General features: G+C 42.3%; 4 protein-coding genes across 4 annotated transcripts; 2 read left to right on the plus strand and 2 right to left on the minus strand.

Moving 5' to 3' along the window:
* Positions 1 to 5,637: 5,637 nt before the first annotated feature.
* On the minus strand, positions 5,638 to 21,205 carry p3h1 (prolyl 3-hydroxylase 1; the record flags this gene model as incomplete). The annotated part of the gene is made up of 15 exons (XM_061728312.1): positions 5,638 to 6,144; positions 6,665 to 6,805; positions 8,542 to 8,617; positions 8,695 to 8,809; positions 9,048 to 9,198; positions 9,612 to 9,707; positions 9,818 to 9,945; positions 10,060 to 10,187; positions 10,285 to 10,337; positions 10,416 to 10,505; positions 12,028 to 12,167; positions 16,877 to 17,008; positions 17,102 to 17,291; positions 18,061 to 18,213; positions 20,765 to 21,205. Coding segments are annotated over 15 exons (2,541 nt in total), but the record flags the coding sequence as incomplete, so codon positions are not given.
* A 6,875-nt stretch (positions 21,206 to 28,080) lies between these two features.
* Positions 28,081 to 32,293, plus strand: c8h1orf50 (chromosome 8 C1orf50 homolog). The gene is made up of 5 exons (XM_061728731.1): positions 28,081 to 28,323; positions 29,420 to 29,535; positions 30,408 to 30,494; positions 30,581 to 30,712; positions 31,684 to 32,293. Exons 1-5 carry the CDS (start codon positions 28,275 to 28,277, stop codon positions 31,867 to 31,869), a joined length of 570 nt encoding a protein of 189 aa, XP_061584715.1. The 5' UTR covers positions 28,081 to 28,274; the 3' UTR covers positions 31,870 to 32,293.
* Positions 32,294 to 33,226: 933 nt separating this feature from the next.
* On the minus strand, positions 33,227 to 38,425 carry ap5b1 (adaptor related protein complex 5 subunit beta 1). The gene is made up of 3 exons (XM_061728018.1): positions 38,189 to 38,425; positions 36,540 to 37,313; positions 33,227 to 35,338 (listed from the first exon to the last, which is right to left on the minus strand). The coding sequence occupies exons 1-3, from the start codon at positions 38,324 to 38,326 to the stop codon at positions 33,368 to 33,370; spliced, it is 2,883 nt and encodes a 960-aa protein (XP_061584002.1). The 5' UTR covers positions 38,327 to 38,425; the 3' UTR covers positions 33,227 to 33,367.
* Positions 38,426 to 39,594: 1,169 nt separating this feature from the next.
* Positions 39,595 to 52,264, plus strand: nuf2 (UF2 component of NDC80 kinetochore complex). Its single transcript, XM_061728732.1, has 13 exons — positions 39,595 to 39,810; positions 46,082 to 46,156; positions 46,370 to 46,446; positions 46,687 to 46,748; positions 47,112 to 47,209; positions 47,489 to 47,562; positions 48,230 to 48,323; positions 49,659 to 49,721; positions 49,820 to 49,957; positions 50,063 to 50,197; positions 51,537 to 51,712; positions 51,836 to 51,971; positions 52,053 to 52,264. Exons 1-13 carry the CDS (start codon positions 39,688 to 39,690, stop codon positions 52,158 to 52,160), a joined length of 1,359 nt encoding a protein of 452 aa, XP_061584716.1. The 5' UTR covers positions 39,595 to 39,687; the 3' UTR covers positions 52,161 to 52,264.
* Positions 52,265 to 71,669: the final 19,405 nt, after the last annotated feature.

Below are 71,669 nucleotides of genomic sequence, written 5' to 3' on the forward strand. Positions count from 1 at the left end.
TGTACTCACAGACTCTGCCACCCCCCCACCCCCCCCCCCCTTTTTTTTTTTGCAGAAACAATGGTCAAATCCATAGGCCTCAAATACACAAGTACAACAAAGTTGCCTGTGTATGTCACTCTCCCTCCACCAAATGAAAAAAAAAAAACAAAACAAGAGACAATACAAAGAAAGCATTGACGGTCCGACACGCGCACACATACTGCAGCAGAGCGGAGGGTTCCTGTTCATGTATTCAGTGGTGTAGGAGGTCGGGGTTTAGTTTATGCATGACGGCTGAGTTCATGTGCCCTTCACAGTCATCACTCTGTGAGCTCCATCAAATTAAAGTTAAGCATTTTCCTAACGGCCAGATCAGCCTGGGAACTCTGCAGATCGTTTAACAAGATCTCCATGTGTTCACATGCAGTGGTAGTACACGCACGCATTTGTGGCTTGCGTGGGCAGGCGGTGGGCGAACGTATGGCTCTGCACTGCACAGCATGCGTTTAGAAAGGCCGTGTTTGAACAGAGCTGAAGGAATGTTACACTGGATGTCTGACGCAGACACAAACGTCGACGCATTCGTATCATGAACTCCACATATAGTACAGCCGTTGAGCCGTCAAAGACCTCAGCGCTGCCACTAAAACTGTACTACAGCTGCGGGCTGGAGCCCCTTCAACATATCTGTCCAAATGCGTTTCAGTGCCGGCCTGACTTTATCCAAATGAACTGAGGTCACACCACACACCCCAGCATGAAAAACCAAAACCCCCTGAAATCATGTGTGTAAATCGATTAGCCTGGTCCCACTTTTATCAACTCTACTGCTCTTGTGCTATTAAACTGTTATTAAGCTGAGATGTACATTTAATCCATTCAGGGGTTGCAATGAAGTGAACTACCCTCACTTGAAAATAAAATGATACCTTCTATCATTTCTAATGTTTCGCCTAAACAGATAAAGAATGTATATGCTTCCTAAAAGGTCTTTAGGAAGCATTGTATTACAATGGGGCAAAATTAATTGCCCCATTGGGGACAAATAAAGTTATTGATTGATTGATTAAACATGATAGATACAAGCTCAAATCGACAACTCATGACATATATAAGCGCCCTGTCACGGCCCTCAGCTACCCAGGACAGCGTGACAAAGGCCAGCTATGAACGGTTGTTCTCCTCTTGACACTTTGTTTTTACATCGGTGCTGGAAATGATCTCATACACCGCCCCGCAGCTACGGCGTTCGCGCAGCTTCATGGCTCCATCCAACAAAGGGTTTACAGTCCGCTGTCAAGAGTGTTGGATTTTGAAAAACAGACCTCGCTACATCCATAGAGGCTCGCGCCGTGGCTTCAACATGGAATCAGGAAATAAAACAAGCCTCAGAGTCATCATCGGAAACATCGCAAGACTACCCAATACTAGGCACAACAGAAGACACGGAGTGGATCGCAGTGTATTACGGAGCTTTCAGGGATTTCAACCCAAGCTGTGTCTCCTACCACCATGGAGCTGAACACACAATCCCTCACTAATACGACCATATTCTGGACAAAGGGCTTGACTTCATGTGCCTAACCGAAACCTGGCATAAACCAAGGGAATATTGTGTGCTTAATGAAGCTTGCCCCCCTGGCTATAACTACATGGAGAAGGCCCACAGCTCTGGTCCTGGTGGTGGACCAGCCATCATGCACCAGGCTGAACTAAAACTGTCTCCTTTGCCAATGCCTGATTTTTCCTCTATGGAATGCCTGGCCTTCAAGTGCAAATCTCCATACTCCATGACAGTGCTTCTCATATACTGTCCTCCAAAACCAAACCCATCTTTTCTACCTGAGATAAGTGATCTCCTTACCTCTCTCTGCACCATGTCAACTAACTGCACCATGTCGACAACCCCTCCTGTCAGTTTACAGTAGATTTCCTGAGTGTGCTGGAGTGCATTGGGCTGCAGCAGCATATTGAGGTTCCTACCCACACCAAGGGGCACACTCCGGATCTGGTTTTCACTGACTCTACTTCCATCAGTAACCTACAGGTCTATGATCTCGGTGTGTTCAACCACAAAGTGGTTTCAATGGCCTTAACCTTTATGCTGCCTACTATTAGACCTAAGCATCAAATGTTTTTCCGGAACTGGAAAAGCATTGACTCAGCCACTATGACGATGGATCTCCAGCTAATCACCTGCCCAGCCTTTACATCAATGGATGAATTTGTGGAACTCTACAATACATCCCTGAGCAGTGTTTTTGATCTCCATGCCCCTGTCAAGTCTATTGAGCTCAATTTCTCACGCTCCGCTCCCTGGTTCACACATGAGCTAAGGACAGTAAAAACAGCTGGGCGTGCCCTGGAGCGATGCTGCAGACACTCTGGGCTCACTGTCCATAAACTGGCCTACCGTGAGCATCAAAGGGCCTCCTCCAACTCCCTTAAAGATGCTCGCTCAAAATTCTATTCTGGGTTAATCAATAAACCTGGCAACTCCAAACTGCTTTTTTCAACCATAAGCCATCTCCAGAAGCCACAACCATCCTCTTCAATTGAGGCTACAGAGGAGCAATGCAACAGCTGCATCGACTTCTTCAGATCAAAGGTCAACAACATTCACTCTCTTGATGTCCAGCTCTCCATGTGTGCTTCCCTCTGACACCAACACCTTATCTACGAGTGTGCTGGTCCTCTACATTTCACTGAAGTTCAGGAGAGCCATGTTGAGGAAATCCTCGAAAAAATGAAATCCTGTACCCGTAACCTGGACCCCATTCCCACTGCTCTGCTCAAGTCACATATCCCCACTCTCAGTCCTCTCATCACCAAGCATTTAGCCAAGTACATCTGATCGGCAGCTGATGCCAGTCTCAGAAAGAAGGGTGTCCGTAATTATATAAATATTATATAATTATATATATAATAATATTTTTTTTATCTATAAAATGGTCTGAAACAGACATTATTTTAATAAAAATCTAAATCTAGCTTTGGAAAATGGTGTTGTAGGGCTCATGCAGGCATTTCTGTCTTTAACGAAACCTGGAAAATGCAATAAAATAATCTCTAAAATATATAATGGTATTCAATTAGCTAATCAGGTGGGAACGGACATGAGGCGGAAGCGGGAAAGTGGGGTGAACACTCTGATCTCAGTAGAAAGTCGGGAGAAAATAGGTTCATCACAGAGGATTACAAGAGGGTCAAACACAAGGCGGGAATTCAGCTGGAAAAATGTGAGGATCTTCATTACACCCATCCAGAAACGACATCAGGGTGGTGCTAATGCTTGTTGGAGGCGTTGTGGGACCAATGGAGCTAATCATGCTCATATGTTCCTGGGAGGAGATCTACAAACACATGGAAAACATATTTGGAATCACCATCCCTCGTGAGTTAGTCCATCTATCCAGATTTTACCAGATCTGGATGAAGTTTGTAACAACAGTGAGGTCTGATTCCACCTGAACCCACTGGATTAGGGACTCCCCTTCTATGAATGAAATGAGTTTGTTTGAGTGTTTAAGTGTGTATGTATGTGCATGTGCATGTGTAAGGCCCGCCCCCCCCTCGCCCCGCCTCTCTTTTCTCCTCAAATGTATTTGTTCATCTATTCATTCATGTATATATGTATGCATATGTGTATATGGATGTGCACAGTACTGGAGTTGAGGGGGGATGAGGGGGGATGGCATCACCCCTGAAATAAAACTGCCAGATCTGGCAGATTGTTCTACTTATTTCAAGTGAAAATCTACTTGAAACAGGTGAAAATTGTTGTTTTTTCCAGTGATGACTCTTGTTTTAATGTAATGAGATTGCTTTTACTAAAATGAGACATTTCAACTAGAAAAAAGACAAATATTCTTGTTAAGATTGTGAGTTTTTGCAGTGATCCATTTTACTTATCCTGTGAAGGACAGAGTCATATTGATAAGTTCAGAAAACTGTTTTTTATTGTTGTGTTTTGATGTATTTGATGTAAGCCCAGTGGATATTTAAAGCTTACAGAAGGCTGCATTTAACTGCTGCTCTGTCATTCCTGCAGTATTTCTGCGGGTGTTTTGGTCAGTGCTATTATTTGTAATAGATTATATTATTTGTAATCAGCACAAATTATCTGTCCCCATATGATCAAATCCACCATCCCCCCTGATTGTTTTTTACAACTCCAGTACTGGATGTGCATATAGGTAAATATTTTTACTTTTATTTTATTTCCCCCCCTTATACGAGCTGTATATATGTATGTATGTGCATGTGTATGACCCCCCCCCCTTTTTTCCCCTCAAATATATTTGTTCATTTATGTATATGCTTCCACCTGCCTGCTGTGTGCTGTCGACGTCCCTGACTCCCCCAGTCTGGCCTTCGGCAGGAGGGTCCCCCCTTATGAGCCTGGTCCTGCTCAAGGTTTCTTCCCTCCTAAAGGGGAGTTTTTCTTGCCACTGTTTGGCTTAAGGCTTTTCTCCCACTAAGGGAGTTTTTACCTGCCATTGTTTATATAATAATTGCTCGGGGGTTTATGTTTATGTTTATGTTTATGTTTATGTTTATGTTCATGTTCATGTTCTGGATCTCTGGAAAGCGTCTAGAGACAACATCTGTTGTATTAGACGCTATATAAATAAAATTGAATTGAATTGAATTGAATTGAATATGTGTGCATGTATGCGTAAAAGCTAAAAAATGATGTGTGATGTAGTTTGTTTGTTTTCTTCAAGTGACTTTAAGAGCAGACTTGAAAAGCCTGATGTGAACATGCCGTCTGCCCGTTGTGTGTCAGCAGGATTATATCCAGCTAGTGTCCTTATGGAGAGGATCAAGATGGTATTTAAAGAACAATGGTTCTCCTCTCAATGAAAATCTGAAAGCAGAGGTTTCTAAAAGACTGCCCCTTCAATAAATGACACAGATTTCCTGTTGACTGACTTACGTATCTTCACATCAGAGTAAAGGTTTTGTTGCAACCACTGGGAAGCTCCGGCAGTCAAATGTTCTGACTTCAACGTGACGTCAAACTCCTGTGAGCTTCCAGGGTGTTTACAGTCAGAACCAATTCCATGTTTCCCTGGAAATATTCCACCAAAAGGGAGGTTTTTATCTGAAATGTACCGTGAGTGAGCGTTAGACTCATCAGTGCCTCCATGCTGGCACCCAGTGACCACTTGTGGTACTTCAACTTTTTCCCTTCATTGAATAAAAATGTTACATTTTTATAAAAGATCACTTTTTATTCCAATGATTCAAGCTGCTCTGGAGGTTCTTCACTCATCTCACGATAACACGTCTGGGGGGTTTGCAACTCAACATCACAACATCAACTCAACTCATCTGTTTGAAACTGAGATTTAAAAGAAAAAAAAAGACAATAAACTTTCACTACAAGAACCAAACAAAAGTAGCTATGCTGTTTATGAGATTTTAAGCAGATTGTCAGCAAGAAATTACCAATCATTCATACTTATAAAACCAAGACATGACTGACATTCACACTTTAGCTTTTCACCATTTAACTTAAAAGTTGATAACATCATTGTAAGAAACTCGTGTTTTCAATTCAAACATTTACAGAGAAGAATTTATTAAAAAATAAAAAGATAAAAAACAAAATAAAATAGACACCAAAAGGAGACGAGGCCAGGGTTGTGATCAGAGCTCCACCCTGGTGGTCTGAGGGTTGGGGGCCGGCGTGGGGGCCGGCGTGTCCTCCGAGGCAGCCGCTGCCGTCGGGCTCGCCGCAGGCTTCGTCTTCTTTTTATTAACCTGCTTGGTTTGTGTTTTCACCGTCTGTTTTGCATCTTTTTTGACAGCAGGTTTGACTTTGTCCGTTGTCTTAGCCTTTGCTTGGTTTCCAGCTTTGGTCTTTGTTTTAGGCGCAGTCTTGCCCTTACTAGCCTTTTTTTCGGCACCTGCTTTCGTCTTGGGCAGCTCGACGGGTTTGGCAGCGGCCTCGGCCTCGGCTGCCGCCGCCGCGTCCAGCTTCGGTGCTGATGCTTCACCGCCTTGTTTTTCTTCCGTTGGCGCCTGGTCAGCCTGCGGGGCAGCGCTCGGTCCGACTGACTGAGGCTCGGCCGTGTCATTCACCTCTTTCTGACTAAACTCTGCATTCACAGGCGTTGAAAACATATTCAGCATCTCCTGAGCCTGAATTCTCTCCTAAAGAAAACAAACGAAAAACATTTGAGGGAAAGAAAAAATCCTTTTTAGAAACAGACATGTACAGGACTGTCTCAGAAAATTTGAATATTGTGATTTTCTGTAATGCAATTACAAAAACAAAAATGTCATACATTCTACATTCATTACAAATCAACTGAAATATTGCAAGGCTTTTATTATTTTAATATTGCTGATCATGGCTTACAGCTTAAGAAAACTCAAATATCCTATCTCAAAAAATTTGAATATTCTGGGAATCTTAATCTTAAACTGTAAGCCATAATCAGCAATATTAAAATAATAAAAGGCTTGCAATATTTCAGTTGATTTGTAATGAATCCTGAATGTATGACATTTTTGTTTTTTTAATTGCATTACAGAAAATGAAGAACTTTATCACTTTATCAATATTCAAATTTTCTGAGACAGTCCTGTATATATTTTCAGATTTTGCCATCTGTATTGAATGACATCACGGCATACATAAACTGACCCAAACCCTTGTTACGTCAGATACCTTTTCCTCGTGAGCAGGATCCAGGGTGAACCAGAGCGCCACGGCGCACCTTTGACCTTTAGTCACGGCTCTGACGCCGTGAGGGTTTTCCTTCCCAGATCCGAACCCGACAACCCGACCGCACTGTGGCCGCACCTCAGCCTGGAGCGGCCCAGAAAGGTTAGTTACTTAGCACATCCGTTCATGAAACAGGATTCAAAGATTCAAAACAAGCAAAAAAAAAAGCAACCCTCCAAAGTCATTGAACAAATATCAATGATGTTTCAGCACTGATAATCTGATAAAGAACTCATACAGTTAAATAGTCCTGAGGTCCGGTCCATTCATAAGTATAACCCGCCTATTAGTCCATTTATGGATGCAGAACTACACTTTAATGCTGTATACCCCCCTCCTATTATCATGACAGCGTTTCCACGTGTATTTGGATATTTATAGGAAGTTTTTTGGGGATCATTGCTATGGTCCATTAAGATCCAGGACGTAATGTTCTTGGACACTAATCTCGTGTTTTGGGCCATCAGGGTTTCCGTTGTTGTTTTCATTTACTATGTGGGACTTTTGTCACAGGTTTGACTTGGAAATAAACATTTTAGTTAAGGTGGTGGATGATAGATGTAGTAATGAAATGCACAGGTTCAGATAGTATCTTAGCAGACCAGGAAAACACTACACACTGTTTTCTGCGTTCATAGACTGACGCCAACACCACTTTGCTTCAACGGATGATGTTACCAGAAAACTAGCAGTTTTGGCTGTTTCACACATTTTGCTTTGAGATCAACTCTAGAAACTGGTACAAGCAATCAAACTAAAAGTGGTTCTTCAAATAGTCATGTTCCTTTCAGTTTTCCACAAATGTAATCTAAACAAATAAGGTTAAGCAATATTTATTCTAAAAAGATGAATCTGGTTCTAAAAACTTTAGATCCATATCAAAACTATTTTATGTGTAAAATCTTTAATCTTTACCTCCTATTCTGGCAGGACTTTCAGTGTTTTCACAAACAACTTTCAGAAATGTCAAAAATGCTCTCTGGTGGTGTTCCTCAGGGCTCAATACAAGGACCCATTTAGTTTTTAACAGTTTCCCCTTTGGAAGGCTCAAAAGTATTTTTAATAATGTGTCCTACCACCTTTATGCAGTTGATATTCAACTGTTACTGTCATGAGTCAGAGATAGGTTGGTTAGAAAACTTGCTTTGATTGCCATCAAAAAGTGGTTAGCCAACAACTGTCTGACAACTGAACTCTTCTTTAAAAATGGACACTGATGACGAGAAAATTCATATTTATGCTCTCTTTTGTGTTAACAAGCGTTCTTAAACCGACTGCAGATTGTGCAGCCAGGTTAGCACGTGCTCGTAGAAGGCATCATGTCACTCCCATCTTATCTTCTTTACACTGGCTCCCAGTCAAATGGATTTGGAATTTTTAGTACTGACTTTCAGGGATTTTCCTGGCAAAGCCCCAAATATAATGGACCTTTAAACCGTTTATTCCTCAGCTTATATACTTCCGTCTTCAGATCGGAAGTTTGTATCAGTCCCAAGAACTTGTTATAAAACTAGGAGACACTTTTATTTAAACAAGCTTTTAGTTGACGGGGCAACTTGACTCCGTTATCTGGACTGGTTTTGATTTTACATTTATTTTATTGTTGAGCTTTTTTCAATCAGCATTTCAATGCGAAGCACCTTCTAATCTTTTATCTGTAAAAAAGCCTGATAGAAATAAGGTTAATTGATTGATAGATTAATTGATTGAAGCACATATTAAATAGATATTATAAGTGCAGCTTTAGAAAGTCAACAGGAGGACTTAATACTTTGATACAAGGTGACGCAACATTGTAGAATGTGATGAAGAATATTTACCGTGACCGTTTTTGCATCCAGCTCTGTGAAAATGAAGTCTCCTCCTTCGAAGTCGTCGTTCAAGTAAAGGATGGCGCTGCAGGTCAGACGAGTCAGGGTGTTAGGTGTGTGCTTGTGGTGAGCACTGTGTGTACAGATACAGATTGAGCTCACCTGTAGTCTCTGTGTGTGTATGCAGGAGGCTCTTTTATACACTCGTTGAGCTCGGACACCAGCACACAGTTGTCCACATGAACTGGATGGCTCAAGTCCTGCCGCTCCTCCTCCTCTGAACAAGCAGCAGCAGAGAAAAGAGAAAAGCTTCAGAGACCCCAGTTTACACTCAATCTGCACATTCCTGACACAACACCACTTGAAAAGCATTACATCAGGTGAACGCACTAAATTAGCAGCTAAATTTAGCAGCTGTGTTTTTTTTTGCTGCATTGTTCCTTTTGATGCACATTTAAATAAACTATCTTTTATAACATTTAAAACAAGTTGGATGAAAACTGTGTGGGGTTTACCGTCAATGGCAGCCCGGCAGACCAGGTGGGAGTAGGAGAAGTAGAGTGGCTTCTCCACGTGGAAGTACGACTCCAGAACCTTCCTCACTTTCTCACTGAGGTCGAAGAACAGGCGCGCACTTTTCAGTGGGACCTTCCCCTCCTGTCCGAGCTGGAGAAACAAAGAAAACAATCATGAAAACGCGAACAAACTTCCTGTAGACCTGAGGTCTGCTCCAACTGTCGGCTCCTTCAAATGGGGCCTAAAAACATTACGGTACTGTTTACTGAAGCGTATTCTTAAATTAAATACTTACCTGCTGGACTTTACTGCCCTTATTTTAACAGCTTGTGCTTTTTATTATTTTACTTCTTTTCTTATCATCTTATCAATCTTATTTGTTATTTACTGTCTAATTATGTCTTGCCGCTTTTAATGTCAATGTAAAGCACTTTGAATTACCTTGTGTTGAATTGTGCTATATAAATAAACTTGCCTTGCCTTATTTTGCATTCACAATTTGACTAAGAGGGAAGAGGGGATGCACGTGTAATAACAGCTCGTGTAATAACACGTCTACAGACCTTGACGGCCTTCAGGACGGTGACTCCCTGGAACGTCTCGCTGGGCGTGTGCGGGGAAGGCCGCCCCCTGTAGCCATCGCCTTTCAGAGCGGCCGCCTGGGAAAACGAGTGTAAAGTCATCACACTGACATGAGGCCGAGGCGACTCGGCGAACGAGTGGACGGCGGGTGACACGGGCCGAGCTTCTCCACAGACTCTGGACTCACGTTGGAGAGGCGGTGCAGCTCCCTGCACTCGTCATCGCTGATCACGCCGTCCAGCAGCACCCGCTGAGAGCCGTTCAGCTGGCTGGACACCATGGTCACCTTGATATCGTCATACAGCAGAGCTCCTCCTGCAGGGGGAAGGTCACATTAGTATTATACCAAGTTTTTTTTTTTGGTTTTGTTTGAAATTGAATCCTCTGCTGTTGCATTTGCCGGCCAACGACTCTGTGTGTGCAGCTCACCCTCTTGCGGTACTATCATATTGGCCATATCTGAGAAATCCTTCTTCTTCTCTTCAACCAGAGTCTCAATCTCCTTCATCAGGTTTCCTATCTCCTCCGTGATCCTCGCTGCCGTCTCTTTGTCCGCCCTGAGTGACACAAATTAAAGACATACTGGTTTCATTAATGGACAACTCTTTCTCCAAACGGCAGTGGCGTGCTCCTAGCCGGGGTTTGACATCTCACTTCTGTTTGTCTCTCAGCTTCTGCGGCATGACATCTTCAGGCGTCCACGGGTCCTAACGAGAGAAGGGACACGTTTTGTTATTTGTACCCTGCAAACTGCGGCGGTCTAAGAAAGCTGGTCCTTCACTCACCGGATCTACGAAGGTGATCCCGAAGGCTTCGTATCCGAAGTAGAGCAGCTCTTTCTCCAGTACAGACTGCTGGATGTACTGTTTGATCACCTGGGGGGGTTACATTTGAAATTTAGATTATGATAGGTAAAACTACAGCGCCTAATGTCACCACATTCGACCGGTCTGTAGTCAGCAAGAAGTCAATCAGCAATAATTGTTTTGCCTTTTTTTGTCACACTGAGACACCATTTCTCATTTTTGGGGTAAGAACCAAGGCGCCTCTTCTCGTGTTTCATGTAGAGCTAATATAAGTGTCATCTTTATCGTTTCCTTTGTCCATGTAGCATGTTTGATTTTATTCTCATATCCTTATGTTGTTTAATTCAAATATAGCTACACGTCTCCAAAGAGATGCCATTAGTTCTGATGAACATTACTTTTAAACATTTCAATGACCGTCTCAGGTGAAAATGCTCGAATGAAGTTTGCCGATTCACATTAAATAGAACTGTTGTCTCTTAATGTTCACACTGTTCACTAAAAACAGGTCAAACAAGTCCTTTGTACCCCAAACCATTAAACTTTGAAATATTGCTAGGAAATAGCACCCCAGCTGGCCGGGCAATACCATGTACAAGTGGATGCACCGTGTCTGTGTTACTGTTCTGTGTCCCTGTTTTTATGCTATGTTTGTCAAATTGCCATGTGTGTCTTTTGCTACTAACAAATTTCCCCACGCGGACAATAAACACATATCCATCTAGACCAGGGGTCAGCAACCCAAATGTTGAAAAAGCCATATTGGACCAAAAACACAAAAAACAAATATGTCTGGGGCCGCAAAAAATGAAAAGTCTTGTATTAGAATGAAGGCAAATGACGAAAAACAAAATGTTGAGAAAAAAGTCGAAATGTCGAGAAAAAAAGTCGAAATGTCGAGAAAAGTCAAAATTTCGAGAAAAAAAGTTGAAATGTTGAGAAAAAAGTCGAAATGTTCAGAAAAAAAGTCGAAATGTTGAGAAAAGTCGAAATGTTGAGGAAATAGTGGAAATGTCGAGAAAAAGTCGAAATGTCGAGATTAATGTTGAAGTACAATCTTGAGATAAAAGTCGAAATGTTGAGAAAAAAGTTGAAATGTCGAGATTAAAAAGGAAAGAAAAAGGAAGAAAAAAGAAAAAAAGGAAAAAAAGAAAAAAAGAGAAAAAAAGGTCAAACACTTTTGAAAAAGCTCCAGGAGCCACTAGGCGGCGCTAAAGAGCTCTAGAGCTCTAGAGCCGCGGGTTGCCGACCCCCGATCTAGATGGATTTTTTTTTATTTTTTCTGACAAAAAGAATGCAAATATCTTATTGGATGAGTTGTCAAAACTGAGCATGATAGTTTTTTAAAGAGAAGAAGACATCCAGTCTTGACAACTAGCCGATGTCACATCTAGGTTTTTGGCATTAACGACTCTCCTCGCTGCTTCTCTAAAGGCCAGTGAGAAAATCAGGATTTCAGTCTCGATCGGGCCTTTCCTGAAGTGTTTTGTGCCTGTATCTTCATGGTTTAGGAGAAAACTGAGTGAGTGCATTGAGACGGAGGAGCCGTGGATGAAAGCCAGTTAGACAGCTCAGACCGGAGTAACCGTACCTGTCTGGCCGAGATGCCCTTGGCCTGCTCCTCGCCCAGCACCACAGAATAATAATTCAGGTTCTGGTTCATCACCACGTCCGCAGGGTGGAACAGCAGGTACGTCCGAGCACACTCTATCGCTTTTTCATACTTTTCACCTGCAGACGGACAGAAGAACCGGGGTGAAGGGCGGGAAAAGCATGGGCTGTTAGTCAGGGGGGTTGGTTCTGGTTTACACCAGCAGTGCGCTCTGACCAGACAGCTTCTCTTTCCCACAGGAAAACTCAACAATTTCTTTTTAAAGTCTTGGAACATGTATATCTTCAAAGTTACAGTAGAATATAATATTTTTGAATACCACTTTGTTATTTCAAGTAGACCCAATAAACAGACTTTTATTAGGCAGCTCAGGCTTTAGGGAATTATCTCAGATACTACAAGACCATCAAAGGACATTTCCATTTTTCTCTGGATTTCTAAAACTGTGTGATAATTATTAAAGTGGATATCACCTGCATGAACTAAAAAACCTTTCTACTCTATTATTAACCTAATAATAGGGGAAGATTTTTTTTTTACTGTGCACCTCAAGAAAAAAGTCTAAATGCCAAGATTAATGTTGAAATACAATTTTGAGAAAAAAGTCTAAATATCGAGAAAAATGTTGAAATACAATTTCAAGAATAAAGTTGAAATTTCGCCTTTTTTCTCAACATTTCAACTTTATTCACAAAATTTTGACTTTTTTCTAAACATTTCAACTATATTTTTCGAAATTGTACTTCAACATTAATCTCGACATTTCAACTTTTTTCTCCAATTTCAACTTTTTTTTTTACATTTTGACTTTTTTCTCTAAGTACATTCTCTAAGTACATTCTCTAAGTACTTCCGTATTAACATAATAACTGACATGATGAATAAAATACTCATCACCTTTTATGATAACGTACTAACAAGACAACCATTGGTTTCTATATTTGTGCCTCATCAGTTGCATCTTAACTGCAAAGATGTTACCCTGGTGATAAGAGGATGGCTTTTAGTCTTCTGATATTTTTGCACGTATAACGGCTTCATAAAAAGCCAAGACGTGCACGGCCTACTCAGCGCACACAGTCGGTACATCGTCTTTCAGGTCTACGGTTTCAAAAATCAGGAAATACAAAAAAAACAACTTCCACCTAACTTAAAATGAGGTGAGTGCGAGCTCAGATAACGACACAAACCAACATCTCCCAGCTCTTCCTCAACCTTCGATATCGTGTTCTCCACATTGATATAGAATTGATTTTCATTTTGGATGCTTCTCCTAAACATTTTAAACATCTTTTGTTCACATTTTTATCCAAACAAAAGGTTTGCTGATGTGCTCGGAGTCACTGGCTTCTGAAGAGCTCACGGCTCACCAGGCTGCGCTAGCGTGTGATTTAGGGCTGGGGATCCATGCAAATGTCAAGCATCAATTCAATTCCAATTCTTAAGATTCAGAATCGATTATCAAGATTTGATTCGATCCGATTTGATTCAATTCTGATATCAATTTGGGTTAGTGTTATTAAAACAGTTTTTTGAGCTGTTGCATGAATTATATGACTGTAGTTATTCAACATATTAATACTAGTTTTATATTGAGATTCAACAGCATGTATTGCAGCTAATGATGCTGTAAGGACCAATCAGCTCCCAGAATGCTGATAGAACTGCTTTCAGAAACATAGTGCGGCAGAATTACCAAACAGATCCAGGGAGGAAACAGAGGCCGTAGGAAATCGTTTTTATTTTTTCCCACATTCCGTTTTAATTTTTTCCATTTTCGCTCTATTTTGGTTTTTCATTTTTGAGAATTTGGTTTTTAGCATTTTATGCAAATATAACCCCAAGACAGTAAATAAAGTAATGAAATATAGACAATTTATGCAATTATAACTGAAAACTTTAATGTTTTCATACCTTTAAACATATTTAAAGGCAAAAGCGTGGCACCAGTTAATCTTGTGTCCAACAAAACAATCCTTTTTTTGGGCATAAACACAAAAATACCAAAAGTTGTAATGTAATGATGGGAAAAAAAATTGATCTATAGACATACAAATCGATTTTTAGGAATTAATATGAGGATCGATTTAGAATCGGAAAATCGATTTTTTCAACACAGGCCACGATACAAACCACATTTTCAGAGGTAACTGCGGCGCTTAAGCGTTGCTATGACGCGGTAGTGTAGATGTTTGCATCATATTCTAGATGAAGTATGAGAATTGAGTTGATTTTGGAGCTCAGACAAAGATACTTGGCTGATGACACACCAGCAACTACTGAGAGGAGCAGTGCCTTGCATTTAACGGCAGACCCCAGACTGCATGCAATTTACAGAGCCCGCCCCACACAAGGCTTGTTGTGCGTTTGTGAAACAGTGACTGTGCCGAAAATGGTTTCCAAGCTTTGAAACGTTTGAAACTCGCCTCCACAGCGACATCTACTGGACATAACCTGAGATTCTGTGTTTGTGTTTGGTGAAACAAGGACTCAGAAGAGCGATATAAAATCCCAAGCCAGGCGTCGCTTATTTATCACATTATCCTCAAATAAAGTGACAGACAACAAACGGGGCTGTAAGGGTGAGGCTGTTCTCCATTCACAAGATTCCCTGGTTTCATCCGTCACCTGACAGAGTCCATTAGTACGTTGGTTTTGCTCGTACATGGGTGTTACAATCACATGCATGGATACGAGTAAATATCAGTGAACGGTGCTGATTATGGTGTTCTTCTCTGCACCAGCAGGACGGCCCATCTCTCCACGCACATCTCTGCACCCCTCAATAAAGAACATTAATCATACGTGTGTTAATGAAGACGTCGCATCCACATGGTCGAGTTCTTCGTCCGATGCAGCCGCGGGAGTGTCCGATCATCCACCTCAAAGACAAAGCACTGGAGCAAACGATCATGCAGTGATGCCTAGGCCTGTGTTGAAAAAAATCGATTTTCCGATTCTAAATTGATTCTCATATTCATTTCTGGGTGTGGAGGCGCTGATGGAGCTGATGGGCTGAACTTGAAATCCCTTCAAGAGGTTCACCCGAAAGATTTGGTGTTTCTTCTTCTTCACAGGAAGATACGGTTTGTAGTTTATTTTACCAAAGCATCTGGTGACCTGGTAAGGCCCTTGCCACTTAGCTAGAATCTAATTATCATTATTATTAGTAGGAAGCAGCAGGAGCAGCTGCGGTCCTGGATGAAAGCTCTTTTCCCCGGCCTCCTGGTCGTCCCAGGTATTTGTGGGCTTGGAGCTGCAGCTCAGTCATCTGCTCAGTGATTCTCTCAACTTCACCACGTGTGCCAGCACATTTTCCCCGAGCTGCCCTCAGGTTCTCCCGGCATTCCTTCAGCAAGCTTGCATCATGCAGACCGGTCCTATAAACTCCCAGCACACGCCAGTCCCGCTTAGACAGAAGAAACATTCCCCACTTTTCTCCGTCTCCGTGGCATGTGACTTGTAGTAACATGTCTTTTTTTTAGGAAAGTAACAGGAGAGTGGGGGGAGCAGAAGGAGGGGGAGGCCATTACATTTAGGACACCCTTTTATCCAAAGCAGTTCACAACAGAGGACAAACACAGAGCTCAGAGGGCACATCTGCAGAAATGGGATTGAGACAAAAGTAAAATCTAATAGTCTCAGGCCATTTTTGATCCAGACGTTGTGGTGGATCAATACGGATGAGGATTAAAACAGAACCTTTAATGTTTGATTAAAAAGCTCGACCAGACCAGCTGACTGGAGTTGATGCGGGGCGGTCTTGATACCTTTAAACCCACCGAACCATTAACCTGCTGGAGTAAAGCTAGTCCACCATCTGTGGGGACGTCTTCAGCTACACCTCCTCGTACGCAAAAACTTGGAAAACCTCTGAATTGTGAGCGGTATAGTCACAGACTACCGATATGAAACGGTTACAAGAGGAACATCTTTCGAGAGGGCCCACTACATCCACCCATACTCAAATGTCGCTTTTACACGAGTACCTACTCGGCTCTACTCATCTCAACTCGGCCTGGTTTCTTTTCCATAACAATTCAGCACCTGGAGCAGAAGTAGGAGGTTGGAGAAGCTGCTGTGACGTATTTGATTGTGTGATCTAAACGAAGAAGACAACAACACTAAAGATGTAGAACCTGGCTGTGGCTTGTGTTCGATATCGAGTTAAAAAATGAGAGTGAGAGAAGATTCAAGCGGCAACGCTTTTTTTTAGTTTGTTTGTCTCAACGCTGCTGAAAGGTCAGCAGCTATGAAGTGACAGAGCTCCTGGTAGATCTGGTCGTTCCTTATCGCCCGTCTAGATCCCTTTTTAATTCTCTCCTCAGTCACCAGGTTTATGAACATCTGCACCTCAGAGTTGGATCATGAAACAGACTTTTGCGCTGCCGCGAGTCGCTCTTTCGCTGATTTCCTCCTCCTGACTCAGACGTCTGACTCCAACCCCCCGACCAATCGGTGGCCTGTAGTGTGATGATGTCAGATGAAGCCCGACCTTGGCAGAAAAAGTATCTACTCGGCACGTTAGACCCCTAGTGGAAAAGCACCAAACCGAGGTGAGGCGAATCGAGTCGGGCTGCGTAGGTACTAGTGGAAAAGCACCAAAATGGTCCATCCAGGGCAGGCCGTGGCTGAAGTGGTGGCGTGAGACACACCTTTGTTAGAACAGACCCGACATGTTTGACATGACGCACAAAACCGCCGTATTTGACTGTAAACTGGTCACATAAAATGAAATCAAATCCTATGAAGAGACTTAGGAAAAGCAAGATGGAGTGCTCCAAGCGTTTTACCAGAGCTGAACAATGAAGGAACATAACAGACTCACTGTTGTAGTAGGAGAACTGCAAGTAGTTGAACTGAGAGGCCAGAAAGTCTTCAAAGGGCTTGTCTCTGCCCGCCGCCGAGGCCAGCTCCACAGAGCAGTGCTGCTTGCAGTTCAGCACCTGCATGTAGTGATCTGACGAACACAAACACATTCACTCACTCTTTATGTTCTCGTACTACACGTACTGGGTTTCTCTCGATGCAGATCCGTCACCGAGGGACTCACCCGTCACGGTCTGGAACAGGTCTGCGCTGTACTCCATGTAGTTGTATCCATCGTAGCGGTAGGATCCCTCACACAGAGCTCGACATTCCTTGTCGGCCGTGAAGTATTCCTCCAAGGCTACTTCAAAATGCTCCGCCGCCGGGCCAAAAGTGTCGTCGCTGTAGTCGCGTTTCCCCAGCAGAAACTCGGCCTGAGGAAATAAGTGTGCATCACTGCTCACGTTACGTGAAATTAAACCATTCGTCCTTTTTGGTCTGTGCCGGCAAAGTACTGTAAAATACACAAAGATCGGACCACCTCCAAATACCGGACGTGAAACTCATCCAAGGAGAGGTTTGTTCTGTTTTTTGTTTTTTTCTATTCGGTTTCACACTAATACAAGGGTGAAGAAAAAAATAACAACAACAAAAAACATGAGAAAAAATTCACATAAGGAAAATATTTAAAAAAAAAACAAAACAAAAAAACAACAAGAAGAAATATGTGTGAGGAGTGGTTAGAAGCCTACAAAGTATATAGGCTTATATGAAAACCACACCCAAACAATATACTAAAGTTAAGATATTAACAAATATAAAAATCACAATTACATATTAAATGCACAAACTGAACATTTCCTGTAAAGGAAAAAGTGAAAAAAACATAGGGGTCCTATTATTCTAAATCAAATGATTTAGAGAAGAGAGCATTCATAAGTTTCTTTTTGTACATGGACAGTGACAAAGATAAATCAATTAAATGTACATAATTGTTCCACATGATAACTGCACGGTAAGTGCAACAATGTCGGGTTGAATAACTATGAACTTGAGAGTTATTAACAAAATAGTATCTAAAACCATGAGGTAAATCTTGAGTCTTATGATTCACTTTAAAGACAAATGTACAGATTTGAAGAATGTTGATGTCATGGATAGTCAATAATTGCAGTTTAAAGACGGTAACAGGAGAGTTCTCACCATGTGTGGCCTGGTCTCCAGATCCTTGAAGTCCTCCGGCCGTACTCCCGCCATCATCCTGTAGTAGTCCAGGTTCTGCTTCATCTCCATGTGATCGGGATTGGCCAGGAAGAAAGTGTTGGCCGCCGCCACTGCCTTGTCCAGTTTGTTGATCTGAAAAACCAGAAAGCTGATTAAACTGGCTTCCACAAATGTGCCTGTTTTCACCTGGGTTCCAAAGATGGATCAGTTCATCCAAACGGAACTGGAGGATAAGATACCGTATCCGCACTATAAGGCGCACCTAAAAGCCTTTAATTTTCTTAAAAACCGGCAGTGCACCTTATATATGATCATTACGGTAATTTCTGTTACTGTAGTCAGGGGGATTGTGGGTAATGTAGTTGGTTCGCCGAAGTAACGGCGCTAAAACCGGCAGGAATCGTCACAGATTCCGTCACAGACTGGGAACCAGTTCGTCCAACTGGGAACCAGCTCATCCAACTTAGTTGCTAGAGCTACTTCCCAGTTGGGGCGAGTTGAGTCCCAGTTACTGGAACTCAACTCGCCCAACTGGGACCCAGCTCATCCAACTGGGAACCAGCTCGTCCAACTGGGACTCAACTCACCCAACTGGGAACCAGCTCGTCCAACTGGGAACCAGCTCGTCCAACTGGGAACCAGCTCGTCCAACTGGGAACCAGCTCGTCCAACTGGGAACCAGCTCACCCAACTGGGAACCGGTTTGCCCAACTGGGAACCAGCTCGTCCAACTGGGACTCAACTCGCCCAACTGGGAACCAGCTCGCCCAACTGGGACTCAACTCGCCCAACTGGGAACCAGCTCGTCCAACTGGGACTCAACTTGCCCAACTGGGAACTAGCTCCCCCAACTGGGAACCACCTCGTCCAACTGGGAACCAGCTCATCCAACTGGGAACCAGCTCATCCAACTGGGACCCAGCTCATCCAACTGGGAACCAGCTCATCCAACTTGGACTCAACTCGCCCAACTGGGAACCAGCTCGTTCAACTGGAACAGGTCTCACCCTGCTGAGCGACAGCAGGCCCCAGCAGAGCTCTGCTAGTCCTCATATCAGTTATGGAGAACTTGTTTCAGATATCATTTCAGTAGCAACATGGTTGGTTAACCGCGACCCGGTTAGAAAAACCATTGATCACACAATAATAAAAAAATAAAAAACTATCTCTGAGGTATTTAGGAGCCGATAGCAACAGGGACTGATGGCTGGCACCTCGGGACAGAATATCTGCAGCCAGAGGAAAGTGGCACGAACTCTTTAAAGAGCAGGTAGCACAGATCAGTCAGTTTTGCGCTACAGAAACCGGAGATAAACACCGGCTCTATGGGCAACAAGGCTCGAAAAAGGACATACTATACAGATCAGTCAGAGGAGGACGGTTTCTTCAAAGTTCTGGCTTTGGTGCGACCTCACCACAGGCCCGGTTCTACAAGGGTGCATAAGCATTGCACCCTCAGTTTATGTGTTTGCTCAGTTGAAAAGACGAAAAGAAAACGGACAAATGCGCGCGCGTTAAGCCTGATTTATGGTTCCGCGTTAAATCGACGGCGTAGCCTACGGCGTAGGGTACGCGGCGACACGCACCGTACCTTCGCGTCCCCGCGACGCCGTAAGCTCTGCGTTGGTGCAACACAGAACCATAAATCAGCCAGTGTCCATCACTCATCTGGGTCCAGCAGGTACCTGCACCAGCAAGACGCTGCTCTCTGCTGCTCCATTAACACAAAGTAACGATGGATATTCGGAAGTGGTTCAAGCACAACCACGCCAACAAGTTTATATTTCTGGTTATATTTATTTTTGTTATTTATTTTTCTATGTTTTATTTTCTGTTGCTAGATTGTCTGATGGGTGAGGTAGTCCAGACTAAATGTAGTATTTTCTATGTTCTGCAGCGATATTGCTGCAAAAATGCACTTGAAAGACACTTTAAATATTATTGTTTGACTGGTATCATTCCACTTGAAATGACTGTCATGTTTAGTGATGGTTTTGAGCTGTATAGATAAAATTAGTTTGAATTTCTATGTTTTATTTTCAGGGTAAGAAACATCTGTTGCTAGATTGTCTGATGGGTGAGGAAGCCCAGACTAAATGTAGCATTTTCTTTGTTCTGCAGCAATATTGCTGCAATAAAGCATTTGAAATACAATTTAAATATTCTTGTTTTGCTAGTATCATTCCGCTTGAAATGATGGGAAAATGCATAATTTAGTGTTGAATAAGGTGCCAGGCATGTGCACCCCCTCTGATCTGAGGTGCAGCCCTAGTCAGTCATTTTATACAACCAGCCCTGCCTCACCACACACTTTAACTGGGCCTAGAGGCAACTTTTTGAAGTGGTTAATCCATACCAGCAGACAAATGAAACATTACAGATTCAATAGAACAAAAAAGGCAACATTTTCAAGTGCAAAGCACATTAGATAGAAATGACCTTCAGATCAGGTTTGAAATGATGGGTTTCCAGCCCTACGTCACGGTGAGACGTGGCACGGCTGCAGGATCGCCTCTGTTTGGGGGGCTGGGACTTTTAAAGCATCAGCTGAACACAAAATGCCAGAAACTTTTCCCTTTTGTGTTTAACATGCGTTTTCACGGCCGGTGAAACATTTCCAAACACAGTTGCAGCAGCCCTATGAAACCTAACGCTTGAACATCCACGGCCGCCTCGTAACTACCTTGAAATAAGCGACTTGTAAATAGTTATACGGCGTCCTCTTCTTAAACTCCAGCTCCACTTCCTCGGAGACGTGGTGCAGGGTGGGCGAGCCGAGCTTCTCCGTCTCGCAGGAGTTCACACAATCCGCCCGCCTGAGGATTTTGTGGAAGAAGCCCAGGTCCTCCACGGAGCCGAGGCCGGGCACCGGCACCCCCACGCCGGCCAGGGGCTCCCCGAAGGCGGTTTGGTTGGCGCAGCGGAGCCGGCAGCGCGCCTTCGCCTGGCGGAGCAGCGCTCTGCTGCGCAGCGCCTTCTCCATGTGCAGGATGACCGACAGCCAGTCCGCCCTGTTGTACGCTTCCACCGCCACGTCGAACAGCACGTCGTAGGGCTCCGGGAGCAGCAGCTCGCTGCCGGGGCCGGGGCCGGGGCCGGGGCCGGGGCCGGGGCCGGGGCCGGGGCTGGGGCTGGGGCTGGGGCTGGGGTTGGGGTCGGAGCGGCTCAGCCCCGCCAGGCAGAGCAGCAGCAGCGCGGTGCGGGGCTCCATGGTGCAGCGAGCAGGGCAGCAGGACCGGGACGGGGGACGGGAGGGGGCCGGCAGAGAGGGGCCCGGAGCCGGGGGAGGAGGGCCCACTGGCCCCGGGCGGGACCTCGCGTTCGGAGGTGGGGTTGAAGGGAACACACACACACCCCTCCAAACATCTGGGACTCACGCTGGAGATCATACTCTCATCTAAAGCCTGAATTATATGGTACGACGGAGTATTAGGGCCAAACTAAGACAAAAAAAAAAAATGGAAATTACGAGAATAAAGTCATAATAATATGAGAATAAAGTCGTAAAATTACGAGAATAAAGTTATAATATTACGAGAATAAAGTCGTAATATTTTGAGAATAAAGTCGTAATATTTTGAGAATAAAGTCGTAATATTACGAGAATAAAGTCGTAATATTAAATATATTATGAATATATATAACTTTATAAGATGCTCAATATTCCTCATTTTAACACAGGGAGAAGATACTCTTCCTGTTAGAGTTCTCATAAATTATATTCTCATAATATTACGACTTTATTCTCATAAATTACCACTTTATTCTCATAAATTACGACTTTATTCTCGTAATATTACGACTTTATTCTCGTAATATTACGACTTTATTCTCATAATATTACGACTTTATTCTCATTATGACTTTATTTTCGTAATTTTGCGATTTTATTCTCTTTTGTCTTAGTTTGGCCCTAATAATCAGTGGTAATATGGAGGTAGATTTGTGTCTTAATTATTCAATAAAAAAAAAAAGATTGCTTCAATCAAAAAATATATTTTCAATTGTATACATTCATACATATTTCTTCAAATCGAAAACAATATTTTCAATTAAAAAAAAAGTGTTCAAATGTAATTTTTTGGTCTCAAATATTTTTTTTGCATTCACACACTTTTTTTCTTTGTTTGAATAAGTTTTTTTTTACTGAAGTGATTTTTTTTCATTTTCTTTCTTTCTTTCCTTTTTGAAGCAACTTCTTTTTTGATTAAATGATAAAGACACAAATGTCCTACCCATAATATGGCCCAAACACAAAAAAACTCAAAAAAGTTGCTTCAAACAAAAAAACCTTCACTTCTATCAAAGAAAACATTTCCAATCAAAGAAAAACAGTGTTCAAATGCATTTTTTGGAATCTCAAATATTCTTTTGCATTCAAACACTTTTCTTTGATTGAAATCATTTTTATTGATTGAAGTGAATTTTTTTTATTGAAAATATATTTTTTGATCTTTTTTTGATTTTTTGATTTTTTTTGATTGAATAATTAAGACACAAATCTACCTCCATAGAATTATGGTTCTGCGTTAAATCGACGCAGAGCCTACAGCATAGTAACGTGTAACGCAGAACCATAAATCAGCCTTAAAGCAGGGCCTGCCCAAGCCTCCATGGGGCCCTAAGCAAAATGTGATTTTGGGGCCCTCTATTACTGCCAATAATACTGATTATTGATCATTCACGCACCCACTATAATCTTATTTCATGTTCTTCTATAGCAAAAATGTGTTGAATTTTTAAAAAAGAAAGCTATAAAGACATGATGATAGATAAGTACAGACTGGTTCCCGGGTAATGGAATGATGTCATACAGAAAAGAAACAAAAGGATGGGTACATTGAGTATTATTATGATAAACACGTGTGTATGTGTGTACAGATACATGTGTACATATGTATGTGGATATGTAATGTGCTTGTATACATGTATGTACATGTATGGATATACAGTATGTGTAGGTACGTCATAAGCAGATATGTATGCATGTATATGTGCATATGCTCTTTGTTGTTGTTAGCTATTATTCATTTGTTGTAATTCAAACATGTCACACAAAATATATTTTGAAATGTAAGAAGGGGGGGGGGGGGGGGGGGGGGTATTCACAAGCTGAGGCTTCAGCCCTGACCCTTTGGTTGTGATCTAAGTGTACATGCTTGGTGGTGACCAATACATTTTTTTTATTCATTCATTCATTCATTCATTCATTCATTCATTCATTCATTCATTCATTCATTCATTCATTCTCTGTCATTACAAATACACTTGTAAACCAAGATGTAAGAACTTTTTGTTGTGGTTAGATTGTAATCCACAGTGATTTAGACCATGGAAGAGACAACAGATTAACAAACTTGCAGAAAAATCTTTCAATTAATATTGATCAAAGTCAGGAACTGCCCCTACTGGCCACACAGAGAAGCAACAGATACAAGGTCAAAGAGCTGCACAGTTGCAGCAGTGTTGTTTCCATCATCCTACTGTCAGCCTGGCAGGTTTTTACCATCTATGGTTTTAAATCTGAAATGGAGCAAATTCAGCCACAAGAGCAGCCTGGGGTTGATTTACACTTAATATTTAAGGTGATATAGTACTAAGTGTGATACTGAGTGTCATCTACAGTGTAGGCCTACTAAAAGAAACAAAATAATCAGATGACAGATAATTTATAAACCATTTACTGTAAACACGTTATCTAGTTTATTTTTGGTTTTAAATAAACTGCAACAGCAATATGCAACAACAATTTGAAGTGGAACAACAACAATTAAATGCAAAAACAAAGTACTACAAAAACTAGAACTATAATTAAAATCACTCAACTTAGATAAACTGTACCTCGCCAATATGTTCTCCATATAAGAATACATTCAAATGTACAAAAACAGACATTAAATAGAATAAACAAACTCCTCAGATGTGAAGTGTCTTGAGCAATGCAGGGTTGAATGTACACTGAGCTCTGTAGCCGAGAGGCAGTAGTCAATATGCCAACAGTAGTCTACTCTAGTCTGTTAACATAATATTGTTTATGTATTAATATTAATTATTGTGTTTTTGTACAATAATATACCTTTGATAATGTATGAATCACCACTAAAAGATAAAATTTTAAAGAATTAACTCTTGGGCGCCCCCTAGTGGTCACGGCGCCCCAAGCAGCCGCTTAGTTGGCTTATGCCTTGGACCGGCTCTGATCTAAAGTAAAATGACACATGTACAGAACTGAAAACTATCTTTATCAACATCACCCGCGGCACACTAACTGTTTCCGCTACAGTTTATATAGTATAGTATAGTATATATTTTTATAGTTATATATTATACTTACAAGTGAGTCACTTGATGACAAGCTCAAACTTTATTTTTCCCACACAAATGTGTGTATTTCTCTCTTGAAATAATTGGAACAGTTGTTCAGAATGGTGCTTTATGTGTGCAACTGGACCTCCCACTTCACATATTCATCCGGGGAAAAAAATCCTTGCATCTTGTTCAGTGGCCTAGATCATGACTAAAACACAAATGTTTCTGGTAATCTTAGACTGTTTATTTTCTTTGTACAGAGAAAATATAAAGTGAAGTCATTTGAACATACCAACTATTGAAATTGTTCACTTTAACTTTTGAAGAACAAAGCTGCTTGATGAAGGCCTTATTGGGATGGAAAAAATCACTGTGGAAAAAGACACTGAAGCCACCTCGGTGAGAAAAAAATGCAGTACAAGAAAAAAGAGGCTTCAGAAGCTCTTCAGGTGACGGGACATGGAGCCCAATCCTCTCACCTCTGGATCCAAGTCTCCCTGCAGTTCCTCCACTGACAGATAGAGGCGCCAGAAGCCAGTCAATCTCCCCTGACCTCTGGGTTAAAATGTCTCAATCCATTGTTTTCACACCATGACAACTCTGAAGGGGGACATTTTTATAAAGCAATATATTTATTTTTAATATGATTAATTGACTGTCGCCTCAGCCAGTCGCAGTTTGTTATTACATCTTTATTTGTTATCGTCATGCTACCGCCTTTTTTTTTTTTTTTTTTTTTATTTATTTATTTGCATAATGATCACACAGTAATTTTAACATACAAAGACAAATTAAATTTGTGCAGGAGAGGAAAAGAAGCCCGAAGGGCTTATAAAAAATCCTCCCCCTCAATACAAAATCACCAAAACAAATCAATCAATAGAAAAAGAATAGAAAGGAAAAAAGAAAAGCTAAAAGAAACAAAGAAAAACACAATAAGCACACAAACAAAAAATATCCATGAAATGGCAATTTCATTTCAGTGAGAATAGCCTGTTAATTTTGCTAAACATAAAAGATACCCCACTAAGCTGGTCCTAAACATTTTTAAGGATGACGCTAACTTAAGAGATCTATCTAAACAGTTCCAAAGTTGAGGGCCATGGAATTTGATAAAGGATTGGTGACTGCAGGTACGACAAAGAGGTAAATGAAAGTTCTTCCCACCTCTAACTGAATAAGAATGATTATCTGATGATAACAGAAAAAAATTATGAAAAGTGCCTGGAATGTCTTGTTTGAAATGAATGAACTTAAACATAAACAGGCATGTTTGAAACTTGTTAATAGAAAAAATTGATAATAATTTAAATTTGCTAAATAATGGTGCAGAAGATGCTTGATGAGAAGAATATGAAATCATTCTCAAGAATCTTTTCTGAATTAAAAATAATTGGTTAAGGTACGAAGAATAAAAAGCGCCCCAAACAATGTTGCAATACGTCAAGTATGGATAAATTATACTATAATATAATATCATGAGACAGGACTGATTAACTAAGAAAGAAACTCTTCTAATAATACCATAGGATTTCATCATTTTTTTGCATACATACTCAATATGTTTTCCCCAGGACAATCTTTCATCCACTAGTACACCAAGAAATTTTACACAAGAAACTTGTTGGCCTTTCACGAAGCAACCACTCAGCTTCGGCTAAACGCGACAGTCAGGTTTGATAATACCGTTAATATGCAAACTGATATGTGTATATGTGTATATATATATGTATATATATATATATATATATATATATATATATATATATATATATATATATATATATATATATATATATATATATATATATATATATGTATATATATATATATATATATATGTATATATATATATATATATATATATGTGTATCCATACAGATAGATGCAACCTAAAATACTGTTTACAACAAACAGAGGGGAGGACCATTAGACACACCCGCAGCAGTCAATGTGGAAAGGTTTATTAAAATGCATCTTAAGAACAGTAGGCCTGAAAACATGTTTACAAATGTAAAATCACTTTAAGTTGTCTAGACGTGTCCACTTCCTGTGCAGGAAGCTGCTTCCGTGCTTTTGTGAAGTGATGGATACGAGGGGATGCACCGTAGTCCCAAGCTCGTCTCTGATGAACCCATGAACACAGATGACACAAAACCAGGACTACTGGAGTCCAATGACGCCTCGCCTGCAAAAAATAAAACACAATCACGTTTGTTTAGCCTAGCAGCCACCAGCCAAATCTAACCCCAGCTTATCAAACCGTAGCTGCATTTGATTATTATTCTACTTCATACAGACAATCACTAATGTAAACAACCTTACCTGGTGTAAAGCGGGCCTGCAGTGAGCATTTTTATCATGTCTTTATTCCAGTCCACACGTCGCCTGCAGCCACAGACGCCACCGGTTGCTCTGAAATGGTCGTGATCCCGACGGAGTCTTTTAAAACTTTAGTCCGCCGGTGGATATATATACATATATATATATATATATATATATATATATATATATATATATATATATATGTGTGTGTGTGTGTAGGCTGAAGAAGAGTATACAATCTGTGGGGTTGTCCAGTTCTTCCTATACTGTCTGTAGTTTTAACTCTAGTTTATTGAGCAGTTTATACCAAACTAACAATGAATGAAAAATAAAAAAGTATTGACATGTAAGAATATACATTATATACACAAGCAGTGACTTGTGGGGGACAATCAGTAACTCAAGAAACATTGGTTATAAAAAATACAAATAAAAACTTGTGACAGCTGCATTTAGAGAATCATAGTGAAGATTATTTTTGTCAACAAAAAAATACATTAGATCAGGATTATATAAAATCAGGATTGTCTCGAAGCACCACCTTTTATATATTGAACTGTATTGAACGGTAGAAATATTGATATTTCCTCTGCAAATTAAAATTGCAGACTAAATAGTAACTTCAGACTACAAAAACATGATTGTAAAATAGTAAATACTAGTAGAGTTTATTAAATCAGGAATTAAAGTTTATTAAAAGCCGCCAAACTGCAGCTCAATGTCACATTTATTGATCGTCGGATCAGATCCATCACAGACGTTTCGCAATGTTTTGCTCGGTAAGGCTGTAACCCTGTGTGCCTGAATCTAAAAAATATAAAAAGTTCACATTAAATAACACTTAGTGAGTTGTATAAGTACTAACAAATAATGATTTAATTACTGGTCGAAAATATAAATTCCTCTTTACAGCACAGGTTCAGGTAAAAATCTCGTTTTCGTTTATTCTAGTCAGGCACAACGCTGGACAGCTATCACAGCACCGGTGTTCTGCCGATTTCTGCTACTTTGCCAAAAAATGCTACCTAATGGTTTTCTACCTTTGTAGAGCTACAATTTTATTGTTTCTCCCTATAGCCCGCTTCCCTTTCTTACAAGTGGTCCTTGTCGCTTACCAGGCCGTCATTGTAAATAAGAATGTTCTTAATGATCTGCCTGGCTAAATAAAGACGAATGACTGAATGAATATCAAATAAAGCGATAGAATTGTTTTTTTTTTCTTTTTATCGTATAATGTTCACAGAGTGTAATGCAATTCATGTCATGGGTAGTGTATTTTGAAGGATCAAATACTCAACATCCCATATTATCAATTTTACATCGTGCAAGAAATGATGTAAACTTTGAAAATCGACTGTGCGCATGCGCAGAACCACAAAGTAGCATTTTCTGGCAGGTAGCAAAGATTGGCAGAACACCGGCGTGGCTGAAACATTTGTAGTGATTTTTAGTCCGTCTTAGTTACGAAAGCAGGTGGAGGTCAAAGAGAGGCGACCAAACTCGACCAAACTCCACTAAAGTCGCTTTTCTCCCCGGCGAGAGGAACCAGAGAGGGAATCATGGACAGGACCGTGAGTCTGCCCAACCAGCCCGACAAAACCACGACCGGTAACTAAACCTTTAAAACCTTTAATCTCACTCCGTCTGCGACAACTCACTCCATTCATCAGTACAATGTCACTTTTAGAGCCACTTTTGTTTACCTTGACTCATTTAACTCTGTTAAACTCTGCGTAATACTACTTTTAGCCTGGTTATGGTAGATTGTGCCGTAGCAGCTGGACGAAGCTTTATTGTGATGTTTACAAGGTTGAGCTTTATAGTTGCTCACATGTCAGTGTTGAAGTGAACAAACCTACTGCCCGGTTAAAATTATTCTAGCAAAAAAGTTATTATAGGGTAATAAAAAAATCAAAGCTTAAAAAAAAAAGGTTATTATATACTAGATCACGTGTATTTGTTAAAGATCCTGTTGTGTAAGCCTGAATAGTTCACTGTTACTTAACTTGCTGTTAAAGGGAACAGTACAGTGAAAGTAAAGTCTGCTTTAGTGTTGTTAATGTACGTATTTGACACTCCATAATCCCATAATCAGCTATTAATGGCACTGAGCAACGGGAACTACTGGTAATCAATAAATCAGGTTAAAACTAGATTATATCTGCGTTACATCAGGAAAACACGAGATGTGGAAATGATCGATAATGTATAAACTAATACTTATGCCTAAATTTAGACACTAAAAAACACAAACAAATAAAAAAGAAATGTGCTATTTTCTATTCCAGCAACATTGTTTTATTTATGAAAAAAGAATGAAACAAAACAAGCTCATCACCTACATTCCCATCTGATTTGCAAAATTGATTATTTCCATTTAGGGCGTGAATATATAGCACTTGGTAAATAATGGTCTATAATTCTCTGCAATTTTTTTGTCTTTGGGATACTGGTAATGTACAAGTTGAAATTTCGATAATGATATATTGTTGATATACTGAGCAGCTGCTTAGGATTTGTGTAACTTCCTGGCTGAAATGCTGTGTAGCATGATGGTATTTATTTTAATTGAAGTTTTGTGCTTGTTACTTTAATACACTTCTTATGTATAAAACGTTAAAGAGAAATGTGCACTAACAGCTGCCAGCGGAGCAGTAAGTTGATCTGCAGGACTGTGGTGTAAGTGTACGTGTGCTCGTTGCAGTGACGCTGGTTGAGAGCAGCCAGGCCCCGAGCGGGCTGGAACTAGTCAGCTCCTACCAGACACACCGGGTGGGAGATCCCATGGACCTGGTGTTCCTGGCGGAGCAAGTACAAAAGGTCTGCTGCTTCTCTTTTTTTTCTTCTTTTTTTTTTTTAATTCTCTTTTTATTTAGAACAGCAGGATTCCATCTTACACGTTTTTACATTCAATCTTTAACTTAAATGATTTTGTCCCTACTGTCCTCCAGGGATTTTTTTATGAACAGTAATCAGAAACAATAAAAGAAAAAAAAAAAACAGGGAGCGCACCCATGTTTACAATCATTACATCACATAAAAAAATAGTTCACATGAAATCAGATGTGATTGGTTTCACATCACATACTCAGTCCATTTGGACCAGATCTTATAAAAGTTTTCTTTCTCAACCTTGAGGGAGGAAGAGATCTTCTCCATAACATAGATCTCATAGATGATCCCAATCCAGTCGTCGATAGTGGGGGGTTCTACTTTTAACCATTTCCTTGTAACACATTTCTTACTGGCTGCCAACAGTGTAGTCAGCAGTTTTTTGTCTTTTACATTCCATATTTCGAACATTATGTCTCCAAAAAATAATGTTTCACAATTCAATGGCATGGTCACATTAAATATATTTTCCACATGCATCTGTATCTCCTTCCAAAAAGGTCTTATTGCTTGGCAGTCCCAAAAAATATGGAAGTGGTTAGTTCCTTTAGACCCGCATAGTCTCCAACAGGCATCCCCGCTGCCCTGCCCTGATATCATTTTTGAATGGGTGTGATAAAAAATCTTGTTATACTTTTCCAGCAGAACTCCCTCCAAGTATTTGACCCAGTTGAGATCCATTGTAGTTAGCATATTCTTTCCCAGCTTTTGTGTGTGATTATTACCCTTGCTGCTTCTCTTTTTTAACTTAAACGACAACGTTAAATGTCACAGTTTTGACTTTCTTTTGTCTTTTTCAGGGAGATGATTTCGTTAAAGCCAATGCTGGTAACAAACTGACGGTGATCGCAGATCAGATCCGATACCTGCAGGAGCAGGCGAGAAAGGTGCGAGCATCTGCAGAAGCTTGTGCCTGGAAATGTTCACATGTGGATGGTTTTTGAGTTTCAGTCATTTGCCTCTCTCCTTCCAGGTGCTGGAAGAGGCCAAAAGAGATGCAGACCTCCACCATGCCGCCTGCAACATCGTGAAAAAACCAGGCACCATGTACTACCTCTACCAGCGGCCGTCGGGACAGAAATACTTCTCCATCATATCCCCGAAGGTTGGTGTAATTACTGGTCTTGAGGAACCAGTTTCAGTGTTATAAGCAGGAGGAGTTTCACCCCCCTGTAAAGTAGCTGTCATGTAACATGTCCTAGGGGCACTTCCCTCAAAGAATGCATGGCAGTTAAGTTTTTGGATGTGATGTTAGTATTTGATGTTCAAAGTTCATGTAACTCTGACGGGGGCTGATACATTTCCAGGACGCTTCACGTCTGGCTGGTTACGGCAGAGCTGTGTGCTAAGTGAGGGTTAAATGCTGCTAAAAGGGATTTCATGTATGTTTTCCCTTGAATGAGACTTCAGAGAAGTCAAGAAGAATAACATTGTTTATTTCAGAATCAAAGAATTGTTATTTTTTTATTTAAATGAAGTAGCCCCTCATCTGCCCTTCATTTTATTAGAAAACTGAAAAATATCATTGACAGTTTAAATCCAAAAAAGCATTCAGTTTGCTCTTCCTCTTTATCACCTTTTTTTTTTTTTTTAATAATTTCAACTCTGGAATAAAAACAGTTTTGAAACAATATTAGACATTAGAAAAGACAAATGCTGAAAATGTATTTTGTTGGTGTCTAAATTCACCGATTTACAGGACTGTCTCAGAAAATTAGAATATTGTAATTTTCTCAACTGAAATATTGAAAGCCTTTTATTATTTTAATATTGCTGATCATGGCTTACAGCTTAAGAAAACTTAAATATCCTATCTCAAAAAATTAGAATATTCTGGGAATCTTAATCTTAAACTGTAAACCATAATCAGCAATATTAAAATAATAAAAGGCTTGCAATATTTCAGTTGATTTGTAATGAATCCAGAATGTATGACATTTTTGTTTTTTTAATTGCATTACAGAAAATAAAGAACTTTATCACAATATTCTAATTTTCTGAGAGTCCTGTATACTTGATTCATGCTTTGTTTCCTCGGAGTCTCATTATGGCATACTTGTTCTGTCTTCTTTGAAGGAATGGGGGCCGAGCTGCCCTCATCAGTTTATCGGTGCGTTCAAACTTCAGTACGACATGTCCTGGACCCCGGCGGAGGAGGTGGAGAAGAGAGATGCAGACCTCGCCATCATGGACAAACTCCTCAGCCACCAGACGTCCTTACCACCCAACCCGGGACCCAACTTCAAGGGCCTCACTGAATAAAATGTTGGGAAACAAGAACTACCTGGGCCAAAAAAAAGGGTTTATAAAAAGGACAACTATGAGGTGGAGGTTATGTAAAGTCTTACTGGGCGTCCCGGTCCACGCAAGGATCGGAACTGAGTGTTTCTCCAGTGGGTGTGTCAGTGACTGTGCCTTCTTTTTTTTGGTACATAAACCAGTTTATCACTCTGAAAACATGCCAGAGCTTTTGAAAGCCTGTTCACAGGCATTTGAACTCTTATTTTAATGTTTTAGCAGACCATGTCCACAACATTAAGTTTGAACGCTGCTCAGCTGAAGTTTAAGTCTCTTAAATGTTGCATATCTAAACATATTATCACAGCCGGCTGTCGGCTAGTGACGTGAAAGTGTATATTTATCATCAGGATGAAAATAAAGAGCAGCACTGGTTGCTGGTCAGTGCCGTCGCCTCACAGACAGAAGGTGTTTGCATGTGCTTGTGACTGTTTATTATATGTGTGTGTATATATATATATGTATGTATGTATGTATATATATATAACATATATATAACATATATATATAACATATATAATATAATATATATATATATATATATATAACATATATATATATATATAACATATATATATAACATATATATATATATAACTTATATAATATATGTAATATATAAACATATATTATATATATATATAACTTATATAATATATGTAATATATAAACATATATTATATATATATATAACTTATATAATATATGTAATATATAAACATATATTATATATATATATATATATAATATATATATATAATATATATATAATATAATATATATAATATATATAAATATATATAAAATATATATATAAAATATATATATCCATCCATCCATTATCTATACCCGCTTTATCCCTTGCGGGGTCACGGGGGTCTGCTGGAGCCTATCCCAGCTCATTTCAGGTGAGAGGCAGATATATAGATATATATATATAAATAAAATATATATATATATATATATATATATATATATATATATATATATAAAAAACATATATATATAAAACATAAAATATATATATATATGTCTATGTCTTTAAGGTTCCTCGCGGTCCAAAAACAAGCACGTCAGGTTAATCGGTGACTCTAAACTGTGTATTGATGTATGTAGGGATGTCTACGAGTATAGAGTATAAATGAAAAGAGAATAACAAGGCTGTCCTGTGAATACATCGCTGCAGAGCATATCTTTAATATTTCCTGCAGGCCTTTAACCCATCATCACCGTGTCAGGATTCCTGCTCAGCTCAAATCAGTTTTGTGCTTTTATTAAAAGATATCAAACATGTCTATCTTTGGTAAATAAATGACAATAATTAACTTCACATTTTTAATTTCAAATCAACACAAATTAATGCAATAACTATTTTAAGTTCAGTGTCCTGCAGAGTTATTTCACGCTGGTGAAATCCACATTAAAAAGGCAACTTCGGGTGTTTTTGACTTTTAAAAATGCGTCAAACTGCAGCGGCGGTCGGAGGAGCGTGGTCCGGGGCCGACGTGACGGCCAGCAGGTAGCTGTTCACGTGAGGCAGGAGCCGCCAGTCGTTGGTGGCGATGCTGAAGTGCACGGCGTCCTCGTCGGCCCTGATCCTCAGCAGTACGTGGGACTGCGGCGGGAGGAAGAGCAGCACCTTCACCTCGTCTTCACAGGACGGGTCCGGCACCAGGAAAGCGGGGAAGTGTTTCCCCACCAGCGCCCGTAGAGCTGCGTCCGTCAGCTGGCAGCAGAAGAGGCTGAGGGCGCAGTCCCCGGCCTCGCCGCTCAGTTCCTCCCACAGCTGCTGGAACACGCTCAGCCGGCTGGCCGGCCCCCAGCTGACGGGCGCCGGCAGAGCCTGGAAAGTCTGCTGGAACGCCACGTGGACGTCCGGCAGGCTGCTGGTCCACGTCAGCCCGTCTCGCGTGGTGAAGATCGCCTGGACGCGGAGGGTGGTGGGGTAGGGCAGCCGGGGCGTCAGTCTCAGCTCCACCACGGGGGCCGCTCTTTCCCTGAAAACGCACGGCACGCTGACGTCCTGCAGGTCTCGGTAGGATTCATCCGTGAGGCTGAAGTGGAGGCGGATGCTGAAGAGCTGGTCGAAACGGGGGTCGTCGGCGTCCACGTGGGTCAGCTGAAATCTCAGGGTGATTTGTGAAGCAAAGCCGGGCTCGCTGAACTGAGCCCTGTAGGCGTCCAGCGCGCCGCCGGCCTCGTCAGAACACTCCTCCGCCTCCGCCTGGGTCACATCCAGGGCTGGAGGCGCGTCTGGGGCCGTGGAACCGGCCTCACGCAGCCTGAGGATCGTTTTCCCCGTCTGGTGGACGGTCAGCGCGCTGGCCAGCCCCTCGCTCTCGGCCATGAGGCAGGACAGCGTCCGCTTCTTCACCTGCTGCCCGCTAACGCCGCCGCTCACGGGCTGCTCCATCACCGCCACCAGCTTCTCCTGGGACAGCGTGGTGAGGAGCGAGTAGTACAGGCGGGCGCGGTCCTGCACGTCTATGTCCCTGTAGTTGCAGCTGAGGTGCTGCAGGACGTCGGCCAGGGGGAGCAGCAGCGTGTTGAGGCTCGGGTGGACGAGCAGGCGGCGGCAGACCCCGAGCACGCCGTTCCCCAGGCGCCAGTCGCCGCCGCCGCACAGTGAGGACGCCGCCGGCGCGACGATGCCGGACAGGAAGCCGAGGGTGCCGTGCTGGGGGATTTCCCCCTCCTCCGCCACGCGAGCCAGCGTCTTCAGGTGCCAGCCGAGGTCCCGCAGGGTGAGCCGGCCCAGCGGGGCGCTGATGACAGCCTGCTGCAGCGCCTTCAGGAGCCCCAGGGCCCAGTCGCACCCGGGCAGGCGGGCCTGGGTCTGGTCGGCCAGGTTGATGAGTTGCGGGGCCAGCTGGGGCTGGCGCAGGTAGAGCCGGCACAGCCGCTCCACCAGGCCGGCGGCGTAGCGCTCCACGCCGTGGAAGTGGGACAGGAACAGGAAGCTGGCCCTGAAGAAGGTGACGACGATCTCTCTGCTGCCCCCGCTCTCTACGATGTGCAGCAGGGAGGTGAGGTGGTCGTAGAGGTAGGCCAGCCCGCGCCCCACGTCCCCCCCGGCCCCGTCCCCCCCGGCCCCGTCCTCCTCCCCCCCGTCCTCCTCCAGGTGGACCAGACACAGCAGGTGGAGCCGGGCCAGCAGGGTGGCGCCGTCGTTGAACACGGTGGGCAGCAGAGCCGAGGCCAGCTGCTGCGTCAGCAGCAGGGGCAGCGCCTCGTCGCCGTCGCCGCAGCCGATGGGACGGTTCTCCGGGAAGTGCGCGATGCAGTCCATGTAGAACAGCTTCTCCGGCGTGCTCAGGAGCGGGTGCTGGGAGAGAACCACCAGCCGCTTCAGCATGAAGGCCTCGTCCTCGGCGCTGAACAGGCTGTCGGTGAAGGCGCTCTTCAGGAGCAGGGTGGTGTGGAGCAGGCAGACCTGACGGGGACAAGCACAGTCACCGGATCAACATCTGGGACCTCAGAGGCCGCGGTTAAACACTGAAAACCTTGTTGTGGTAACAGATACACGGACAGATGATCCGTTTCATTTGTCACGATACAGTTTAAGGGTTTTTTCTCCCACTCAGGGAGTTTTTACCTGCCACTGTTTACGTTATGTTTAGGGCTGGGGATCGATTCAAATGTCAAGAATCGATTCGATTCTGATTCTTAAGATTCAGAATCGATTATCAAGATTTGATCCGATTCGATTCCGATATTGATTTGGGTTAGTGTTATTAAAACTGTTTTTGGAGCTGTTGCATGAATTATATGACTGTGATGCTGATAGAATTGCTTTCAAAAACATTGCGGGGCAGAATTACCAAACAGATCCAGGGCAGCAAACAGAGGCCGTATGAAATCGCTTTTATTTTTTCCCCAATTTCATTTTAATTTTTTCCTATTTTTTTTTTCCTAATTTTTGGTCTATTTCGGTTTAAAATTTTGGAGAATTCGGTTTTTAGCATATTATGCAAATGTAACCCCATAACAGTATATAAAGTAATGAAATATAGACAATTTATGCAATTATAACTGAAAACTTTAATGTTTTCATACCTTTAAACATATTTAAAGGCAAAAACATGGTACCAATTATTCTTGTGTCCAAAAAAACATTCCTTTTTTGGGCATAAACAAAAAAATACCAAAAGTTCTAATGTAATGATGAAAAAAAAAAAAAAAGCGATCTTTAGACATACGGATCGATTTTTAGGAATTAATATGAGAATCGATTTACAATCGGAAAGTCGATTTTTTCAACACAGGCTTAGTTATGTTTATGTAATAATTACTCGGGGTCGTGTTCTGGGTCTCTGGAAAGATCCTAGAGACAACTTCTGTTGTAATAGACGCTATATAAATAAAACTGAATTTAATTGAATACCTGAATGAACCAACATTGACTTTTTGCGAGGAGTTAGTGGCTTTAAGACTTTAACTACACTGACTATTGTGTTTGATGTAACTTGTTTTGAAATTTATTGAGGGCTGCATGTTGTGGAAAATATCAACTTTGGAGAAATTGAGCAATAACAATACATAACTGCAATAAATGAGACCTTAAAAGGAACCAAAGGCAGCTCCTTTGGCAACCTGAGCAAATAGTAAAATAGATGATGTGATGTGGCACCAACCTCGCTGGTTCCCAGCAGCCGCAGCAGCTGAGCTCTGAAGATGGCTGGGGGGATGCCAGGCACCATGGCAACCACCTCGATCAGCCTGTGCAGCAGGGCGGCCTGGCACAGCGGGGTGAGCAGGTAGGACTCTTCCAGCAGGGAGGACAGCACCGCCCGCAGCTCCTTACAGTCCGGCCCGGTGTGCAGGGTGGGCACGGCGCCCATCGGCCCCAGCAGGAGGGACGACAGTCCGGCTGAACCGCTGCCGTTCGTCGGACCCGAGTCCTGCTCTGCTTCCCAAGCCAGCGGGGCGTTTCCCCCCAGGAGAGCCCGGAGGTGCTCCGGCCCCGCCCCGGCCTGCTGGGTCAGCTCGTGCACGGCGTTCCTCAGCACCAGCGCGTGCAGACCCGCGTAGGCCTGGTGGAGCCGGGAGCTCTCCTGCTGCCGGAGCCCGTCCAGGAGCTCCAGGCGCTGGCTGAGGAGCCCCGGGCAGCAGCGCTCCATCTCCCGCAGGCACTCGCAGGCCGTGGCGCGGAGCCCCCCGCCCTGGGGGTCCTGGGCCACCTGCAGGAGCAGCTCCAGGAAGTCCCGGGATGCAGCGAGGTGGCCGCTCGTGCAGGGGGAGCAGACGAGGACGCAGGTGACGGCCACCAGGAGCTGGCAGCGGAACTCGACGGCCGTGGGGGGACACTGGGCGAAGACGGCGCTGAGCTCCAGGGCCGTGTCCTCCGCCGAGGAGGCTGAGGGACACAGCAGGGCCGGGTGCTCGCACAGCGGGGACAGCAGCAGCACCTGCACACCGCGGGGACACACGGTCAATGATGAATAAGGATTTTCAACAGGTCAGTTTTAAAATAATAAAAAAAAAGAATATCTATTGCAGTAGTTCAAACATTAAGAATGTTGTGTACACATAAATTCATATACAAATTTTAAATTAAGTGATTTCTGTCTAGATGAGTTTTTTGTCAAGATGAATTGGCACTAGCCTTAAAAAAGGTCATGTGGTGCAACCATGATTCATATTAAAATTAATTAATTTCCTTAACATCTTTTTTTTTACAAGTTTTCAGTATTATACAAAAATTGTTTTTTTAATGGTCGTATTTGGTGATATTTCATAAAATGGACATCATCAGTCAAAGTTTTAAAATAATTACAAATAAGAAATGTATATCAATGATGGAGATTTTCAATCCCTAAACTGTCACAAATATAATTTTAATTTTATGCGAAATATTATAAAGTTTGTCACACCAAGGTTTTGTTTCTTTTATGAATGTATTTATTATTTTTATTTATTCTAATTTTCTTGTTGATGATGATGCATGACTGTGCTGCTGATGTAGCACAGGTTGTGAACTGTAATGTCTGCCTGTTGTATATTGTTTGCAAACTTTCAATAAAACTTTCACCAAAAAAAAGTGGATACCTGAAACGACAATTGTGGATAGGAAGAATGTAATTGTAGATATCTGAAATGCTCTTTTTGACTAGGAAGAATTAAATGGAATTGCGGATATCTGCAACACACATCCAGTCTAGCTGTCTCTGCGTTAAATCGACGCAGAGCCTACGCCGTACGGTGTGCGTCGCCGCGTACCCTACGGCGTAGGCTCTGCGTCGGTGTGACGCGGAACCATAAATCAGCCTCTAACCGGCTCTACCTTGAGGCCGGACGCGGCTCGGTCGTCCCGCAGCTCCCGCAGCAGCTCCGCCAGGAAAGAGTCCGCGCTCGTCCCGGACAGGAAGCGCCGCGGCCCGCGGAGGAAGGCCGAGATCCTGGCGCTCCAGCCGGCCGCCATGCTCGCTCACTCCCGACAACAACAGCTTTCAAAACAGATCACATTCCGACATGTTTTGTGTCAAATTAAAACAGAGTGTTCTTCTTCTGCAGCTGCCGCGCCGAGTTCACCCCTGATGCTGATATCCGTGTTGTGTCACGTGAGAATGTAAGACTCTGACGCCACAGCGCCCCCTGCTGCCTACAGTGGGAACTGCAACACGTTTCCCTTCATTCTCAGAATCTGAGGCAGGTTTATTTGGCCAAGTCAGGTCAAACAAGGGAATTTGACTCGGTAATTTTCGCTCACTGTACAGTAAATAGGCAAATGACAGCTCTTATTAACAATGTATTTATCTTTTTATTAGTCAGTTGTTTATTTACATAATGTATAAGTATAGACGCAACAGCTGAACTTACAGACAAAGTTTGAAAATGGGCATAACAAGATCATACCTGTCAAGTTTCCGCAGCTGTCCAACCGGCCCAACCGATGTCCAGTTTCCCTTACATTTTAAGACAAGAAATCCAAAATAACTATCTGTCAACCACTTACAAACTACAAATATGTGCTCAGAATCTGACAGGCCGACCTTTGGTGACACTGCAATGCTGTGGACATTGTTATGTAATTCCTATAATAGATTCTAAATTAAAACACAAATGTGAATTGAAGCACATTTATTTATTTTAAATATGTCCAGTTGATATACACATTGATTGTTTTCAAGTGAAACATGTGCATTTCCTTTTAATTTATAATTTTCACTGACTGATGACACACCCAGGGTACAGCAAAGGGCAGTTCTCGTGAGGCAACTGACCATTCAGTTTGGAGAGGCACAGGAATGCTTTTAAAAAAATATTATATTATAAAACGGGAAATTTACGGGAAAATTACTAATACGGGAAGACAGAGGGAAAGAGGGGTAAAATACAGTAGTTTCCCGGCCAAAACAGGAGACTTGAGAGGTATGAACAAGATATTTTGTTATGGGATAGTTGGCATATGAAGCTTTATTTTAAATTATATTAAGTATGGAGGAGTATCAATCCTATGTTTACTTCCCTTTCCTTTTCTTAAAGCCCAGCCTTTTTATTATATATTTTTGAGAATGTAAACTTCCCGCTGTACAACTAAACGTGCTTTTTAAATAAAGTGAATTATTCCAACAGAAACAGACGTGACAGATGTGTTATACGCCCTTTCTCCGGTAGAGGGCGCTACTCTGTCATCTAACTGACAAAATAAACGCAGCGAAGAAGAAGAAATCGACCAATCAGATGCAAGGAAGTTAAGGCGCCGATTTATGAAGACGGAGGAGTCTTCGTTACCAAAACAAGTGCTCTTTGCATCGGATTTTGCGGGCTTTACGGAGAAAAATGAGTGAAAACACTTTCCCCGTGTATACGGCGGACGCCATCGTGAACTTTTACCGAGCTGAAGTTCTCACGGGGCAAGAAGCAAAACACTTCACGAAGGGCGACCTGGCTCCTGCTCCGAAGGTAAAAAAAACAGATAAAAGTCCAGAATAACGTCCCCGACAACAGCCGGGCTGCAGAGACCAGATACGAGGCACATGGGACAGTATACGCTTTTAGGTTCTCTTAATGAAGAGTAAAGCAAATGTTTGAGTGGGCGTTACCAAAATATACACATTATACATATCACGTTCACTAGTTATTAAAATTTAAAAAAGAAACTATTTGTACGCCTTGCTCCAAATAAAACCCCCGGGGCTGTAGTTTGTAAGGATGAGCAACTGCGGTCCAGTCAGCCGTCATTCGTGTTTACTGGTCAAATCAGCCGCTCCTACATTTTCATGTGCGCTCATATTTCAGTATTTACGGTAAATGAATGAATTCGGCTCAGAAACGGAAAGATATGAAGTTCTGAGTTTGAGGTAATGCAGATGTGTTTTTTTCCTATATTTCTTTAATTACCTTGAATACACCCATGCTTCTACCGTAATATTTACACACTCTTACTATAAAAAGAAAAAATGAAACACTTGTTTCTTTTCCTTCAGGTTCTGAGTTGCAGAGACTATAAAAATGAATTCTTCCATAATTTCACCTAAATACCTCGTATACCTCTCTTCACAACTACAATCACATTACAAGCACAGTCAATTCCAAACAATTGAACTGTACAAATATTTAATATTAGGGTGTAAACTTCAAACATTTTACTTTTCTACAAAGGTCAGTTGCCTTTTTCAAGTGTCAAGTGTTTTTCAGGTCAAGTGGGATAATACTGTCTCTGCTCCAATGGGGTCCGTCAAGGAGGAATTTTATCCCCTATTCTTTTTAATGTATATATGGATGACCTTTCAAGACAGTTAAATGAATGTAAAACAGGCTGTATTGTGGGAGATCATGTTGTTAATCATCTCATGTACGCTGATGACCTCTGTCCATATGCTGCTAGGTGACAACAACTGTTAAGAATATGCACACAGTATGGCAGGAAATTTGATATTAAATATAACACCAAAAAAAGTAAGGTCATGGTCGTGAGATCTACAAGAAGTTGTTTTTTTCCTGCCTTCCACCTTTCAGATGGCTAGTTAGATATGACTAAGGAATTGAAATATCTTGGACATGTCTTCTCAGATGATCTTATGGATGACAGTGACATCCGCCGTCAATACTGTAAATACAGGCCAATACTTTGTTGAGGAATTTTTTTAAGTGTTCTACAGATGTTAAATGTGCTCTGTTTGGGGCTTATATCACCCCGTTATATACAGCTCATCTCTGGTCTTCTTACAGAGTGAAAAGTATGCAGAAGCTTAGAGTGGCATATAAAGATGCCATGAGGTTGCTGCTCCGTGTTCCTAGGTGTCACAGTGCCAGCCAGTTATTTGTGTCCTCTAATGCAGGGGTTCCCAACCTTTTTTGAGCCAAGGACCAGCAGAAGTATAAACAAAAAGCTCAGGGACCGGTTGACAATTTATGTCAATTTTAATAAACATTTTAGAAAAAAACTATGCATTTTAAAATGCAGGCTATCATCAGCGACGTTAGCTGATGTTGTGGCCTTTAAAACTTGCTTCTGCAAATGTAACTCACGTTTTTTCCTTTCGAAAAAATCCACTGGTTTGTCTTTGAGAGAAGGATGTTTTGTATTTAAGTGTCTTTGAAGCTTGGATGGCTTCATTGCTTCGTTGGCGAGCGTTTCTCCACATAAAATACATAGTGGGTTTGGCGCCTCCAAATCGCCCGTTGCAACAATCCGTATTTTATATACATAATGTCGTACTTGCGATTAAAGCTTTTGCTTTTCTTTTTGGTAGGATTTTCTACTTGTTCATCACCATTTCTTTTACTCGAACAACCAGTAAAGAAACGGCTCATGGAGGTTTGCTGAGGTCCGCTCATCTCTGCAGCTGACTGAACCTAACCTGCATACAGCACCTGTGCATGGCGCTGTTCAGTCCGGTCGGGTACCAGAACTTATTGTCCGCCAAGCCATGACAGGGCTGCCACTCAAAGAAACACATTTCGATTTATACAAGTTTTGGATGAAATTATATGACAAAAAAATGCAAAAATTGTTTTCTTAAATTTAGTATGAGGTTGCTTTAATTATGTGGCAAATGATAATAAACACGAGAAAGATGGGTACTTCAATGAAAAATAGATATTTTATTCAACTTTGCTGCTGTTCATACAAAAAGTAAATAAAAAACAACAATTTTTTTTCAAAGATTTTCACTTGAAATAAGTAGAAAAATCTGCCACTGGAACAAGATTTTTTTGCTTGTAATGAGAAGATAAATCTTGTTCCACTGGCAGATTTTTCTACTTATTTCAAGTGAAAATTGACTTGAAACAGGTGAAAATTGTCAAATGAGTTATTTTTCTGGTGTTATTTTTCTGGTGATGACTCTAAATGTTGAAATAGCAGTAAAACCACATTCATTGATGAAATGACATAAGGGATGGAAAGGGGGGATGGCAATTTTACAGGGGGATGATTTGGACTTTTTTTATTTCACGGGGGATTATTCTGACCGTTTTTATTTCGGGGGGGATGATTTGGACCGTTTTTATTTCAGGGGGGGATGATTTGGACCGTTTTTATTTCAGGGGGGGGATGATTTGGACCGTTTTTATTTCAGGGGGGGATGATTTGGACCGTTTTTATTTCAGGGGGGGATGATTTGGACCGTTTTTATTTCAGGGGGGGATGATTTGGACCGTTTTTATTTCAGGGGGGGATGATTTGGACCGTTTTTATTTCAGGGGGGGATGATTTGGACCGTTTTTATTTCAGGGGGGGATGATTTGGACCGTTTTTATTTCATGGGGGGATGATTCTGACCGTTTTTATTTCAGGGGGGGATGATTTGGACCGTTTTTATTTCAGGGGGGGGATGATTTGGACCGTTTTTATTTCAGGGGGGATGCTGGCTTTAGTTCTTCTGAGGAGGAGACGAGCAGCAGCAGCAAGGAGGGTCCATGAAATCCTCATGAGAAGACTTGAGAAGATTTGGGGGAATCCAGGCTCGTTGGAGCTACAGCTCCATGATGACCAGGTCTATTTCAGATTGAACAGGGAGCAGTTTGACAGCCTGTTGGGGAGTGGGTCCTCAGCAGGATGACAACCACATTCTCTCCTATTGGTCGCACCGAGATGCCCTCACAGCGCGATGAAATTAAAAAATGTTCAATTCAGACGCAGGCAGGTGAAACGCCCGTGGCAGGTGGTCTCTCGCGCGCCGCCAAGCTCGCCAGCAGAGCGGTCCACTCTTGCGCTGCGGCAGTATACACAATGAATGGGAAAGCCGGCGGCGGTCGCCGCTTTGCGCCCTCCTGAAAGGGGCTTAATACTGTTGGCCCCTGAAGGTTACATTTGGCCCCATAATGGCCCCTGTTTCAGAAAAATCCTAGAACCCCCAGTGCCAAGTTTTGTTACCCGCAACTGCGCTGACACGCAAAAAAAAGAAAAGCTGCTGAGACCCTGTCGTGCAGCGCTGCTCTCGGCAGAGATTGTATGAGGTGAAGTGAAGTGAGATGCCTCACTCCATTGGGAAAAAGTGACAATTTTGATTATCGCTTTTTTGTCGACAACGTCGGCGAATCATTGCAGCCCTAATTATGATCGGAACACAAGCCATTCCACGGCCCGGTAGTAACGGCTCTACGGACCGGTACCGGTCCGGGGACCGGGGGTTGGGAATCACGGGTCTAATGTACCAACATGTCAGGCAGCACTGTTACGAAAGCTAATGTTTAATTTTATGTGTCGACTGGATCTGACATAAAATAGCATCATTATGGCCTTACCCAGCCCTATGATGGGCTATCGGTTCACATCCACGCTTCCAAAGCACTGGATGATAGCTTGCACCTTTTTTATGTACAGTGATTGAATGTTTTTTTTTTTAAGTATGTAATGGTTGTGTGTTTGTGTATGTTGGATGTGTGTGGACCTTCTGAGTCCATAATAAAGATGATGATGATTATTATTATTATTATTATTATTATTATTATTATTATTATTATTATTATTATTATTGTTATTATTATTATTATTATTATTATTATAAAAATGAATAAATCCATAATTTCACCTAAATACCTCATATATCCCTCTGCACAACTACAATCTACAAGCAAAGTCAATTCCAAACAATTTAACTGTACAAATATTGAAATATTAGGGTGTAAACTTCAAACATTTTACTTTTCTGCAAAGGTCAGTCGCCTTTTTCACTTCAGGCGAAAATATCTGCATTATCTCAAACTCAGAACTTCATATCTTTCTGTTTCTGAGCCGCTTTCATTCATTTGCCGTAAATACTGAAATAGGAGCGCACATGAAATTTAGGAACGGCTGATTTGACCATGCAAGTACGAATGACGGCTGGCTGGACCGGAGTGGATGAGCAGCAGAGTTTAGTAAGCCGGTTACGCCCACGAGAAAGTTGCCTGCAACTAATGCTGCCATCATGTTGTTTCAAACAATGGCAGACTTCAATCCACCAAACAACTTGTTTGGTGGATTGAAATCTGAAGAAACAACACACATTGGCAATTTAACAATTGATCCATTTAACAAACGGAGGGTTCATACGTTTTGAAAAAACCTGGAAAAGTCATGGAATTTGAAAATGTAATTTTCAAGGCCTGGAAAAGTTTTGGAAACATAAGTTCACCCCAAAAGTTTTGGAAAAGTCATTGAATTTATTTTTCTCACTTAATGACAACATTTAGTAATAACAGCCTATAAGGTAGATTAAAAATTGATCAATAAATATTTCGTATAGAAAAGTCTTGCGCGTTCTCACGCGTGACGTGCCGAGCATCTTGCGCATCTTGCAGATCGGTTATTATTACAGTTATTACAGTTATATTAGATTACTATACAATATAACTACACCATAGTGCTGGTATATCAGTGTTAGTTTAAACAAATGTTTATTTTGTATAAAACCACAATTGTCATTAGATCTCCACTGTAGTGACTTTTTACATAGTTGTATTCCTATATTTCATTCATACATTGATGTTTTAGAGGTCATGGAAACTTGCTGCCAAGTCATGGGAAAGTCATGGAAAAGTCATGGAAAAGTCATGGAAATGTGTTGGTTAAAATGTGTATGAACCCTGCAAACAGCAGCCTGTTTGGGGATGGATCCCATTCTGCAACCAGCTTTTGTCCCAAATCAGCCAACATGGTCGTGTTGGTCACTCTGACACAAACAGCTCTCCCAAGCTGATCCACAAGTGTCCAGTGGGGTTGACGTCTCCATCCTCTCCCCTCCCAGATTGTGGAGGTGGTCTCTGATAAACCCGCTCTGTGTGGGGGGAGCGTTGTCATCCTGGAGGATAGAGTTCACTCCCAGACTGTGGAGATATGGGATCACCACTGGTTGCAGAATCTCATCTCCATATCTCTCTGCATTGAGATTGCCGTCGATGATGACGAGCCTCGTTTTTCTAGTGAGGGACACTGCCTCCACCAAAAGTGCTGAAGGCAGAGTCAATAGCAACAGCAAAATAAACTGTTTGGCACTCGCAGAAAAGATCTGGCAGATTTTTCATGGGTGCAACCCTCAAATTTATCTCTGCTGCTCATCCCACAAATGGACGTTCCTGACAAATGTGGCTCCAATTAAAAGGGAAACAAACTGGCTTTCCAGTAGTATCAGATTTATTTTCAAGAAGCATCGTTACAACAAAGAAATGATCTACCAAAACCACATTTCCTTACTTTTATGCCAAGTTTGTATATATGTATAAAGGATTGTTAGCAAGCAAAAGGCCAAACGGGAAGGTTTTGGGCATCAGGGATTTGGGAGAAACAGCAATTTCTGCTAAATCTGAAACTACTGAATGAATGGATGTATGTAGACGCCTGCAGAGGAAACATTAAATGTTTGAATTGAATTGAATTGGTCCATGAATTACCCTTTGTCTGGTGCCACCAAATTAAATACTTGTTCTTCTCGTACAATTGCATAAGTAAAGTCTTCTGTCACATTCAGATCAGCCCTCCTTATTCACCATTGTTACTTATATTTATTTATAGCATCCAAAGCTGCTTCTTCATTCATCAGTTTTCCGTCCTAGTCAGGGATGTGAGTGATGTCTGTCCCTGTCCTCGGGTTCAAGGCAGGGAACAACCTGGGCACTCATCAGTCCATCACAAGCTCATACAGACACAAGACAATTTAGGCCCCTGGGTCCCGTTTAAGTTCAGGTCTCTATTCCTTTGCTGTCAGATGTTGAACCGTGAACATGTTGATCCTTCTCTCTCTTCCAGCCAGAAACGGTTCAGAGTTTGTACATGAGAGTTCTGCATCTTCTGTATCCCTTCAGGCCCGAGTGCCATTCCATGGTGAGTCCTGCTTTTTAAGCTCAAATGTTTTTGGTTAGTTGAGTTTTTTTTCATCCAGGGTCTAATAGTCTAATAGTTAACAAGAGTCTTCCAGTTTACATTTTGGTGTTGTGTGTGTATCTTTTTGTGAAGCACTGCTACTATTTAAGAGATCTAACAGTTTGCTGCTGCTGCTGCTGCTGCTTTTACCAAACGTCCTTTGTGTTCCTGCAGGTTCCACTTTTAGAGAACATCCAGTATCCGACCTATCATGAGGGCGCAACTGCTATCTTGAGCGTCTACACGCGCATGTGAGTAATGCGCATGTCATGTTTTGTGTCTTTGATTTATCACAGTGCATGTAAACGCAAGGTGAAATAAATATAAATAAATCCTGATCCCAGACAGATGTGTTCAGTATTCACTTATACTCAAATGAGCAGAGCACAAAGCTGGCTCTAGCTGATCTTCATCCATGACTCCAGATCTGTTCCCTGCACATTAATGTTGATTTTAAGACCCTCGTGGGGTCTTTTTCTTCTTTCCTTTAGGCGACAGTTCTTGCCGATGTGTTTGGTGTATGATTTCTCCCTGAATGACCTGCTCGCTCCAAGTAAGTGTCCGTTTTCTTTTCTCCAAGGCTCCAAACCACATTATTTAAATCAAATTAATTGTGATTTAAGTTTTTGGTATGTAAACTGTTGCTAAATGTTAAAAGGTTTTTTTTAAATGTCTGAATATTTCAGCGTTGTTGACAGTTGAGTAATCAGAAATGCTTTGTAGAATTGTGTAAAATACCGACTTTTTTTTGTAAGAGGACTTGAAAAAATTAGGCTTTGTAATTAATTATTTATCAAAATAATATTTCTTCCTTCTGTTTTGGTTAATAAAATGATCCGCTGAAAATGAGAGCCTCTAATGTTCTGGTCTGGACATGCAGTGGGCACAGTTTGATGAGGAACGTATGTTTCTGCAGAAAAGCAGAGGACGCTGACCGTTCTGAGTGCCATCATGAACTTTCTTCACTTCAGGAAGCAGAGGATGGACTGGATCTCGGAGACAGGCTCTAAATTTGTATGTTAAATTGGTCCATAATGTTGACTGGGGTATAATTTAGACGTTCAGACTGCTAAATTTCTACCATTTATCGAGTTCTTTCCACTCGGCTTACATTTCTTCATTTATCAACCTGCCCTGCAGCTGATGATGATTTATTAAGTGTCTTTCAGATGTATATATGACCGTAATGTGGAATAGTTTTTCCTGAATACTGACATGTATTTAAAATATGCAGGAGAGGGTCTCAACTATTGTGAGGAGTTGTATTAATATGTATAATGTTTCTGCCGTCAGAGGGCTGACGTGGACAGACTGCAAGCTTACACAAAAGCCAATGTAGAAGCAGAGAAGAGGATTGAGACGCTGACGTAAGTCTTGGACTGAATATGGGATGTTGATTGTCTCTTTTCAAAAACTGCTGAAAGTATTGGGGAGGTTTCTTTCTGTTGTCATCAATAATCAACACAACAAATATTCAAAAGGGTCAAGATCACCAGCAGAAATCATCCAGTGTGGACCAACATGGAAAAATGTTTCAAAAAGCGTAGTTGAAGCAGATACAAGCTCATGAAATAAACTGCAGCAGGCTGCTACTATTATAGCATCATTGATATCTAAAAGAATTCTGTTCTTATTTTTCACTCACTGCTTCTGTAGTTTGGGTTTAATTAAATACGGACATTGTGTCAGGTGTCATTGGAGGTTGTGTTTACATCTTTGTAAGACCCGGTTAAGGCTCATTTGACAGTTTTATTTTTTTTTAAACCCAGATATGGTAGATTTTCTGTTTATTTATCATAATAAACCAGACACGGTAAAAATAATACTGGTGGAAAGGCAAAAGGACCAGAAACATCAGCAGAACAAAAAGAAATAAAAGAAGTATTTGGCAAAATACGACGTTGACCCCATATCTACTTTGAGCATTGTTTTGTCTAAGTATATGTTGTATAAAGATCAGAAATGAACACGACGGGATAATGTTAGACCTTGTTGAAAAGCGAGATGTTGACGGCTGTGTTTTCCGTGATCCAGGACCGTGCCACCGGAGCAGCAGGCCGAGGCCGAGGAGCTGGCGGCCGCTCTCTCCGAGCTGCAGGCCAGCACCGTCCACGAGTACCAGGAAGTGGTAGGTGCTGCCGCTGCACTCGCATCCGAAAGACTTTCCACACGGGCACATAATTCAGGCTAAGGCCACGTTTACACAGAGCCGGGTGTTTACAAAAACGGATATTTCCCCATCTACGTTTTGGAAAATACCATCATTTACACCAGGGGTCTTCAACCCGCGGCTCTAGAGCTGCATGCGGCTCTTTAGCGCCGCCCTAGTGGCTCCCTGGAGATTTTTCAAAGATGTTTGTCCTTTTTTTTCTTTTTTTTTCTTCTTTTTTTTTCCTTTTTTCTCGTCATTTCGACTTTTTTCTCGAAATGCATAATGAAAAAAAAAATCTTCCCCCAGTTATAACAGGGTGCTTGCGCAAGTCTTGAAAGTCTTAATAAGTATGGAATTTTGAAACACTGTTTTCCAGACCTTGAAAAGTCTTGAATTTTGTGTGAAAGTCTTAATAAAGTATGGGGAAACATGTATGGTAGAATTTTACAGTATGCTCAAAGGCATTGTGAAAATGTAAAATTCATGTACTTGTGATTTTCATGTTTTGAAACGTTTTCATCAGTAAAAACATAATTTACTGTGAATAATGCATTCGTTGATTGAATACTAGCCTATAAAAAATTCTAACAAACATTTCTAATAAACACAATTGGTACAATCTCAACCAATGAAGTAGGCAGTGGGCACACAAGTATACAAGTACGTAAAGTTAAGGTCTTGGGAAATTTTTTTTTAAAAAAGTCTGGGAAAAGTCTGGAATTTTAATTTGGAAAAAGAGCAAGCACCATGTATAACTAATATAGATACATGCATGTGTTTACCTTCATTCTAAGGCTGATACAAGACTTTTCATTTTTTGCGTCTCCAGACATATTTGTTTTTTGTGTTTTTGGTCCAATATGGCTCTTTCAACATTTTGGGTTGCCGACCCCTGATTTCCACGAACCTGCATAAATATCTGTTAATGTGCTATGAGCAGCCAAACCTACAGGGGGCAGTGTAACGAGAAGACAAAGTCATGCTAGCCAATCAGAATCCTGGAAAAAAACATCAACAAATGACACGAGTAACTTCCAGTTACTTCCAAGATGAAACGAGAGTCTTTCGTTTGGAGTGACAGAGAAGTGGAGTTACTTTTAAGTGTGACTTTAGAATATAAAACAGGTAAAATACAAGAAAATATTGATGGTGGCCAAACAAATTGTAAACACAGGTCACACACATGACGCAATTATCGTTTTTGGTGACTTTGAGCTTCGTTTTCGTGTGAACGAACGGCCAAAACGCATGAAAACGCCAGAGTTTTTGCTACCTGTAAACGGGGCCTAAATGATTTGAATTTCCTTTCAGAATACAGAAAATGACAGCATCACTGAGTGGAAAGCCAAAATAGCAGAGAAGACGCAGAAACTGGTACGTGATTGTGACACAAACATACCACAACTGTTTGTGTTTCTGCAGCGTTTCACTGCTCATATGTGTGTGTGTGTGCGTGTGCGTGTGCGTATCAGGCCCAGGTGAAAGTGGACGTCAGCAGCCTGAAGGAAGACATCAGCAAACTGAAGTCTCAGATCGTGGAGTCCCCAGATGAGCTGAAGAGCCAGATGGAGAAGATGAGGGAGAACGTGAAGATCATCAAGAACTCCATCGTGAGTTGGAAATAAACCGGCTGTGGAGATGACGGCCCCTGGAGTTGAAAGCCCTGGAGGCTGGAGGTGAAAGCAGGCGTCCAACGGCTTCCCGTGTGTTTGCAGGAAGGGACAGACGAGCGCGTGGTTGAGCTGCAGAGCATGGTGCAGGGCGTCACCTACACGGAGGCAGAGATCCAGCAGATGTACAGCCTGCTGCAGGATCTGGAGGGCAGCATGAACAACAGCAAGCAGCGGCAGGTAAACATGTGATCAGGGGTAGGGCTGCAACTAACTACTATTTTAATAGTCGACTAGTCACCGACTATTATTGAGTATTATTTATAGTCGACTAATCAGATAATTAATTATCGGATATTTTTTTTAAATTTGGTATGAGGTTGCTTTAATTATGTGGCAAATGATAATAAACACAAGAAAGATGGCACTAGAGCCCTGCTGTAGCGGGACTGTTTTCTTCATCTTGCTCCCGCCCGCATCCGCAAAACTCTGAGAATTTATGTCCGCACGAAGCACGATAAGAGATGCATTGATTTAGTGTCTTCCCCCGTCCCGCAATAGAAAGGTCCTGGACCTATCTATCTGATTCAATGTTAACATGATCATTGTGGAGTTTGATTGATAATTGACAGTTCATAGGTCACCTGACCGAAAGTTAGATGCAAATCCATCATCGTCATCATCGCACAAGCTTTTTCGCCTTTCGCGCAGCATCAATTATGATTGAGGTTATAGCAACGAAAGTAGCTGTGAGTGGCTCAAATAATACTAATAAATAACATGAAATAAACATAGTTAACAAATGAAACAAATTAATTTAACAAATGAAAATAGGCTTAATATCTTACCAAGGCGAGTCCGTTTCGTTCTCAAATGCATTACCGATGTGCTCCCGTGAAAAGCAGGTCGGCTTTGCAAACCTTGCAAGTCATCTTTTTATTCACCGTATTGAGGCTAAAATGCTCCCAAACTTTTGAAGTTTTATTACCTGCAGCTGCTTAGACGCTATCGTGCATGCGCGACTCTCGGCAGAGATTGTATTGAAGTGAGACGCCTCACTCCGTTGGAAAAACACGTCTGGCGACAATTGTCGACAATGGAATTCATTGTCGACAATTTTGATTATCGTTTTTAGTCGATAACGTCGACGAATCGCTGCCACCCTAATCAGGGGCAGGTTCTTCTATTTATTTGCTTTTCGTGTCAGAGTTTCCGGCAGCTGCTGGAGTCCTGGATGTCCTCGTTTCATGTGATTACTAGTCCAATCAGAAAAAACCCACATTTACTACGGTTTGTTTTATCAACACACACCAACGGTAAAGTTGGATAGAATACAGTTATCAAGAGAGATTTAATGTTGTGATAGATTATAAATGTCTCCTGGGAGTTTTATTGCTGTTGCAAGGCCCACAGGGATAAATAAAGTCTTTTCCAAAAGTAACAATGAAACATGGTTGGAGGTAAAGTTTTAAAATGCATCAAGTGTGCAAATGTGCAGATTTACTATATACAGTATTGTCAAGGAGGGCCTGTTTGGTTTTGGTGGTGTTTAAAGATCTCCAATTGATCACTGAAACAGTATCAGGACCTGATGGCTCAGTACGAGAAGAAGCAGAAGGAGCTGAAGAACCTGTGCATGGAAGAGAGCCAGCTGAAGCGAGCTCTGGGCATGAAGCAGGACAAGGAGTGCAAACAGAACATGCGCAGGCAGATGAGGCGACAGATGAAGGAGCAGCGCGTTGAAGAAGTGTTGGGGTACAAACATCAGAGGCCACTTCCTTTCTTGATTTTGACAGGAGCAGAGAAACTACACATTTGTCAGTTTGATAGCCTTTTTGTTTTGAAGAGTCAAGTAACTTAACCGCAACTGCTCTGCAGGCAGTGTAACCAAATCCACCAGAAGCGCGAGGAGATGGCCGACAAAATCCAAGAGATTTACGCAGAAACACAGCAACTGAGGGCCAAGATCAAGAGCTTGAGAGACGGCTGCAGCAAAGAGACGGAGAAGGCTCAGGTATGGCCACGAGAAAGCTTTCATCTCATCCTTATCTGACCCTCGTGGTTTCAGGCTGACGCGTTCCTTGTCTGTGTCCAGGCTTTGTTCAACACGCTGTCAACTTCCATGGACGAGCTGCACAAGAGGATTGAGATGCGCATCACAGACCTGAAACTGAACGTCACCAAGATGTCTGAAAACTTGTAGTTTGTCTGGCTTCATTTGAAAACTGTCTGTTCCGTATTACTTATTATTGAAAACTGTCTGTTCCTTGTTATTACTTGTTAATATTTACTAATAAAATTTTTTGCTGTATTGTGGCCCTGGTGTGTGACCAACTGTCATTCCAGCTCGTTATTACGAAGGGAAAGCAGTCGAGGCGTCTGCTGGTGGCGGGTTGTCAGTTCCAAAGAAATTCATGCAACCATCTTTGCCTTGTATCAGAACCGTCTCACGCACTTGAACTGCTGATAAAACAACTGCACCTGAAAGAACCATTTACCACGGTATCTAGAACTTCAGAGGTTCCTCAGCAGTGAGGAACCTCTGGATGTCGCCAGGAAGGTGCTGTCTCCCAGATCCACTCCATCCTCTGCTTCCTAAGTTTATTTTAGACGGGACAATGCATATTAATGAACACTACATTAAGCAGTGGAAATGCACCGGGTTTTAGGAGAAATGCTAGTTTCCAGCCGCAGTCCTCGCAGAAAAAAAAAAGAAATTCAGTCAAACAATACAATCAGCTTCCTTTATTTAACCAGGTAAAGACTCATTGAGATGAAAATCTCTTTTCCAAGAGGGCAGCAGATACAGTGTTACAACAGCGAAAAAAACAACAAACAGCAGTCACACACTATAGTCAGGGACGCAAATAACATACAACATAAGTTCAGGAACACGACAGGTCCGTATAATGTAAAACCTTTCAGTACTATTTAATTAAAATAAATCATATTGGACAAGAGAACTAGTTTCTTGATCCTTTAAAATGGAAGTAAATTCCCCCAGAGTGATGAGTTCAGGTTCAGATCATTCTGAAGATCATTCCATGACCAGAGAGCAGCAGATCTGAACGCTTTTTTTCCAAGTTCAGTGTCGGCTCGAGGAACCAACATGCGGAGCAGTTCCTGTGAGCGGAGGTTGTAAGGATTAGCGTCTCTACACATGTATGAACATAGATAAGTAGGAACCAGCCCAAGAAGAGATTTATACTGTATATAAAAACTAACCATCGAGAAAGTCTGCAACAACTTTGATAGCAGCAGTTATTGTGCTATGTCTCTTTCTAAAACCTGACTGATGTTGAGAAAGAAGACTATGTATCTAAAGATTATTTAAATTGTTCACTTACAAACTTTTCAAGAATTTTAGCTAGAATACCTATAATAACTTAGAAATGGGCCTATAGTTATTAACAGCTCTCAATCGCAATCAAACAAGGGAACAAACATAAAACATACATAGTAGCAAAATATATTTAGCAGCATTTAAAAACCGTATGGATTGTATCTTAAAGTGACTTGAGCAAAAAATGCATATTACAATAATGAAATACCAGCGATGGTAATATTAACTGAGAGAATCCAAGTTGTGTGACATGCAGTACAACGTGTGTGTTGCATTGCACATTGCCCTAGTACATACAAATTAAAACAGATAATTAAACTACACAAGTTTAAGCCTGGTTGTGATAACAGTGTTCTTCCTCCAATAGCCATGATTTAAAATGTTTGGTAAGAGTGGGATGTTCACGTATCGTGCTTGGTGTTGCATTCCAGGTGTGAGGGGCACAAACCGAAAAAGTGGCTCGACTAAAAGCACTTTTTCTAAAAGGAACGATACAGTCGCCTCTAACACCAGCTCTGGTTAATCTGTTTGAATTTCTTTTCACACATTCTTGTAGTGGCGGTGGTGCCTGGTCATGAAAGATTTTATAATATTATAAATCAAAATAGCGTCATTATATTTTACAATGTTGTCCCAGTTTAAGCGCTCATGCTTAAACTGCTCCTGAAGAAAGATGTCCTTCACAGACTGAAATTCTGCAGGAAATACAAAAACTGGACAGATTGGTGCAAAGTAACAGTATTTTCTCCCAGGAAGCACTGCTTCTAGCTGCCTGGGAAATCTGAAAAATAAACTGCAGAAGAAAAGGGGATCACTACCATGAGTCCTGTTCCCTCCCAACAGTCAAACCTTTAACATCTTTGTTTAGGGTGCTTGCTTCTCCTCTAAGGGAGTGGGTTCACTTGAAATCAGATCCAAAAGCACTGCCCCGAATAAAGAACGGCATCAAAATAACTTCCATCTGTAACTTCTCCCAACAATGCTGCCATCATCTAATGATGTTCGTCCAACATGATGGAGGAAGATGTCTCAAGACAAACGCTGCTCAGAGATCAAGGCAATTCAATTCAATTCAATTCAATTCAATTCAATTCAATTCAATTTTATTTATATAGCGTCTAATACAACAGATGTTGTCTCTAGACGCTTTCCAGAGATCCTGAACATGAACATAAACATAAACATAAACCCCCGAGCAATTATTATATAAACAATGGCAGGTAAAAACTCCCATAGTGGGAGAAAAGCCTTAAGCCAAACAGTGGCAAGGAAAAACTCCCCTTTAGGAGGGAAGAAACCTTGAGCAGGACCAGGCTCATAAGGGGGGACCCTCCTGCCGAAGGCCAGACTGGGGGAGTCAGGGACGTCGACAGCACACAGCAGGCAGGTGGAAGCAGCAGCGGGATGACCAGAGGTGGGGGGGGGGGGCGTCAGCAGCACACAACAGTCAGGGGGGGGGGGTGCAGGCAGGCGGAAGCAGCAACAGCAGACATCCACGTAGGCAGGTGGAAGCAGCAACGGGATGACCGGGGATGGGGGGGGGGCACAGGCCAGAACGCAGCTCCCGAGGCTCCGGCCTGCAAACATACACAAAAGAGAAAAAAAAGGGGGGCCAGCACAAGAAACTACAGGAACGATGGACAAAAATGATAGCTATGAGATATTTATAATAAATAATAATGGTAATGGAGAAGAGAGGCAGGGAAAAGGAGAGGAGAAGAAGGGTGCGAGGCACCGCTCAGCGGATCATGTCGGTGCCCCCCTGCAGCATAGGCCTATAGCAGCATATCTACCGCGAAGTTATATTTGAGACTAACTATTATAGTTTTGTTCTATAGCTGCGACTATGACTACTGACTCTAACACACTAAAGTTTACACTACCTAGAGATTTACCAACACCAGCTAGAGGTTTACTAAACACTAACTATAGGCTTTACTAAACAGAAAAGTTTTAAGTTTAGTTTTAAAGGTGGAGGTGGTGTCAGCCTCCTTAACCCAGATTGGAAGTTGGTTCCAAAGTAATGGTGCCTGATAGCAGAACGCCCGCCCTCCAAATCTACATTTAGATACTCTAGGAACTACGAGTAAACCTGCACCCTGGGAGCGGAGAGCTCTGCCAGGAACATAAGGCACTATCAAATCTTGTAAATACTGCGGAGCTAAGCCGTTTTGGGCTTTATATGCAAGTAATACAATTTTAAATTGAATTCTGAATTTTACAGGTAGCCAATGGAGCGACGCTAACACTGGAGAGACGTGGTCTCTCCTGCTGATTCCTGTCAGCACTCGTGCTGCTGCATTCTGGATCAGCTGGAGCCTATTCAGCAAATTACTTGGACATCCTGCTAACAACACATTACAGTAATCCAGTCTAGAAGATACAAACGCATGAACTAGTTTTTCTGCATCCCTCTGCGAGAGGATTTTCCTAATTTTTGCAATATTACGGAGATGGAAAAACGCTATTTTACAAACCTGATTAACATATGGTTTAAACGACAAATCCTGATCGAAAACAACACCAAGGTTTCTCACAGTTGCACTGGAAGCCATCGCAACACCATCTAGTCCCTTCCTAAGATGCTCTGGACCAAGAATGATAACCTCTGTTTTATCTGAATTTAGAAGCAAGAAATTTCTGGACATCCAGTCCTTGATGTCCCTAAGACATGCCTGAAGTTTAACTAACGGTTCTGTTTCATCCGGCTTCATAGACAAGTAGAGCTGCGTATCATCAGCATAACAATGAAAGTGTATGCCGTGATTCTGGATTATACTTCCCAACGGCTGCATGTATAAACTAAACAAGATTGGCCCTAGCACTGAACCCTGCGGAACACCATAACAGACCCTTGACTGTTCTGAAGAAACTTCATGTACATGAACAAACTGGAACCTGTCAGATAGATATGATTTAAACCAACGTAGAGCTGTCCCTTTAATCCCAACAACATGCTCTAATCTGTGCAGTAAAATGCCATGATCAACAGTGTCAAAAGCAGCACTGAGGTCCAGTAAAACCAATATGGACACTAATCCCTTATCTGAGGCCATAAGAAGGTCATTCGTAACTCGAACCAGTGCTGTCTCTGTGCTATGATGCATTCTGAACCCTGACTGAAAGACTTCAAACAGATCATTTCTATACAAATAGTCACATAACTGGCTTGAAACTGCCTTTTCCAGAATTTTAGATACAAATGGAAGGTTAGAAATTGGCCTATAATTAGCTAAGGTGTCTGGGTCAAGGGAAGGTTTTTTAAGTAAAGGTTTAATTACTGCCACTTTGAAAACCTGTGGTACATATCCTAAGCTTAGGGATAGATTGATTAGGGAAAGCAGTGAAGGTTTGGATTAGTGGGCAGTAAATTCAACGGATCTTTAATGTTTTCATCGGTCCATCTCCCAAAAACAAAACACGGGACAAGCAGGACGTTGCACATTCATCAGCTCAGGGCGTCTGTTCAGCAAGAATGGAGCTTCATCAAATATGGAACTAGCTCAGAAAGTGATATCCAGCATGTCGGAGCAAGTGATGTCATTAAACAGTCTGAATTAATCTGGTGTTTTCCACCCAAATCTTCAGAATTATTGATGAGAAACATAAACTAAGAATATCTGCAGCAAAAGCTTAAAAAAAAAAAAAAAAAGTTTTCTATTTGACTGCTCTATTTTTTTGGCAGCACGGTGGCTTAGTGGTTAGCACTGTTGCCTCACAGCAAGAAGGTCCCCGGTTCGACTCCCAGGCCTGGCAGGGGCCTTTCTGTGTGGAGTTTGCATGTTCTCCCCGTGCTTGCGTGGGTTTCCTCCGGGTACTCCTGCTTCCTCCTACAGTCCAAAAACATGCATATTAGGTTAATTGGTGATTCTAAATTGCCCGTAGGTGTGAGTGTGGTTGTGAGCATGGTTTGTGTGTTTATATGTGGCCCTGTGATGGACTGGTGACCTGTCCAGGGTGTAACCCCTGCCTCTCACCTGAAATGAGCTGGTGACCCCGTACATATATATTAATACCATGCTGGTAAGAACCTAAAGCATATATTATATATATATGCATTTTTGATATATGATATATTTAAATATGTCACATGTATTTATTTTATTAATATATGAATATATATATTTTTTTTAGGGGGGGGGGGGTGACATCTGTTGCTAGTCCAAGGCGCGAAAAACACACGGAAATGCACAACGAACACTGGAAATCTGCAAGAGAAAAAAACAAACAGACACGGGAGCAGGCAGAGACACGAGCAGCAACTGTCCCAGGTGTGTGTGTGTGTGTGTGTGTGTGTGTGTGTGTGTGTGTGTGTGTGTGTGTGTGTGTGTGTGAGAGTGAGTGAGTGTGTGAGAGTGCGCGTGTGTGTGTGTGTGTGTGTGTGTGTGTGTGTGTGTGTGTGTGTGTGTGTGTGTGTGTGTGTGTGTGTGTGTGTGTGTGTGTGTGTGATAATCCTATCAAAGCTCCACCTGAAGTGCATCTATAGTGGGGGAGGGGGGCAGGCAACCCTGCCACCCGCGAGACCAGAAGCCGACAAGGAAGAACCCGGAACCCAGGCCACCAGCAACCCCACTGACAAGAGGGCGGGAGGAACCCCCCCCCACCCCCAGGGGGTCAGTGAGTATGGAGTCCCTCTATTAAGGGCTGTCCGGTCTCTTTTTGATTGGTAGGTTGGGATTAAAAATACAAAACCTAACGGGAAAATGTGCGTATCTCTACGTAAACTTTGATCCTAGCGCACAAACATTTTGAAGATATGGGGAACTGGCGACGCAGACGGTGAGGTGGTGAAATGAAACCAGATTCATGTCATACTTTTAATGTCATCACATATCAGACTTATAATATAATAGCTCTGATCGTGTCCTTCTGTGTTTGAAGCGTCGGTCAGGACTCTGGTGCTGCAGCCGCGGTGCAGGACACGCCGTGCCGGGAACCTCCTCGTCACCCACCGCTTCCAACCGTAGAGTGACTGAGGACAGAACAAATAAGTGCCGGGCCACTCTCCTCTTGGCCTCCACCTTCAGATTGCACCACTTCTTTTTTATTTCTGCCACAGATCTGTCCGTGACACTCACGGCGTTTAGCGCAGCAACAACGTGCTGCCACTCACTTGCTTTCTTTTTGTTAGTGATGACACTACTGTGACCACCAAATAATGTGGTTTTCCTGCCTCCACCTCATCCACAACATCTCGATCTCAGTCTCCGCGAAATTTAGTGGCACGGTTGCCCGGCTCGACATGTCTCATTCATCCTGACACGCAGCAGAAACAGGCTGCAGGCAGCCGCTGCGCATGCTCAGCAGGCTCATTTATATGCAAATACAGTTATCATGTAGTTTGCATTCACCATTCATGGTATAAAGTGGGCGTGTAGAGGGCGGGGCTTGAGGCGAATTCACCTGCGCAACCTTCCAGCTGGACTGTGATTTATAAAGAGAACATTGCATGCAGATGTGCGTGCACACGGTTTTATAAATCAGGATTTTTTTTGTGCGCACGCCATTTCCGGCTTTTGAGCGCACGTACACTTTTAGTATGAATCCTACGCACTCTTTTATAAATGAGGCCCCAGGCGTCTGCTTCGCATTGCCGGCACTAGATCAGACTTGTTCCCGGTGCATGTTGGACTCCGGCAGGGCTGCCCTTTGTCACCGGTCCTGTTCAGAATTTTTATGGACAGGATTTATAGGCGTAGCCAGGGGCCGGAGGGGATCCGGTTTGGGAACCTCAGGATTTCGTCTCTGCTTTTTACAGATGATGTTGATCGGACCGGGACCTTCAGCATGTGCTGGGGAGGTTTGAGGCCGAGTGCGACGCGGCAGGGATGAGAATCAGCACCTCCAAAACCGAGGCCATGGTTCTCCACCGGGGAGGGGTGGTGTGCCTTCTCCGGGTGGGTGGAGAAGTCCTGCCTCAGGTGGAGGAGTTCAAGTATCTCGGGGTCTTGTTCACGAGTGAGGGAACGATGGAGCGTGAGATTGACAGACGGATCGGTGCAGCGTCCGCAGTTATGCGGTCGGTCTACCGGACTGTCGTGGTGAAGAAGGAGCTGAGTCGAAAGGCGAAGCTCTCAATTTACCGGTCAACCTACGCACCTACCCTCACCTATGGTCATGAACTCTGGGTAGTGACCGAAAGGACAAGATAATGGATACAAGCGGCCGAGATGAGTTTCCTCCGCAGGGTGGCTGGACGGTGCCTTAGAGATAGGGTGAGGAGTTTGGTCACCCGAGAGGAGCTCGGAGTCGAGCCGCTGCTCCTTCACATTGAGAGGAGTCAGCTGAGGTGGCTTGGGCATCTGTACCGGATCCTCCTGGACGCCTCCCCAGGGAGTAGTTCCAGGTATGTCCCTCCTCCCTAGGGAGGTGTTCCAGGCATGTCCCACCGGGAGGAGACCCCGGGGAAGACCCAGGACACGCTGGAGAGACTATGGCTGCGTCCCAATACTCCCCCTCGCCCTCGTTTTCTTCACTAACCCTAACTTTTGCGCGTTCCCGTGAAGGTAGTGGTGTCCCAATTCCTCTTTTCACCTAGGGGGAGGGGGCATAACGAGGGTTAGGGGCTGAGAATAGCCCCTTCAAATCGAGGGATTGCAGATGCTCACTTGGCGAGCGAGGTGGTATGAAAATTTCCTAGAATGCTTTTCGTCGTCATTTGCGGACTGAATAAAAAAAAACAAACATGGCGGACATTTCTTATTTTTTTGGGAATAAAATCAATATTTTGAGTTAGTTTCTGCATAAAAATGCATTTTGATTACATTTCTCGGCGCAAACCAATATTTTACTTTCATAATATTCACTCAGTGAATGTACATAATCCCTTTTTTGTCCATTGTTCGCTAAGATCGCGCCGGAATATGGTTACGTAAACTACGCCATAGGCTGCGTCTATTTAACGCGGACCTAAACTCCGGAGCCGGCAGGCAGAAATCTCGAAATTTCTGAGCAAATTTCTTAACAGGCGTAGCTACAACTGTTAGATTTCATCTATTAAACCAACATCTTCCTAAATGATTTATTTCAGCCAGCATAATTCTCAACAGAGCTGCGTCCCAGGAGAGAGTTTCTCTCCCGGGGCGACGGAGCAGCTTGACCCGGCGGATACGTCTCTTCTCGGGCTGTGAGCTGAGGCTGCTCCCCGGGGGCGGCGGCTCTTCTCATCTCCGAAAACATCGGGTCAAATTTCTTAACAGGCGTTATTTGGTTAAACTGAGCCCCGGTTGCTGATCTTAAGGTTACCTTTATGCCTGAAAAAATATTAAAACTTAATAAAGTGCCATATTAACAGCGCTACAGCTGAAATTAAAACAGCCTTTGGCTCTCAGCTTCCTGATCAGGTTAGGGATGAAAACGAGGGGGAGTAGGAGAAATGGGACAGGCACCTGGGCCAAGTGCCCTAGATCTCAAGTGCCCTAAAATCTCCCCCTTCTTTTTTAGGGGTTAGGGAAGAAAAGAAGGGCGAGTGGAGAAAAGAAGGGCGAGTGAAGAAAAGTAGGGGGAGTATTGAGATTGGGCCTATGTCTCTCGGCTGGCCTGGGAACGCCTCGGACTCCCCTTGGAAGATCTGGAGGAAGAGGTGGAGGAAGAGATGGAGGAAGTGATGGAGGAAGTGTCTGAGGTGAAGGAAGTCTGGGCATCTCTGCTGAGGCTGCTCCTCACACGACTCGGTCACGGATGAGCGGTGGAGAATGGATGGATGGATGGATGGATGGATGGATGGATGGATGGATGGAGAAAAAGAGAACACATCAGAGTGAAAGAGTAACAAGAGAGCAGAGTAAAACCAGTCTGAGAGTCCCAAGAAGTCAGATCAAGACTGGGAGCACTGATCTCTCTTGTGAGCATCCACTTTAAAGACAAAGTTTTCTTAAAGTTTGAAGACAATAAAATCTTTTTCATGAGTCTGAGTTTTTAATCTACATCAGATAGAATCAGTGACACTCAGTTCACAAATAAGATCATTAGTGTCCATTAGTATCCAATTTTTGAATATAAGTTAATTTAGAAATGAAATGTACATACAGTTAACTTCCAGTCTGGTTCCTCCATCAAACATGTACCACAGTGATACAAACTGGTTGAGTCGCCCCAAAAAAAAACCTCTGACTGCAGAGACACGACTCTGACTCTGTACACAACAAACTCAACACAAACTCTCTCAGTCTGGAAAACACAGCTGCTCACTAGAAAAGTTAAAAACACAGATAAAAGAATGAAAAGAAACAAACTTTTTTATAAATATCTTATTATAACTTTCAGTATTTGTTTACAATAAACTGCAAGCATGAAATAAATATAAAAATAAATATTAAGAAACATAAAGCAAAACACAAAAAAGTGGCCATGATGACTCATTATTAATTAAAAATGTAGTTAATTCATGGAGTCATTGATAAAATGATCATTAAAGTGGTCCGAGTCTGTGTTGGAGTCAGAACATTTCCATGGAAACCACTTTGCATCAGCAGCATCATGCTCCAGTGATCTGGGAGAGTTTATAGTCCTGAATCTTGAACTCTGGCTGACTGACAGCTGTCCTTCATGACAACAGAAGACAAAGAAATCCTCCTCATCAAAAACATGACTTTGACTTGCATCCTCGTCCGGACTCTCCTTTGCTTCACTCAGGGTGAGGAAGATGATGTTTCTGTCATGTGAAAATCATTCTGGAGTGTAGCTGAGTTTCACCTCACCATCTCATGTGTTTCTTCTCTCTTCAGTTCCTGTTGGACAAAAAACCTGTTGGTTACTGAGCCAGCAGCCAAATCAGTTTGTGTATTCTCTCGTAATTGCTCGGGGGTTTATGTTTATGTTTATATTTATGTTCATGTTCTGGATCTCTGGAAAGCGTCTAGAGACAACATCTGTTGTATTAGACACTATACAAATAAAATTGAATTGAATTGAATTGAATCGTGTTTGGCTTTATAATGCCTCAGCATTGATAACGTAATATTATTATACATCAGCAGCTGGAGGCTAAGCAAACACTGCACCTGTAAAACCAAGTTATTACGTTATTCATCTTACCTACTATGTATTACTTTCTAATAAATACTTTGAATGTACATTACCTCCATTACAGAATGCTCCATTACGGAATAAATATCAAATATCAAAAAACAAGAGCTGTTCGTTATGTATAATACGTATAGAACGTGGACATCAACCAGGGGTTGAGCCATCCTAAATACAATTTAATGCCAAATTGTACCAAATGTTCAAACTCCTTCTTTCAACTCCAAGCAGCTGACTCGGTCTGAACGAAGCAGTGAAGTGGTTCAAACGCCATCGGTGACGTCACATGAAGCAAGATCCGGCCCACTGCTTCACCATAACATCTCTGTGGAGTTTGAAGCTGTTTCCAAGCTTCAGTGTTGGTAACATCACTACCCTGCAGATCGGCCCTCGGCCAGTCCACAACAGTCCTTTTGCCTGCTCCTCCTGGACTTTGTTTGCCCCGCTGATCGTCTGCCCGGTTCTGATGCTGCTTCTGCCTCGATCACGATTCCAGCTAGCCGCTTCACAGTGTTGTCGCCATCATCAAAAACCCACAGGAATAGTGTCCCTGTTCCAGAGAACTCACTAGCTTGCCAATCAGTATTGTTTTCTGTTGGTTCCTCAAGTCCTTCAAGGAATGTTATCTGCTTCCAGCTGAAAATCCTTCCTGTGGATAATTCAGTCGATAAAGACTTTTCTAAAACTACCTGTCAATGTCCTGCATATTGGTCCTAAAATGCTCCTGTGACATTTGGCATCTTTCTTCACTGACAAAATTCAGAAAATCAGACAGTCCGTCAGTGCTCCTATGCCAGGAACAGGATATGTGCTGTCTCTGTATCCAGTGAGAGAAACCATGACACAATGTTTTCCAAACACTTGATATTCTGGCAAGGTGTTTAAGTGTTGCACATTGTATGGCCTCAGATCTTCTAAATACTGTAAACTTGTCTCTGCTTTGAGGTATTGTTCCTCAGTGCCTAAAACAGCCATCATTAAGGCCAATTTAAAAAAGGAATAGTCTATAGACGGGTCACTTGTGAGCAGCTATTGGCCCGTATCAAACCTCCCCTCTCTTGGTAAAATCATAGAAAAAGCTTATTTTCAACAGCTGTATAACCTCCTGACACAGAACTGTTTTTAGACTGTTTTGATGCCTCACAGTCAGGTTTCCAGCCACACCACAGCACCAAGACACCTCTAGTAAAGGTCCTTAACGACATCCACTTCAATACTGATACTGACAACATTTCAGTCTTGGGTCTTTTCTGGATCTCAGTGCTGCATTCAATCTAAAAGACAGGGACTATTTTGTGTCTTTGGGTAACTACAAATCTGAACCAACAAAAATAATGTGGAATTCCCCAAGGTTCAATGCAGGGGGGCTCTGTTCTTTAACATTTGCTCCCACTTTATCTTTTAACAGTAAATTGAATCATAACATGTTTGTATTTAAGTTGCTTCTTTGAGTTGGCCCTATATATTTTGTTTGGTCGTGGACAAAAGTGCATGTTAAATGGGGGTCGCAATTAAAAAAAGGTTGAGAACAACTGCATTAGGCTACTAGTTACAGTTTGATGTACTTTTAAAAAAGAATTGCTAGCTGCTGCAGAGCATAGTGATTTATGTGAATACATTAATTTATTATTTTTTACATCAACTTATAAGTTATATAAAATTTCAAAGGAGCACTGTTAAAGTACTTTGGAGGCCCAGAATCAGCCCAGTGCCAGTCCACATCCTCCGGCTCAACTATGGGCAACCCATCAGGTGAGGGAGTGAGGGTCACCATACAGTACAGTATATTTAATTTTTAAGAATAAGAATTACACCCAAAGGGAAATTAATGTGGTAAAAGTATCTCAATTTGTGTGTATATTTTGTTTTTTCTTCTTAGGTCCATCTCCAACCTCTACAGAGCTCAAACCCCCATCTTGTGTACCAACTGTCTCCTCTGTGACTGCAACCGCAGCTGATCTACCTGGTTAATTAATTGCTCATTGTATTGCAAAACATTCTGAGATTAATAATTATGTAAAAAACTTTAAGTTAATGGACTTATTGGTCCTTTCTTAGTCATTGTTTTTCTTTGTTCACTTTCTCAGTTACCTCCGCCACAACCTCCATTTCTCACCATTGATCTCCCAAGGCACGTGTAAGGACAAATGATCAAGTCTCAACAAGCTTTAACTTGCAAAGAGGTACCAGACAGGGTTGCCCTCTCTCTCCTTCACTATTTGCAATATTTATTGAGCCCTTAGCAGCTGCTACTAGGCAAAATCAAAATATTAAAAGGTATACAATGCAAAACATTAGATCTCAAAATAAGTCTTTATGCAGATGACGTACTACTCTTCCTCCAGAATTCACAAGCCTCATTATCACAGACAATTGCACTTATAGAGGGATTTACATCTCTGTCTGACTATTCTATTAACTGGTCTAAATCCACAGTTTTGTGTGTTAACTGCAATTTTAGGAATACAGCCACTACTAAATTACAATCACAGAACATTAGACATTTAGGCATAAACATCTCCCCTAGGCTGTCAGAGTTAATAAAATACAATTATGTTCAGCTTTTAAAGAAAATAGAAGATGATCTTTCCAGATGGAACTCTCTTCCCATTTCACTCATGGGAAGAATAGTCACCATCAAAATTATGGTTTTACCTAAAATAAACTATTTTTTTTCAATGATACCCTCCAAACCCCCTCCTTCTTGATTTAAGTCATTGGATTCATATGTGTCAAAATTCCTGTGGAAGAATAAAAAACCACGTATTAGCTTGAAGACATTGCAAAAACCCAAAGAATGTGGAGGCTTAGATTTACCTAACTTCCAGTATTACTTCTTAGCGAATAAATTACAGTATATTTTAAAATGGTCGAAAAATCATTTTTTATAGTCAATGGCTGGACTCAGAGCAAGTGTTTGGCAATGATCTGGAAATCTCAGATTTACCATTTATTAGTCAAAGCATTAAACATCATAAATGTTTCAAAAGCATTAATATCAGCTCAACTCTGACAGCCTGGTGGGAATTCCTTAAGGGGACCTATTATGAAAAACAAGTTTTTTCTTGTTTTAACATATATAAAGTGGTCTCCCCTCACCCTGCCAACACAGAAAAGATGATACCCCATGAAAATCTGCAAGGTCTGCTCCCCCCCGCCTTACAGAGTCCCTCAGTGTCATGTGGTTTCTGTGAGCCGTTTGGATTTGTGCATTTTCTTTACGTCACCAAAATCCAAACCACGCCCTCGGTCTCCTCCGCTGCTGAAACCACGCCCACAACCAGCTCAGCCGGCCGCTCGAGCTTCCGCCATTGTTCAGCAGCGGTGGCTGTTTGAACAACGAGGGAGAGTAGAAATGAGATTTTGCATCGACATTTACCCTCATAAAAGGATCAGTTCCCACAGCACGGACCCGGCAACTGCACACGAGTCAGCGGTAAGTTCTTTTTTTTTATGTCATTTATATTTGTATGATCTTTGCATGGGCTAAGTATTTAGCTTAGCTCCGGGCCCCGGCGCCGCATACGGAGCTGTCGGAGCTGCTCACGGACCGGACCATCGAGGAACTCCGGGTTCGGAGCTCCGAGCCCGGAGATCCGAACCCGCTGGCTCCGGGGGAGCCGGCCCCCCGGAGCCGGTGGCTCAGTACCGTAATACATTTTTCTTCTGTGGTTTCAGATCTTTCAAGCACTTGGAGCTGTTCACATTCAGAAGACGCGCGGTCCTTCCTTGAGCCAGCAATAGTGCATAAATTGTATTTATATATTTTAACAATAAAGTTGCCATTTGTGAAAATTCAGTGTTGTGATTTCTTTACAGTTACATGATTCATTTGTCTTGTAACATAAGAATTGAAATGATGAGGAATTGGATAATAACTGTGGTGTAACTGTATAGAATTAAATTCAATCTTCCTGTGTGAATTAGTGTGAAGACGAGGTGACTAAAGGCTGATTTATGGTTCCGCGTTACACCAACGCAGAGCCTACGGCGTAGGGTACGCGTCGATTTAACGCAGAACCGTGGACACGCTTTGCTACGCAGCAGCTGCACTTCTCCCCGGAGGGACGCTTTGTCTCCTCCCCTGCTACACGTCATTCAAGCAGCCAATCAGCGCAGAGCCTCATTATCATACCCCCCCTTCCCTTAGAATGGAGCACAGAAAAAGGGGTTAGAAGCGGTAAAACTATAGACACGGCCCACAGGCTGAATTTCTGATTTATGTAGAAAAAACAAGCTTTAGATTGTTTTTAAGACATTCAAGGCCTGTTTAAAATATACATTAAATGCCATAATATGTCCCCTTTAAAGTCTCACTTTTTCCATGTGACCGTACACCCATATGGAACAACCCAGATATCCTGAAAAATGATAAAAAGATGGTGAACTTTGCTCAATGGAGAGATCAAGGAATACGGTATCTACAGCATGTAATCATAGGTGGACAGTTTGTGCCTTTTTATACACTCACTGTTCAATATGGAATTAGCAGCAATAATTTTTTAGAATACCAACAACTTAAGGCCAGAATAAATAAAAAATATAAACTTAACCAATTGGACCTACAACTTCCCGCTAAGATAATAGAATTATTGAACCTAAGCACCCTAAAGTTGCTATCGAAACTTTACGTAGAATACATTATACAGGACAAAGGATGTTCCAGATGGGGTTTGTCACTTCTAATATCTGTTCACAGTGCACAGAGAACACCCCTGATAATTATATGCATGCTTTATGGTTTTGTACACCGGTACGGAGGTTCTGGACGGAGATTTGTGAGGATTTATCCATATGGATCAACTATGCGGGTCTGGGAGGCGGGCCTCCCCTGGCGGGGCGCAGCAGCGGTGTGGAGTCATTCTCAGGTGTCTATGTCATATGTCATCACTATGAATGGAGGGATGTTGGGCCATTTCCCCCTATGCCTGGGGGCTCCGACGGCGCCCGTGGTGGTACGGTGGGGACCTTGCACGGCTCGGCGGACCGGCCCCCGTCGACCTGGATGGCCGGTGGGGAAGCGTGGGCACCTCCCAGGGACAGCTCTGCTGGCCCTGCCTCCTGCCCCCCCTACACGATTCATACGCACACAGGCGAAGGGGTGGGGGTCCGGGGCGTGGGGGACACTGTCCCGCGTGCCCCGGTACTCCCCGCCTCACGGTTTTAATAACACTTTAGACACCGCACACTCAACAAGAGGCACCTCTAAGCCCCGCCCATTCGGTCCGCTTAGAGGAGGCGCCACTTTCAAATCTTGCTAGCTCTCAGAAGTTGCATAGAATAACTTTAACAAGGATACTTAGCGTCTTGGAGGGGGGGGGGGGGGGGGGGGTGTCATTGTCAGTATGATACCCTGACCTCCCCTTCCCTGTTTTTATTGCATCAGCCACATGCACTCAACACCAGGGGCGGGAGAGGGGCCCACACCACCCGCATTCCCTCGCCGGCATGGGACAGGCGGGTCTCACCGCGCAGCCTGGGGGGCCTCCTGGCGGTGCTGGAGCCCTCCGGGGAGGAGGAAACGGTGCGTGAATGTGCGTCTTGGTCGGTGAGAACGCGGTATGGAAGGGTCCTGCCATGGAGGATTTGGGCCTCCATCGGCAGGACAACAAAATGTAATAATTTATTAGTATTATTATACAAGGATGGTTATTAATATTATTATTGTTAGTATATTATATTTTTATAGAAATCGGATGGGTGAATGGATGGATGGATGAATGGGATGCCTGGGGCCCTCCGTTGTCGGGCACGCGCGGGGGGGTTCCCTCTCTCCGGGCCCATCTCCGGTCCCCCGTGGCGCGCTCCTTTGGTACTGGAGGGCCGCTTTCGTAGGGGCGGGTGGATCCCGGTCTGCTGCTGTGAGATCCCTGGCTGCTTCTTCCCATGTCGTGGGGGCCCCGCCCGCAGGTCTCCTCGGCTACGAGGAGTAGCCGAGGAGTTTTTGGGGTTAGTTAATCGTGGTAGCTTGGCTCAGATGGTGATTGGATCTCAAGACCTGGGACGGTTGCTGCTCGTATTCCGGCCGATTCCGTGCCGGTTTCGTGTCTGTTCTGTTTTGTTTTTTTTTCCTTTTTGCAGATTTCCAGTGCTCGACGTGCGCCTCCATGTGTGTTCTTGCGTCCTGGATTAGCAGCGGATGTCACCCCCCCACCCCTTCCCCTTCCACAAAAAAAAAAAAAAAAAAAGGGTTTGTATGTGTATATATATTAATGAGATAAATATATTAACAATGCACATATATGCCTCAGGCTCTTACCAGCATGTTATTAAACATTAATGGCCCGGTTTCCCGGATCAGTTAACTAGCTCCTAACAGCAACACTTCTTTCAAACCTTCTTGAGGAGCCTGTTGTTATGATTGATTATATAAAGAATAGTTTAAAATCAAACTGAATATGTAAACTGCATGTGCTGATTAACTAAATGTTTCTGTATGTGAAACTAAGGTGCATCTCTGACTTTCACTGAGAGTACCATGCTGTAACAGGCACGAGATAAGAGAGGCCCCCAGCAATAAACTAAGGGGGGCCCCAAGCCACCCCCTTTCTCAAGTGTAATAAAACTTTCTCAAGAGAGAGACCGGCAGATCTGGCGTGACGATTGACCAAGCAGGCTGCAGGGGCTCTGCTCTGCCGATCTCCCTCATGAGGCCTACTTTAATTCTATCCCAGTCTTGTGTCTTTTTATTTACCTTTTCCAGCTCAATTAAAGAACCCGGGGTGATTGAATTCGATCACAACAATTTGGGGGCGTCGTCCGGGATTGAGAAACAGGAAAGAGGTAATTATGAAAAAAAAAAAAAACAGCTGGTTGCGGAAAAAGGTGAGGACACGGCCCGCGCGGCAAATTCAGGGTAAGCAGACCGTTTATCTGCATTGGATATACTCAAATCAAGACCGTGTCCAAAGTCTTAAGTAAACACCCAGCTGCTGAATTTAAGAACTGCTAAATTTAAGGAATGATAACGGCTGAATTTAATAACTGCTAAATTTAAGGAATGATAACGGCTGAATTTAATAACTGCTAAATTTAAGGAATGATAACGGCTGAATTTAATAACTGCTAAATTTAAGGAATGACAACTGCTAAATTTAATGAAAAAAGGACAAAAAACTGGAATAGAAGTTAAGAGGAATATTTGTTAAGGGTTTAAGTCCCAGGATGTTATTAGAAAGGGTTTATTAACGGTTAGAGTCCGAGGATGTCGGGGTTAGGCCCTTTAGAGGGACAGGATTATGGGAGAATCCTGTTACCGTAGACATTCTGAAGTCTCGGGCGTGGCTGCCCCCCCGTGACGTCGACGGGCGCACGTATTTTTGCTGGGTTGGAATCCCGGGATTGAGGCCACCCGAATTCTAAGAAGCTGCCAAAGAAACTTAAAAAAAAAAAAAAAGTTGATGGTATGCATTGAGGATGGAATAGGATTTTGGAAACTGTAGAGATGTTTTAAAATGCCCAAGAAACTTTAAATGTTGAGGGAATTTGGCTTTGTGAAGATATTATAAGACCTAAGTTGACATGAGCCTGAAAAACAGATATAGAGATGGTAATATTGTGGAATATATGTAAAAAAATTAAGCAGTGGCTGCTCGCCTTGCTATGAGAAAGGAGGGGCTGCGCTTGTGGGTGAAGCGCCTGCATTTACGTGTGTGCTGGTGTGTGTATGTGTGTATGTGTGTGTGACAGAGACAGAGACTGCGTGTGTATGTGTGTGAGAGAGAGGGAGAGAGAGATGTGAGAGATAATGTGTGTGTGTGCCTTTGTGTATTGTAGCCTATGTTATGTTCATGGAATTTTGTAGATATATTCTGTCATTTTAAGAGAAAGAAAAGTATGATTTAATTGACTTCGTAGTTGGTTTTAAAATCGGAGATTGGTTAGACAGAAAAGTTGCAGGTTCAGATGCCATGGTCGTAAAAGTCCTCTGTTAGATCATGACCTGCTCTGATCGTTAGCAGATTTTATGGTGCTTGGAGATGCAGAGAAGCAGAGATGCAGACTGTTGCTCCGATGGAAGGAGGAGGGGCTGTTTGGGTCTTTCGGCAGCACAGATAACCAGTAAAGCTTTAAAAAAGCTAGAGATTATGTTGATAATAATCTTATTTAGGGGTTGAATAGGTGACAAATTTTAGAATATATTTGGATATTATAAGATAAAATGTTAAGAAGTAAAAGGTTTAAATTCATATGAGCCTCTCTCTGTTGACTTGGTTAAAATAATATGAACAATGAGCTTCTTTAAATGATACATTCTGTGTCTATAAAGGAGACTTTTTATCTGTTAAAAATACATGAGCTTCAGCTTCTCTGTTGACATTTTTTAAGATAACATTAACAATGAGCTTCTTTAAATGATGCATTCTGTGTCTAATAAAGAAGACTTTTTTATTTGATAAAGCATATATGAACTTCGAGAGAGGACTTTTTGGGAGTTTGTTTGTTTAGGTCAAGAACGTTTGTCTGTGTACTGGAGCGCCCCCCCCTCAGCGAAATATGGTGAATTGGTTAGGGGCGGCTGTTGATGAATACAGATTTTGGAATCTGTGATAGTAGGGACATTGTAATTTCTGTCTGTAATTTGTATAGTTGAGGTTACTGTCATTTTTGGGAAGTGGAAGTGCTTTTGCAAGTTTTATTTTATTTAGGAAAGGACCAGATTGAAATGATAAGTTACAGATATGCGTTAGAGGTTTTACAATGTTATTTAGGACTTTTCTATGGTTATTAATATTAGGACAGTCAGTGGATAATTTACTTTTACATTTTTGAACAGGGTTTGTCACTTTCTGTTTACTGTAACTGTTGCTGAGAGAGGAAAAATATATAAAGATTATTTTCTTTTTACAAACATTGGTTAGTTCTCCATTAGCGAACCAAGGATTTTTTAAATAAATTCGGATTAATTTGAACAAGAAAAGAGGAGATTGGGAATTTAGAAGGAGTGAAAACTGAAAAGCCACTAGGATAAGACAAGAGGGTCGGAAAAGATAACGAAGGAATGTAGGGGTACGGTACAGACCAGTCGTAAAAAGCAAAAAGACTCCCTTTTCTCCACTAAAACCATTGTCGTAAACATGTCGGGTGAAAAAAAAAAAAAAAAAAAAAAGGATGGGAAACTTTCAGCGCCAGGCGCAGGGTCAGTGGGGTGAGGTCAAGCCAAGAGGTACTGGTAGTAAAATCAGGCATTAAACACACACAAATTTTATGAACCACCTTGAGCACCCAACCCCCACATTACCAATACGCACACATAAGGATGGGTGGACTAAAGGGGAGGGGCCCGGGGGTTTGGCGAGGGGGTTGCCATAGAGACCCAGGAGAGACACGCCCCACAAAGAGACA

The sequence above is a fragment of the Cololabis saira genome, chromosome 8 (genome assembly GCF_033807715.1).
Source record: "Cololabis saira isolate AMF1-May2022 chromosome 8, fColSai1.1, whole genome shotgun sequence".
NCBI lineage: Eukaryota > Metazoa > Chordata > Actinopteri > Beloniformes > Belonidae > Cololabis > Cololabis saira.

What these genes read in the sequence shown, in the direction of transcription:
- c8h1orf50 (XM_061728731.1), top strand. Translation starts at nt 28,275, where the DNA reads ATGGACAGGACCGTGAGTCTGCCCAACCAGCCCGACAAAACCACGACC. An exon ending in GCCCGACAAAACCACGACCG is followed by an intron (nt 28,324 to 29,419) that starts GTAACTAAACCT and finishes TGCTCGTTGCAG; the next exon opens with TGACGCTGGTTGAGAGCAGC. An exon ending in TCTCCATCATATCCCCGAAG is followed by an intron (nt 30,713 to 31,683) that starts GTTGGTGTAATT and finishes TCTTCTTTGAAG; the next exon opens with GAATGGGGGCCGAGCTGCCC.
- ap5b1 (XM_061728018.1), bottom strand. Translation starts at nt 38,326, where the DNA reads ATGGCGGCCGGCTGGAGCGCCAGGATCTCGGCCTTCCTCCGCGGGCCG. An exon ending in GAGCCGCGTCCGGCCTCAAG is followed by an intron (nt 37,314 to 38,188) that starts GTAGAGCCGGTT and finishes CGCGGTGTGCAG; the next exon opens with GTGCTGCTGCTGTCCCCGCT. An exon ending in GGCTGCTGGGAACCAGCGAG is followed by an intron (nt 35,339 to 36,539) that starts GTTGGTGCCACA and finishes TGTCCCCGTCAG; the next exon opens with GTCTGCCTGCTCCACACCAC.
- nuf2 (XM_061728732.1), top strand. Translation starts at nt 39,688, where the DNA reads ATGAGTGAAAACACTTTCCCCGTGTATACGGCGGACGCCATCGTGAAC. An exon ending in TTGAGCGTCTACACGCGCAT is followed by an intron (nt 46,447 to 46,686) that starts GTGAGTAATGCG and finishes TCTTTCCTTTAG; the next exon opens with GCGACAGTTCTTGCCGATGT. An exon ending in CGCGTTGAAGAAGTGTTGGG is followed by an intron (nt 51,713 to 51,835) that starts GTACAAACATCA and finishes ACTGCTCTGCAG; the next exon opens with GCAGTGTAACCAAATCCACC.